Source organism: Balaenoptera physalus (genome assembly GCF_965194825.1).
Source record: "Balaenoptera physalus genome assembly, contig: HAP1_SCAFFOLD_601, whole genome shotgun sequence".
Taxonomy (NCBI): Eukaryota; Metazoa; Chordata; class Mammalia; order Artiodactyla; family Balaenopteridae; genus Balaenoptera; species Balaenoptera physalus.
The window spans coordinates 19,806-91,647 of record NW_028126143.1 but is presented as its reverse complement, the minus strand read 5'-3'; the positions used below and the strand labels follow the sequence as shown (position 1 = coordinate 91,647).

Sequence of the window (71,842 nt, the reverse complement as noted above, 5' to 3'; positions counted from 1 at the left end):
GGTCCAAGGCAAGCCTCATAAGTAAGCCCCCCGCTGGTTACACCTGCCACCCCCCAGTCTGGAGGTCTGCCAGTTTCTTCGGTCTCTCCCTGTCCTCTTGGGGATGGGGCCAGTTTATGAACCAATGAAAGCCACCGAGGTTGTGGCGGTCTGTGACAGCGACCACGGGAAATTGTTCTGCAGTGATGAATACTTAGTAAGACCATCACTTACAGAAGTTGGAATGTAGATAATTTTAGCGGCCAACCTGTGACGCACAGCCTGGCAGGGAGGCGGTTAATTTCAACGGTGGGATGGTACCCTCGGCGTCTCCTCAATTACACGTCTGTCTCCAGGAAATGGGCTAAAGATGTGCTTCCCACACACCTGCTGGGTGGCCCTAATACCAGAGTGTAGCTATTGTCGCAAGGAGCCCCAAATAAGAAGCTCGCCAAGAGTTTGAAATAGTTGATTGTAGAGGAAACCCTGAGCCTGAAGAAGGTCTGCGAGTGCCAGAGAATTTAAATGATGCTCGATCACTCTCCCACAGCGGGGCAGGCTTGGGGGAGGCAGGTTGGGGGTCACAGGCCGCGCCAGAGGTGAGGATGCAAAACCAAAGGCGTCCCCGAAGTGCAGCCGCAGGTCGCATGCAAAAGGGAGTGTCTGTCAGGGAACAAAATGGGGACTCACTGAGGACCCGTCCTCCCGGGCGGAGGGCCCTGACCTGGGCGCTTCTCCCTCGGAGGGTGCTCAAGGCGGTGAGTTTGCTCCTGTCCGGCTGCACGGAGAGGAAAGGAGGGAAGGGAACCTTCTCCGTAAGAAGCAGATCCAGGTCTGCAGGCCGAGAGCTGCCGCAGCAGGACCTGAACAAGAGGCAGCAGCGTGAAACCTCCTGATGCCAAGTCGGGCTTCCATCCCCAGGGTCTGAGGGGCCGTCCTGCTGTCCTGGGACGTGCAGGAGCCCGTTCGGCCTGTGAAAGCATGGGAAGCTGTGCCGCGCACCTGGGTGACTTTGGAATTGGTCACTGCTCCTGCCGGCCAGGGCACAGGGCCGGTGCCCACCTGGGCAGGGAGGGGCCACAGGACTAACCGTGGACACTGAGCGTTGGCAGAAGTGGTCGGGGTTCCTTTAGGACGAACCTTTGTTGACACTGCCAGACCCAGTCTGTCCTCACCTCCAGGCCTGTCTTCACTTCCAGGGCACGTGAATGTGTATGTATGTGCATCTGTGCGTGTGAGTGTGTGTGCGTGTGAGTGTGTGTGCATAATTTACACTAACACAAGATCATTTTTAATAAGTACCAGCCTAAAGGTGTTTACAAATGGCTACAGAATGAGGGAAAGAGCTAGCACAGAAGTATCTGGGAGGAGGATTTCTTGCCTGAATTTATCCTGAATATCTATTCTCAATTTACAGAGCAAATGTATTAGCCATTTTATAGTTATGTATTTTTTCTAATAAAAGACCTCTCATTTATTTGTACTTTGGGCAATATTTGCCTGCAGGACAGAGCTGCGTGTTATAATCTACAACCATATATCTTATGCTTTTTCAGCTGGACTTAGGCAATTATAAAAATATACAAAATGAAACAAAGCCACAACAACAAAAACCCTCTAGGGCAGTAAAATAGCACTCCTCCACACTCACCTTAACACATTCCTACTCGGCATGTAAAAAGCGTGTTGAGAAATAACCGTGCTTCATAGTGATGCAACATCTGAAAAATCAAGCTGATGGCAATTTCTAGCTCAAGAAAAGTATAGCTCAGTCCTTTCTATTTTTTCCACCATCTTAACCAAGGAAATGGGGGGAAAATGATTTTTAAAAGGTAATTCTTAAAATCAGTTCAAAAAATATTATCAGGCAATTAAAGAACATTAAAGATCTCCAAATTAACAAAATCCTACGGGGGTTGGTGTTCTGCTTATAAGCTTATCAACTCTTACAGAACAGGCTGCCTTTGTGAGCTCCAGCCACAACTAAGTAGGAGTTATACTCACAGCAGATCAGAATTACTTTCCATAAAGTAGAAGGGGCTCTAATACAGAGTCTGAGAATTACTATTAGGAAAACTTGTTTGCAAATCCCACGCCAAATAGATAGTTTTTTGTGTCTGGTTGTATGCCAGAGGCTATTTTTTGCTAAGGCAAACAATACTTTCTTCTACTGAGTTTTCACGTTGTAGTTTACTGAAGGGCGAATTAGCAGAATTATCATAATACGTAATGAAATGAAGAGCCCATTAAAAGCAAAGGATTGTGGGCAACACTGTAGATTGATTTCTTTTTAACGTTACAGCACACTTTCTGAGGGAGAAGTCATTTGTGTTTAAGGGGAGAGGATGTGACACTTCTCTGAGTCAGGTCAGGACTCCCAGTCTATCTGTGATGGCAGCTATTATGTCTACAATACGACTAATTGTCATAGCAATTGAGGAAATTGGTAATAATTGTAGTGAGTAAATTTACTGAGCTCCTTTTATATTCCAGATGACACCAGACATTTGACAAATTAGTCATTATAACAACTCTCCAAAGTAGGCGTTAGGATTTGGGCTTTGAAATCGAAGTTCAAGGAATAAAGTACGTCGATTCATTAGTCAGGCGCACAGACGGCACGCAGGGCTCCGTGCTAAGGCCACACACTGTGCTCCAACCGCAGGCCCCTGCTCACCAGCCCTGGGCCAAAACAGGCCTCCACCCCTCATCTGTAAAATGGGATGAGACTGGCATTGAGCTCACAGGGCTCCAGAGAAAATACCGTGAGCTCATCCACAGATGACACTTAGCTTCTGGCCCATTGTATAGAAAGCTCAGGAGAACCTTAGTTGCCCCTAAAATCAATTATTGTTACCATTGAAGGTATTCTGTGGGGTGGTGACATTAGGTCCATGCAGCAACAATTTCTGTCCTCCCCAGCACACCACTATCATGCATCACACCTAACACTCTGCAAAGTTTTGAAAGAGCAGTGCAACATTTCGGGTTCCACTTTTTTAATTCAAATCATTGACCACTTAAGAAAAGGAGTTAAGCTTCCATGTTCTGAAGCCTTTTCACAAAAACTGTAAACACCTTTCAACATTCAAAATTCATGTCCTCCTTCTTTAGAAATAAATTTGCAATGAGTTTTCCATTGTTCTTTATTTGTTGCACTGACTCATTTTACAATCAAAGTTCCCATTATCTGAAATTCTGAAGTATAGTAATTTGGAAGAATGGCAGCAACAGGCAAAAAGATCGCTGGGCAAGCAAAGCGATTGTTTATGAGACAGATTTGAAGGCTGGGTTTGGATTTTTTTAATGTGTGGGAAGGATGAACAACAATGATAAATTTTGTACAGGATTTTCTGTGTAATTTGTTAATACTAAGTGATATACCTGTTTCAAAGACGCTCCTCAGGCATCCACAAGGAGACAAAGTGAAAGGGATTTTAATCACAAGGTTGCTATAGCAGCAAAATTCATAGATAAACTAAAGATTTATCATTTATTTATCTGGCAATTAGATAAGTAAAATAGTGGAATTTTATGAAGTAATTGAGATAATGCATTGTTTATATGTCATATTAAAGCAGCTCAATCTCAAAAAAAACAACAACCCAATCAAAAAAATGGGCAGAAGACCTAAACAGACATTTCTCCAAAGAAGACATACAGATGGCCAAGAGGCATATGAGAAGATGCTCAACATCACTAATTATCAGAGAAATGCAAATCAAAACTACAATGAGGTATCACCTCACACTGGTCAGAATGACCATCATCAAAAAATCTACAAACATTAAATGCTGGAGAGGGTGTGGAGAAAAGGGAACCCTCTTACACTGTTGGTGGGAATGTAAACTGATACAGCCACTATGCAGAACAGTATGGAGGTTCCTTAAAAAACTAAAAATAGAACTAGCATACGACCCAGCAATCCCACTTCTGGGCATATACCTGGAGAAAACCATAATTCAAAATGACACATGCACCCTAATGTTCATTGCAGCACTATTTACAATGGCCAGGTCATGGAAACAACCTAAATGTCCATCAACAGAGGAATGGATAAAGAAGATGTGGTACATATATACGACAGAATATTACTCAACCATAAAAATGAATGAAATTGTGCCATTGCAGAGATATGGATGGATCTAGAGACTGCCATACAGAGTGAAGTAAATCAGAAAGAGAAAAACAAATATCGTACATTATTGCATATATGTGGAATCTAGAAAATGGTATAGACGAACTTATTTGCAAAGCAGAAATAGAGACACAGATGTAGAAAACAAATGCATGGATACCCACGGGGGATAGGGGGTGGGATGAACTGGGAGATTGGGATTGACATATATACACTATTGATACTATGTATAAAATAGATAACTAATGAGAGCCTACTGTATAGCACGGGGAACTCTACTCAATGCTCTGCAGTGAACTAAATGGGAAAGAAATCCAAAAAGGAGGGGATATACATATAGCTGATTCACTGTGCTGTACAGCAGAAACTAACACAACATTGTAAAGCAACTATACTCCAATAAAAAATAAAATAAAATTTTACTAGGTTTAGAAAAATAGTTCTAAAAACATAGTAAGGTGGAGAATGTTAGAAATAGAATGATTTCTATAGCAAAATACCACACACACACCCCCCACTACATAATTCTAAAGAAATACATATATAAATAAATATGCATGTAAGATAGGGGATGGGCATGGAGATAAAAGAAGAGGAATTATTGTGATATAAAGAAAGTCCCTCAACAAACCAATGTCGATTATTTAAGAGGAGTTGTGTATTACCAGCTCAAGCCTATCAACCTAAATCCGAAGCAATAAAAACAATCCTAGAATATGACAGGGTGATCATTCACACATTTTCCATCCTTTTAGAAATCCCACTGAAACAGAACTATACGTAGATTAGAGAAAAATTATAATCGTAGAAATAAAATAATAAACAAGTAGTGATGTACATGTCAGTAAATAAAGGCTGGTAAATCTCTCAGGATTGAATGTGGAGAAAAGGAAACTTTTGTGCGTTGTCGGTGGGTATGTAAATGGTACAGCCACTGTGGAAAACAGTATGGAGGTTCCTCAAAAAATTAAAAATAGAACTACTATAGGATCCAGCAATTCCACTTCTGGGTATTTATCTGAAGAAAATGAAAACTCTAATTCTAATAGATATCCACACCCCAGTGTTCATTACAGCATTATTTACAATAGGCAAGATATGGAAGCAACCTAAGTGCCCATAAACAGAAGAATGGACAAAGAAGGTGTGAAATATATATATATATATTTATATATGCCAGAATATTAATAATGGAATATTACTCAGCTATAAAAAAGAATGAAGAATGAAATCTCACCATCTGTGACAGGATGGATGGATATAAAGAGTATTATGCTTAGGGAAATAAGTCAGACAGAGAAAGACAAATATGTTGTGTTCTCACTTATATGTGGAATCTGAAAGAAAAGCCTAAAGCAAAACAAATGAACAAACAATACAAAATGAAAAAAGACTCAGACACAGAGAACAAACAGATGGTTGCCAGAGGGGATGGGGGTGGGGGAATGAGTGAAGTAGGTGAAAGAGATTAAGAAGGACAAACTTCCAGTTATAAAATGAATACGTCATGGGGATGTAATACACAGAACAGGGAATATAGTCAGTTATATTATAATAACTTTACAAGGTGACGTATGGTTACTAAACATAGTGGTGATCAATTCGTCATGTAAATAAATGTCAAATGTCTTTGTTGTGCATCTGAAACTACTATAATATCGTATGTCAACTATACTTCCAAAAAAATGAAAAAAAGGATGTTAAAAAAATTTAATGGGAGAGTAAAACAACTGAGTATTTGCATTTGGTATATTTGGCATATATTTTATGACTTTTTAAAACATATTATTTTATTTTTATCAAAAGGACTTTTAAAATAAAAATAAATCTACTCTCACTGTCATTTTTAAAAGAGAAAGGGAATTGTCTCTTTTAAACCTCACAATCTCGTGTTGAAAAATGCGTGTCCTCCAGGGTCAATATGGAGGGGTTTCAGAGCCGGGGCTCCAAACGTGACTACTGGGTGTGACTCCCTCCCTGCCCTCAGACCAGGTGACCTCTGCAAATTACCTGCATCCTTCTTCCCAGGTCACCTCACCAGGGAAGTGGAAAGTGAGGGACCAGCTCCGGGACCAGGTGGGGAGTAAGCATCACGGCTGGGCCACGTCTGAGGTGGGAGTTACTTCTGTGGTGGTGATTTGTATAAACAATCTCAAGAGTATTTATTCAGTTGGGTGGATCTATGGGTAAATTAACCTTCGGAGGTTCACAGGGGAATCAAAGCTTGTCAATATCTTGTAGCCACTCACCATGGATCAGAGAGTTCAGAGTTTCCCGAGATGCTCCAAAATCTTTGTTTTTGGAGAAAATCCCAATTGATATTCACTCTCTGTGCAAAAACATTCATGATGTGTTAAATACTTGCCACTTTTCCCATATTATATATATATGTGTGTGTGTGTGTGTGTGTGTATAGAGAGAGACTTACAAAATACTGATATTTTAATGAAAGTCAAAGAAAATAAATGACTTGAAATAAAAATCTGTATTTTACATAAAATTTCATAAGGAGTTGTAAGTAATAGTCCCCAATGAAACAGTATGCACACTAAATCATGTTTGGAAACTTGCTGTAGAGTTCAGTTGAATATAAATTCACATGTATTTTTTCCAAAGGAAAAAACGTGTTTCTGTATAGTGTTTATCATGTAGTATTCACCATATGTATACTACATATAAAGCTATATGGTACTGATAGCATATAGAACTGTATTGATATACAGGTACTAGTTTTTCTCTTTGAAAAGTGAAAACTACAAATTTTATGAAGGATGAGATAAAAGTATTCTTCATAATCACATACATTTCCAAGGCAGCCACCATCCCCACGTCTATGGGAGTACAGATGCCAACGCGCGTACACACACCTCCTTCTCAGGCGCTGGTACCCTGACTGCAGCCAGGCTGCCAACACGCCTCTCCTCGCCCGGAGGACTTGGGGTTCTCCTGAGCCTGCCCCAGAGCACACCTTACTTACATGCATGCTCTATTACGTAAATGCTACTACGTTTTCTCATAAAGTGTATTATTCAGTATGTACATTTTATAACTTTGTTTTCTCTTAACATATTGTAGACTCTGTCTACTAGACATAAATGTAAATATACCTCATTCTTGGTAACAGCTTCATAAAAAATGTGTACGGATGACATTTTATTTAATTAATCCCTTTTTATGTATAAAGATGGTGTTCTGATATTCTTCTGTCTTAGTAAGGCTGGAATGAGCAGTGCTGTATCTGTGTGTGTGTGTGCCCAATTCTTTTTATCACGTACTATGATAAATTCATACATGTGGTATTGCTGAGTCAAAGGCTTACATATCAACCTCTCAAGCCCTGGTTTTCTTCCTCAGATTGGGACTATGATACCAGCACTGAAAGTTATTGGAATGACCGGGTAAGTGCACGGCTGCCCACAGAGCTGTCCTGTGAGCAGATAGGGACGGTGCCTCTTCCGCCGCTGTGCCTTCTGAAGACGCAGAGACCAGGCCTTCTTCTCCAAAGAGGAGCAGGGAAACACCACTGACCTGGCTTAGGAGCAATGGAACTGAAAGTATATGTTTCCCTTTGTCCAGGTTAATCCTGACTGTTGGCCCCTTTCTTAAAATTTCCAGGAAAAAGAACTCTGGTTTTCATTTTCTGAGGATCAACTTGTAACTGGGCCTTCAAGTAACTACAAAGACTTCGTCATTTTTCATTAATTGATTTTTCAGGTTGATATTCACTCAAGTTTGATCAGATCCGTGCGGGACCCTGAATGTCTGGGTGGAGGGGGGCTGTCAGGGAGCCCTGAAGGAGGCTGACTCCTGGTGGCAGGTGGATAAAGCCAGCTGGAGAGGATGGAGGAGAGCCTGAGGTGGGGAGTTAAAGCTCTTTGAGAATCTGGTGTGGGAGGGAGCTGAAAATGGGCAATTCCTCCGGAGGATGAGGGAGGGGGTATGGGGGGGAGGAAGGGATACTGCAGGAAAAGGGGAAAGTGACAGGTTCCTTAGCAATTGGGGTGGGGCGGACTATTCCATAAGGCAGGGCATGTCCCCTGAGACGGGCAGCAGGAAGTGTCTGTGGAGGGAACAGAAGGTGGGCGGATTTGATTATAGGGTGGGAGACACATGAGGTAGCTCCTATCTAATTGTTTCTAGTTTCTCTTTGAATTAGAGAGAATATCTGCAGCAGAGTGAATGGAGGTGGAGGGAAAGGGGGAGAGAGAGAGAGAGAGAATATGGGAAGGAGGGAGGAGGGAAGTTGTTTTAGAGCCTGGAAGTCAAGCCCACCAGGAGGGGTGGCCGAACCACAGGAGTGACTGCGTGCCTGCTTGAGATGTGGTCCTGGATGGAAACAGACCGGTCGGCAGGGCTCTGTGGTTTTCCCTCATGGGGTTCAGGTGTTTGGGGAAAGGTAAGGGACAGGTGGATAGTTGGGCTTAACCAGGTCTGTGGTTTCACGAGGCAAGTCATGACAGCGAGAAAAACTGGGGGAAGTTAGGAATGTTTGTAAGAGACTGAGGACAGTGGTGGATTTTATAATTTAAATGGAATAAGGAAGAAATTGAAGTCATTTTTGAGGGAGGGGCCAGTGGTTGCCAGCAGATTATTTGGCTGTAAGTGTAGAGTGAGACACAGGGGACGTGCAGAGGAAATGAGCTGGCGGGAGGGGTACTGACAGTGGGACTGCAGGTGGTTGGTTCCTGGGGCTGGTGGGGCAGATGTGGGCGGTGAGGACCATGGCGTTGAGGGAGGGGAGACTGAGGAGACTGGACAGAATCTCGGGCATCCCGTACTCACTTGCCAACTAATGCCAAACCCCTTGGCTCCCGCTGTTTCTGCTTACGCTTCCTGTGTTGTATTCTGCACACTGGACCGGAGCATGTGGTCTGTGTCACCATCGTGTTGGTCCCGTGTAGCACAAGCCTGATACATAACACAAGTCCAGCGCATATTTTTTAATAAATAAGGAAGGAGGTAACTGAATGATTATCTTATTAAACTATGAAACAAAAGAATCCCATATTCTTGGTTGTAGGTGGGTGTTTTACTAAAGCACTTTCTTATAAAAAAAGAAAACCAAAACCTGTAGATTGCAAGCAATTTTCTGCAAGAAAAAGTAAATAAATCAGAAGTTCAAACTTTTCAAAATTCATACACTTTGTACATTTCTAATGTACTTATTAAGAAAAAGAAAGTATTAAATGAGAAACTAGCCTCATAATTGTTTTTGTCACAGCAAAAGTTGAGGAGAATAGTATCGTGTTGCTCAAATTTCTATTCATTTTTCTTAAGCCTATGAGAATCAAAGTATCTTTGTGTTCAGAAACCAATTCTCTCCTCAGAGCCTCTGTACACTTATATAACTGAAGATAAGATTTGGGACTTGGTTATGAGTCAAAACTAAATATATTCATGGTTTATTTCTATTTGGAGACCATTCTAAAAATTCAGGTACATATTTGAATATTACAATGCCTACTCGATATATTTAATATCTTCTCCAAATATTCTTACTCAGGTAAGGATACGGTGACATAATCAGTTTTGAGTTCACTCATACATTCTCAAAGATATTTAACACGTTAGCTAAGAACCTGATTTGGGAAGGACATTTTTATTACATGGGTAATAAAATGTCTGTAATCCCTCAAATAAGGGAGGCAGTAATTTTATGTCCGTGACCCACTAGACTCTGAGCTCCGTGAGGACCTGGTGGTCTTACATTCATCACATCCCCAATATCTACTAAGGCATCTAGACATCGGTCAGCAATCAATTGTTGTTGAATGTGTGAATGATTGAAAAAAATATTGACTATTAAAAGCGGTAAAAGGGGGCTTCCCTGGTGGCGCGGTGGTTGGGAGTCTGCCTGCCAATGCAGGGGACACGGGTTCGAGCCCTGGTCTGGGAAGATCCCACATGCCGCGGAGCGACTGGGCCCGTGAGCCATAACTACTGAGTCTGCGCGTCTGGAGCCTGTGCTCCGCAACGGGAGAGGCCACGACAGTGAGGGGCCCGCGCACCGCGATGAGGAGTGGCCCCCGCTTGCCGCAACTGGAGAAAGCCCTCGCACAGAAACGAGGACCCAACACAGCCAAAAATAAATAAATAAATTTATTAAAAAAAAAAAAAAAAAAGAGTGTTAGGTAACACATTAGGAACTAGGTGGCTCTGTGCCCATAATCTTAAAAAAAAAAAAAAAAAAAAAGCGGTAAAAGATATAAATATTTACATACAGTTATAGGCATTCACTGATCACCTGCCTAAAACCCACTCTTGGACCGTGACTTAAGAGCCCTTGCGTTATCCTGCAGTTGCACAGGCCCCAGGACCCTGGTGCTATAGCCCTGGTCAGTTTCTGAGTCCTCCGAGGATGGGCCGATTCTCAAGGGCCTCCAACAGCCATGGCTCCCCTGGGCGAGGTTTCCTACAGGAATCCCCCTCCACTGCTGTGGAATCTTTCTCTCCTTTCTCCTTCTTCTCTTCCCTTCCTCCCTCCCTCCCTCCTTCCCTTCCCGTTCTTTGAGTAGCATATTAGTGTCGATTATATCACACCATCCTTTTTAAAGTGAAATGTCACTTTTTCCAAAAAAGCTCAAAAATAGTACTCACTTCAACTCCTTAGCACACAAATATGAACAAATTTCCTAAACAATATGAATTTAGCAGTAAAATTTATTATCTGAAGACTGGGAAAAAGTGATACCTGCTCTACAATGTAGTTCTTGTAAGTTTTAGTTGTAATTCATATTAATATCAGGTTTAAAAATAGAAATATGGTAATGATCATGTGATGCTCTTTTTTCTTAAATAATTATTAGTTTTTTTACTCTTTAGTGAATTTCTAGTTTAGACAACATCGAGAAATTATGGCGTATGCAAACACACTTCTTTTGTAGTAAATATGGTTTTCAAAACACACACAAGGAGCTTCCCTGGTGGCACAGTGGTTAAGAATCCACCTGCCAATGCAGGGGACACGGGTTCGAGCCCTGGTCCGGGAAGATCCCACATGCCACGGAGCAACTAAGCCCGTGCGCCACAACTACTGAGCCTGCGCTCTAGAGCACGCAAGCCACAACTACTGAGCCCAGGTCCTGCAACTACTGAAGCCCGCACACCTAGAACCCGTGCTCCACAACAAGAGAGGCCACCGCAATGAGAAGCCTGCACGCCACAATGAAGAGTATCCCTGCTCGCCGCAGCTAGAGAAAGCCCACACACTGCAACGAAGACCTGACACAGCCAAAGATAAATAAATAAAATAAATTTTAAAAAAATCCCTCAGTTTAAAAAAAATAAATAAATAAAATAAAAACACACACTAGTTTTCTGCTCATAGGAAGATGGAGAAAGCAGCATGGAAGTACCTCGAAAAATAAATAAAATTATTATTATACCCAGCAATCCCACTTCTGGGTGTATAACCAAAGGAAAACAGGGTATTGAAAAGGTATATGAACTCCCGTGTTTATTGCAACATTATTCACAATAGCCAAGACATGGAAACAACCCAAGTGTCCAGCAACGGATGAATGGATAAGGAAGACGTGGGGGTGTGTGCCTGTGTGTATGTATATGTATTGTGATATATGTCAGATATATATGTATATATGTGATATATATGTGCCTATGTGTATATGTATGTATATTATATGTACGTATACTGAATATTATTCAGCCACCAGAAAGAGGAAATCTTGCCGTTTTGCAACCACATGGATGGACTTTGAGGGCATTCCGTTAAGTCAGAGGAAGGCACATGCTGTATGATCTCACTTCAATATGGAATCTAAGAAAGCCCAACGCAGAGAAACAGAGTAGGTGGGTGGGTACCAGGGGCTGGGGAGTTGGGGTCTGCAAAGGTGTTGATCAGAGGGTACAAACTGTCCAGTTATAAGATGAATACATTCTGGGGGTCTAATGTATGGCATGGTGATTCTAGTTATCAAGACTGTATTATACACTTGAAAGTTGCTCTGAATATTTTCCCACTTCTGAAAAGAAATGGTAATTATGTGACCTGGTGAAGGTCAGCTAACCGAGGGTGGTAATCACACGGCGGTATAAGTGGATCAAGTCAACACTCTGTACACCTTAAATTTACACACTGTTATCCATCCATTATTTCCCGCTAAAGCTCGAAAAAACCAGGTTACCGTCAGAAGGAGCAGCGTCTCTCGTGTCTGTTCCACCGCCACTTGCCCGCCATGCGTCAGGCGTCCCACTCGCAGAGACGGGTCACGCCGGTGCTGCCACCTCGGCCTTCGCGCTTTCCCGCCTCGGAAGGACAGCGAACGGGCTTCCGCAGATGAAAGGCCGCGCGCGTCTGCGCCCCTGAGAGTTTGCGGGACCGGGAGACGCGGGATGTGGAAAGGGAGGAAAACCCACGCCCTTCGTAAAGGTTGGTAGCTTGGGGGGGGGGGTGTGTGTGTGTTTTCCTGAGATTTATGCCAAACTTTCATTTACGCTTGAACGAGGATGACTTGAGTCTACGCAGCCTGATACTGTCCTGAGAGAGCAAGGGACTCGCCGACCGGCTGCTGCCCCACTGCCCGGAGGTGCGCCCAGCCCCGCGCCCCGGGGCGTCGCCGGGTCCGCAGCGAGGACACGGGCGCCGCCGAGCCGCCAGCCCGGGGCGCGGGTGGGGCGCGCGGGCGCGAGAGGCGTCCTTTCCTCTTCTGGACAGTCCCCAGGGTCCAGCACCAGCTCCACGTGACGGGGAGACCCCGGCGGAGGGGTCCCCAGGGACCCGGCAGGCAGCTGCCCTGCGACCCTCCAAGGGAGGGGAAGGCCCGGAGGCACCCGACTGCGGACGGGGGGACGCCCCAGGTCAGATCCACCGGGGAGCAGGGGCGGGGAGGGGCCGCCGAGCGGCAGGAGCGCTCGGCCCCGGCCCGGGGGAGCGGCAGCCCCCAGAGGCTATCACCTCTCCCGCTCTCCCCCGGAGCGCCGCAGCCCGGGACGCGTCCCGCCCCTCGGCAGCCGCGCGCCCCTCCTCTCGGGCGCGTCGCGTGGGCGGCGGTCACGGGCGGTGGGCGGTGCTCAGGGCGGTGGGCGGTGGTCACGGGCGGTGGGCGGTGCTCAGGGCGGTGGGCGGTGGTCACGGGCGGTGGGCGGTGCTCAGGGCGGGGGGCGGTGGTCACGGGCGGTGGGCGGTGCTCAGGACGGTGGGCGGTGCTCACGGGCGGCGGGCGGCGGTTACGGGCGGTGGGCGGTGCTCAGGTCGGTGGGCGGTGGTCACGGGCGGTGGGCGGTGCTCAGGGCGGTGGGCGGCGGTCACGGGCGGTGGGCGGTGCTCGCGGGCGGCGGTCACGGGCGGTGGGCGGCGGTTACGGGCGGTGGGCGGTGCTCAGGGCGGTGGGCGGTGCTCACGGGCGGCGAGCGGTGATCACGGGCGGTGGGCGGTGCTCAGGGTGGGGGGCGGTGGTCACGGGCGGTGGGCGGTGCTCAGGACGGTGGGCGGTGCTCACGGGCGGCGGGCGGCGGTCACGGGCGGTGGGCGGTGCTCAGGCCGGTGGGCGGTGCTCACGGGCGGTGGGCGGTGCTCGGCTCCTCCCGCCGCAGCCCGCGGAGCCCGAGCCGAGCCCGAGCGGCGCCGAAGCGCAGAGGGGCGTGGACGTGGCGCCCGCGGGGCCCTAGGAGGCTCGCGCGGGTCCTCGGCGCTGAGCTCGCGCGGCCCGGAGCGTTGGTCCCGCCGAGTGGGCGGCGATGAGCGCCGAGGGACCCTTCCCCCCGGCTGCCCCCCGCGGGCGCCCCGGCCGCCTGCTAGTGCCCGCGAGGGTGAGTGCCGGACCTCCCGGCCGTTTTTTCTGCGCGCGCCCCTCCTCTCCCTGCGCCCCCTTCCCCTCTGCACCCCTTTCTCCCTCCAGGCCCTCCCCTTCTCAGCGCCCCTGTCTCTCCTCCGCGACCCGTCTTCCCTCCCCGTGCCCCCTCCTCATCCTCCGCCCCCTCCTCACCCGGCGCCCCCTTCCCTCTTGCGTCCCCATCTCCATCTCCCGGGGCGGCTCGTGCGGGCGGGCGGGCGGGCGCAGACCCCCTGACCCTCCGTCCTCCCGGCCCAGCATCCCAGACGGAAACTTGTAGGGTCTGCCTTTCCCCGTCGTGAAGGTGCAGCGGCTCCGTGGCCCGTGGGAATCAGGTTCTCCAGGGTTGGGGGTTGGGGGTTCGCCCCTCCTGTCTCCCTGCGAGCGGCTCCTGGCCTCGGGGGCCGCGGCGGGCGTCCTCCTGAGCTCCTCTCCGTCTTGGGGGGGGCCTCTGCCCGGGCTGGGGGCCCCCCCGGCCGAGCGCCCCGCTACTTAGGGGACAGCTCAGCTCTGGACGCCCAGTTCGTGATACCGATTCGTGCGTGCGTGTCTGTGTGACATCTCTTCTTATCCCTGCCCCAGACGACTCCCCTCCACCCTCTTACTTCTAAATAACTTAACTGTTGGGGGAAAACAGAAATGTGGCTCAGTCAAAAACGAAAAGTTCTTGGAAGCCTTCGCGTCGCCACCCCCAGCATAACCGAGTGTTCTGGAAACAGTTTAGGAACCGCAGCCGAGGCTCCCCGACTGATTGACTAATCCGGCTGGAACCGCCTCCCTTCGGGTTTGTCCTCACAGACTCCCTAAGCCCGGGAGCGACAGTAAAAACCGGCGTGTGTCTAGCAGTCCTTTTCAGGATAACAGAGAAATGTTTCGGAGACTATGGGTTGAAGGCTTTTATAAATTCCTGTGTGTCAGGATGCTTCTAAACCAGGGCAGTACTAATGACTGTATGATTTTCTTAAAAAAAAAAAAAAAAAAAAAAAAAGCTTATGTAGAGACAGTTGCTTCTTCCATCAAGTTATACAATTCTGGGGTGTTTCCACAAAATCTTGAAATTAAATTTCATGTGAAGTTCCGTGCTGATTGTGTAAAGTACTTTGTCACGGAGCAGTTTTCCTTAAACCGGGAAGACGTGCTTGGGGTAGTCGGAAGTCAAGTGCTTAAGAAAGAGGCTGGGAGTTCTGTCACTGCCTGGAGTCTTGCGGCCATGCGCTCGCTGGTTAGGAGCTGCGCATCTGCTTGAGGTGTTCTTGCAGCCGTCCTGTGTGTAACCACCGTAATTATAGTGGAAGAACCAAGTGGATTGATCATACTGCATAATTGACTCCGTGGACGAGTTATTGGCAATAACTTAAGTTTTTAAAAAATATGTCAACTGCAGGTTCTCAAATAAGTACTCTCCAGGGTGCTAAATGTTGACTCCATTAAGATACTAAATTGGGGGCTCAGAAAGGGGCTCCATACCCCATTTGCTGAGGCTGTAACTAGTGCTTATTTGTAATAAGAACCTTGATTATAAGATGCATCCTATGTGCCTCATACTGGGTTTGAAACGACTTTCTTGTATGTCATCATTTTTCTAATTAGAAGCACTAAGTTCTCCTTCTTAACTGAAATGATGAAATAACTCTGTAAACTCAATGATGTTATGGACAGTTACTGATAAGAAAAGCAGCAAACCTGCATGCTTGTCTAGATTCCAAGGATTCAAGTGAAAAATTTATGGCCATCAGAGGTCCACAGTGCAAAGATGTTTAGGGCCATTTTCCAGCCAAGGTTCCAGCCATGATTGTGTTCCAGCCAGGAAGTTCTGTCAGCACCAAAGGACAAGTGTTGGAATAGTAACATGGATCCCGTAATAGCAGGAATGGTCCCTCCGGTGTCCTAAGTAATCAGGTGTGCTCAGATGCTGCGTGCTCCGGCCTACAGCAGAGCTCAGATTCTTGCTCATTTATAACAAATCTGTTAACTGTTCTGTCTACACATGTGTCTTTTAAAACAGGAACATTCATAGCTCACAATCATGGCTGGAACCTTGGCTGGAAAATGGCCCTAAACATCTTTGCACTGTGGACCTCTGATGGCCATAAATTTTTCACTTGAATCCTTGGAGTCTAGACAAGCATGCAGATTTGCTGCTTTTCTTATCAGTAACTGTCCATAACATCATTGAGTTTACAGAGTTATTTAATCATTTCAGTTAAGAAGGAGAACTTAGTGCTTCTAATTAGAAAAATGATGACATACAAGAAAATCGTTTCAAACCCATTATATTTCTAGTTGTAAACATTTTTTTGAAGTCAGAAAAACAACATGTTCTTTATGACTGCTGGTTTGAATCATGAGAATTTGGCCACATTTGAATGTCTCTTGCTCAGGATTGGAACTTCTTTTTCTCTTTCGTTTTAGGTAGCCGTACCCTGTTACATGTATTCCCTAAGTTGAGCCAGTTCGTATACCTGTGTCCCTGAGTCTCCTGTGTCCCTGTGGTTAAACCCCTGGGTGGAGAACCGCCAGTGCAGTGTGTAAAGGTGTCCTGCTTTCCTGTTCAAACACTGCTGTTGGTTTGTGCTGAACGCAATTTTCTGTTTTTAATTAACATCACTGCTTCAGTCGAGGGGCTGGAAGCCTGGGAGAGCCAGTCATATGTGAGTTCTCACGGTGAGCTTGGCGACTGGAAGGTGAGAGCATGTCAGGTCATTTAAAGTATGCATTTAGTAATGTCACCACTTCGTCATCTAGTTAGAGATGTGAGTTGTCGCGGGAGCTAAAGGAAACAGGTAACCTCTGGGGAAGGATGTCCGTTTGTTCTAGGCTTTTGTCACGTGTTTCTCATCCTTGCTGACTCATCTTTGATTTCAAGTGTAGAATTTCTGATGATCTCTATGATGTCATAAGCAAGATTCACATATTTTAAGATGGGGAATTACCTGACTTTACCAGGAGATAGGTTTCCTATCTTGGATAGGTTTCCAAGATCCAAGTTTAAAAAGTGTGCTTATTTATTGAAAATACCAGATGTAAAAATTGCCGTATTTCACCAAACATGTGTAGAACAGCGACCTTTTATATCTACATGTCTGTATAGCTACATAAACATAAATGTGGCTTTTTAAATTTCAACGTTAATTTAGTTCCATGTCCCTAGATGTCCCAGGAGACACACTTACGAAGGGTGACAAGAGGGCAGCACTGATGTGAGTTCGGTCAAGGGAGTGAGTGGCAGACGGAGACGTCGAGCTGCTTTATCGCTGGGTGGAGGGAGGGAGCTCGTGTCAGTGAGTTTATAGCCCGGTTCCCTCTCTGTCACACGGGTACCCCAGCTGCAGAATTATGAGAGCAGCTCGCCTGCCACCACAGGAAGCAGGTGGCGTCAGGCACGTGAGGTCCGTCTCTGTACCCCAGGCCCCCGCGCTGTCCTTCTCAGAGCAGACACTCGCTCTGAGGCACGTGGACACGGGTGATGGGTGGCCGCTCCAGGCGGGACGGGGACGGGGAACCGTGTGTCCCCTGCCTCCCCCTCTCCCGAAGAACCTGTGGTCTGGGTTCTGAGTCACTTCAGACCTGATTCCGACATCCTCAGAAACTCGCTAATTAGAATCTACCTGTATTTTTTGCAATGTACCAAGGCAGGTTCAAGAAATGCTTTTGGGGGAAAAGTGCATGCGAATTTCGTGGAAAAAAGTATTTGTGTTTCGACTGGCGTGTGCTTTTCCTTAGTATCAGCTGGTTACTGCATGTTGTCATTCAGATTGTACCTTTGGAGAGCTTTGGGCTTGTTTTCAGGGAACACTGGATGTCAGTTTCCCCCAGGCCACCGAGGTCCCCACTCATTCTGCGCTGAGCAGCGGAGGCTCGGCGCCCTGGACGCCCGCCCTCCGGCCTCCCCGCAGCCTCACCTCCTTCCTCTCTTGCGTTTCATCTTCAAGGCTGTTGCAAAAGTGTGGCGAATATTATGCTGTTGTGATTTCTCAATTGAAATTATTGGTGAGACAGTTTCTGTTTTCTACGGAGGCTGTAGTTTTACATCCATAAATATTGTTAACTAGCTATCTTTTAATGAAGCAAGGAAGTAGGACTTTTAAAAAGTGAATGTGACTCTTAGCTTGCTTAGCGGACCACTCAGCAGGCCCTGTTGGAAACAGTTAGAAAAGGCCAGTTACGTGTGGGCGCCGAGCTGCCCTGCCGTGGAGCCCTGGCACCGGCGATGACCTTGTGAGAGTTTCCAGAGCGGCTGAGTCTCGGCGCTTTGCACTCAACACTGTCTGCAGGTTATTTACAGTCACACTTATTATTCTGAGTGACTAAATCTGACTCTAAACTGTTGACATTTGACAGCAATTCTAGTTTTGATAGGCACCAAAATTCATTTGAAATTTGGATGAATACCATTGTATTATGGCGCTGAATTGTACTATTATAAATACGATCATATAAATGGTAAGGTTCAGTATTGTAAATCTCATGGTGTTATTAGCATTCATACTGTTTTATTTCTTGTGCTGATTTTACTTGAAGGCTGACTCCCCTCCCCTTCCAGTGAGTGGTAATTGCATTTAAGCGTTGACTAAAAGAGAAGTAACTGTAATTATTTGTATTTTAATCGAAGTAGTTTGAATGACAAATCATTGTAAGAATCCAATTCCATTTCTAGAATGAATGTGAATGCTCTCAGCAGGTGTATATTTTATTGTCTGTTTTATGAATTCATATCAGTAAGAATATAACCACATGGATGCACCCAGATTCTACATTAGGACATTTTTGTTCATTGAGCTAGTGTTTAGGAGAATAATCTGTATTTATAAAGTGTGACATAACTGCCAATTATTCCTATCAGGAATTACAACACTTTCTATTGACAATAAATGTCACATTTGACAACGTTCGCACACATTTTGCATGACACGACTTTCAGAAACTAAGTGCGGTGGCCGTCGGGTCTTCTTTAAAGGGAGACCAGCTTCCCTTGCTAAGTCAGAATCCAAGAGGTGGCAGGGGAGCTGAACCCACCTCCCTGACTCTTTCCCTCCGAGTGTGTTGCCCTGGGAGCTGTCCCTTCGTGGTCCCTGCCCCCAGCTGACCATCTTCACCTCTGTCCCTGCAACACTTAGGCCACCGTGTCCCCAGACCTGCTGCCCCTCTGGCTTCACCTCCAAGGGGTTTGAGCTGCTGACGGCTCACCTGGCACGCCTCCCTCCCCGACCCTCTGTTTCTCCTCCTTCCGTCTCCGGCTCTTTGGGGACCTGGTCCTCTGCTCTGCCTTTCAGAGTGCGGTGTACAGACCTTCTGCTGTAGGTTCTTTTCTCGCTGTATGTTTCCAGGTGGCCTCACCTGCCTCTGGTTAACCCACTGATGCCCAACACGGTGCCTCGGTGAGCCCCGCTTGGCTGTCCAGTTAACACTTCCAAGATCCTCCGCCTAATCTGAATCCCGAAACCCCGCTCTCTCTCTGTGTTTATATGTCAGACAACGGCAGCACCACCCAGCCAGCTCATGTCTCTGTCTGATGTGCTCGTGCCCTTGAGGCCGCCTCAGGGCCTTTGCTCACGCTCTCGTCTCTCCCTGGACGTTGACCCCGTCCCTGGCCTCTGTCCCAGCCTCCATCAGCCCTGCTCATTCCCAGTCACAGCCGCGCCCCTTCTCTCTTGCTTTCAGAACCCACGTTTGTCTGGGTATCTGGTGCCCGTATGCTTTATGGGCCTCATCCCACCCTCAGGTGTAAATATGGACCAGTCTAAGTCAATGATTGCCTTTGGAAAGGGCATGATTGCAGCTTTGCCAGTGAGGCTGCTTGTGAGTGAGGGGGGAAGTTCCCCTTTCTTTCAGAAAGAGACGCAAGACTGGGTGAATAAATTACATGCCTGGTACGTAACAGCTGATACGCACTGTTGAATCATAAGTATTTATCTGAATTAATGGTATGTCATGCTGTAAGAGGGAGGAAGTTCTGTTTCTGGCTCTTGTACTGAGAATTTATATTTATGATTAGCTATTTTGTAAATTTATTTATTTATTTATTTATTTATTTTAGGCTGCATTGGGTCTTCGTTGCTGCGCGTGGGCTTCTCTTGCTGCAGAGCACAGATTCTAGGCGTGCGGGCTTCAGTAGTTGTGGCACGGGGGCTCAGTAGTTGTGGCTCGTGGGCACTAGAGCGCAGGCTCAGTAGTTGTGGCGCACGGGCTTAGTTGCCCCGCGGCATGTGGCGTCTTCCTGGACCAGGGCTCGAACCCGTGTCCCCTGCATTGGCAGGTGGATTCTTAACCACTGTGCCATCAGGGAATCCCTGATTAGCTATTTCGGGTTTGAATAAAATTGTGCCTTTATATTTTTATAATTGCTGCATTTTGATATCAATTTTACAAATCAGCATAACTGTTAATGGTAAAATATACCGTATTCTCTTCTCATCTCTATCCTGCTGAATATTATCCTTAATGATTTCTCTTCAGATAATTATACTTTACCAAATGGCTCCATTAGTTGACTCTTCACATTATAATTATCTTAAGTTTTTGTTACGTGCTGAGGAGCATGAAATTACTCCTCAACTGTAAACCTGGGGACATTCGGACCCCTTGAGGCGGCAGCAGTGCTTTGGGGAAGGTGTGTGGGCTCGACATAGGCAGTGCTAGTCCTGTCATCTTGGTGATAGATCCAGGCTGTCATGGCTTGTGTGACAAGGTAGACAAATAGCAGCTTCTGCATTTGTGGCATTAGAAACGCCAGAGGTTTCACTGCCTTCCTGCCGGGGAGGGCAGCCAGGAGAAGTGGCGCCAAGCTGGCCTTTTCCACAGCCTTGAGGGTTTTCCTGAAGGGGTCAGGACTTTATGAAGGTAAACTTAAATGTCATTTGGAAAAGTACTTTGTGGTTACAGATGTGTACGTACCTGCACCTGCGTGCACACCATTTATGCGTGTACATCACTAACAGAGCAAAGTGTGAGCACCTGTTAGGAGCTGTGCTGGGAGCTGAGAGGACAAAGCAGGACAGAAGGGGTCCAGACACAAGGTGCATGCCGGTGAGCACCCCCCAGCTCCCCCCACCCATGACCACTAGCGGAGGTAGATTCTGGAAGCGCAGGCTTTGGGGCGGGGCAGGGGGGCGTGAGTGGCGGGCGACAGGTGCTTCCTTCCTGCCCCGAGTGGTGACTGCTGCTTGTTGCTGGGGGTACGGCTGTGGCTGTGTGCACAGGAAAAGAGTGACACACGGAAAACATGATCGCAGATGTTTATGGCTGTTATGAGGGAGAGAGACACGACCTTCCGAGAATACCGTATGTGTTAATCATAAGTGCTCAGCTTGGCGTCTCGGGAGGCTGCCTGGACCATCAGCTGCCCGGTTGTACCCTGGCTCTGTGACCCCAGAGTCTGGGGCCTGGATGCTCTCAGGTGACTCTGTGCGACGGTGAGCAGGTACCAACTTCTTTGTGTGACTCACCTGTAAGGTCGGGAGAAAAATAGGGAGGATACTCATATCTCTAGAATAATGACTATCATTTAATTCTTTTTTTTGAGGGGGATTAATAACAAAAGATCCAGGTGGGATAGAATTGATTACAAACAGGAGACAGTGTGTGCGTGCATGTGTGTGTGTATGTTATAGCACATTTGGAAAAATCATTTGCTCTTATTAGTTATCTATATTATACACATTAGTGTATATAAGTCATTCCCAATCTCCCAATTCATCCCAACACCACCACCACCCTGCCCCCGCTTCCCTCCTTGGTGTCCGTATGTTTGTTCTCTATATTTGTGTCTCTATTTCTGCCTTGCAAACCGGTTCATCTGTACCATGTTTCTAGAGTCCACAAATATGCGTTAATATACAATATTTGTTTTCCTCTTTCTGACTTACTTCACTCAGTATGACAGTCTCTGGGTCCATCCACATCTCTACAAATAACTCAGTTTCGTTTCTTTTTATGGCTGAGTAATATTCCACTGCGTATATGTACCACATCTTCTGTATCCATTTGTCTGTCGATGGACACTTAGGTTGCTTCCATGACCTGGCTGTTATAAATAGTGCTGCAATGAACATTGGAGTGCATGTGTCTTTTTGAATTATGGTTTTCTCTGGGTATATGCCCAGTAGTGGGATTGCTGGGTCATATGGTAATTCTATTTTTCGTTTTTTAAGGAAACTCCATACTGTTCTCCATAGTGGCTGTATCAATTTACATTCCCACCAACACTGCAAGAGGGTTCCCTTTTCTCCACACCCTCTCCAACATTTACTGTTTGTAGATTTTTTGATGATGGTCATTCTGAACAGTGTGAGGTGATACCTCATTGTAGTTTTGATTTGCATTTCTTTAATAATTAATGATGTTGAGCAGCTTTTCATGTGCCTCTTGGCCATCTGTATGTGTTCTTTGGAGAGATGTCTATTTAGGTCTTCTGCCCATTTTTTGATTGGGTTTTTTTTTTTTTTTAATATTGAGCTGCATTAGCTGTTTATATATTTTAGAGATTAATCCTTTGTCCATTGATTCATTTGCAAATATTTTCTCCCATTCTGAGAGTTGTCTTTTCATCTTGTATATAGTTTCCTTTGCTGTGCAAAAGCTTTTAAGTTTCATTAGGTCCCAGTTGTTTATTTTTGTTTCTATTTCATTTCTCTAGGAGGTGGGTCAAAAAAGATCTTGCTGTGATTTACGTCAAAGAGTGTTCTTCCTATGTTTTCCTCTAAGGGTTTTATAGTGTCTGGTCTTACTTTTAGGTCTTTAATCCATTTGGAGTTTATTTTTGTGTATGGTGCTAGGGAGTGTTCTAATTTCATTCTTTTACATGTAGCTGTCCAGTTTTTCCAGCACCACTTATTGAAGAGACTGTCTTTTCTCCATTGTATATCCTTGCCTCCTTTGTCATAGATTAGTTGACCATAGGTGTGTGGGTTTACCTCTGGGCTTTCTATCCTGTTCCACTGATCTATATTTCTTTTTTGGGCCAGTACCATATTGTGTTGATTACTGTAGCTTTGTAGTATAGTCTGAAGTCAGGGAGTCTGATTCCTCCAGCTCCGTTTTTTTCCCTCAAGATTGCTTTGGCTATCCGGGGTCTTTTGTGTCTCCATACACATTTTAAGATTTTTTGTTGTAGTTCTGTAAAAAATGCCATTGGTAATTTGATAGGGATTGCATTGAATCTGCAGATTGCTTTGGGTAGTATAGTCATTTTCACAATATTGATTCTTCCAATCCAAGAACATGGTATATCTCTCCATCTGTTTGTGTCATCCTTGATTTCTTTCATCAGTGTCTTAAAGTTTTCTGAGTAGAGGTCTTTTATCTCCTTAGGTAGGTTTATTCTTAGGTATTTTATTCTTTTTGTTGCAATGGTGAATGGGATCATTTCCTTAATTTATCTTTCTGATCTTTCATTGTTACTGCATAGGAATGCAAGAGATTTCTGTGCATTAATTTTGTATCCTGCAACTTTACCAAATTCATTGATTAGCTCTAGTAGTTTTCTGGTGGCATCTTTAGGATTCTCTATGTATAGTATCATGTTATCTGCAAACAGTGACAGTTTTACTTCTTCTTTTCAGTTTCTATTCCTTTTATTTCTTTTTCTTCTTCCAAAGAAGAAGCACTACCTGACAGCACTATTTACATAGTTTTTTGCAAAACTATGTTGAATAGGAGTGGCAAGAGTGGACATCCTTGTCTTGTTCCTGATCTTAGAGGAAATGGTTTCAGTTTTTCACCACTGAGAATGATGTTTGCTGTGGGTTTGTCGTGTATGGCCTTTATTATGTTGAGGTAGGTTCCCTCTATGCCCACTTTCTGGAGGATTTTTATCATAAATGGGTTTTGAATTCTGTCAAAAGCTTTTTCTGCATCTATTGAGACGATCATATGGTTTTTATTCTCCAATTTGTTAGTATGGTTTATCACACTGAATAATATGCATATATTGAAGAATTCTTGCATTCCTGGGATAAATCCCACTTTATCATGGTGTATGATCCTTTTAATGTGTTGTTGGATTCTGTTTGCTAGTATTTTGTTGAGGATTTTTGCATCTATATTCATCAGTGATATTGGTCTGTAATTTTCTTTTTTTGTAGTATCTTTGTCTGGTTTTGGTATCAGGGTGATGGTGGTCTCATGGAATGAGTTTGGGAGTGTTCCTTCCTCTGCAATTTTTTGGAAGAGTTTGAGAAGGATGGGTGTTAGCTGGTCTCTAAATGTTTGATAGAATTCACCTGTGAAGACATCTGGTCCTGGACTTTTGTTTTTAATCACAGTTTCAGTTTCATTACTTGTGATTGGTCTGTTCATATTTTCTATTTCTTCCTGGTTCAGTCTTGGAAAGTTACACCTTTCTAAGAATTTGTCCATTTCTTCCAGGTTGTCCATTTTACTGGCATAGAGTTGCTTGTAGTAGTCTCTTATGATCCTTTGTATTTCTGCAGTGTCTGTTGTAACTTCTCCTTTTTTATTTCTAATTCAATTAATTTGAGTTCTCTCCGTCTTTTTCTTGGTGAGTCTGGCTAAAGGTTTATCAATTTTGTTTATCTTCTCAAAGAACCAGCTTTTAGTTTCACTGATATTTGCTCTTGTTTTGTTTCTATTTCATTTATTTCTGCTCTGATCTTTATGTTTTCTTTCCTCCTACTAACTTTGGGTTTTGTTTGTTCTTCTTTCTCTAGTTCCTTTAGGTGTAAGGTTAGATTGTTTATTTGAGATTTTTCTTGTTTCTTGAGGTAGGATTGCATTACTATAAACTTCCCTCTTAGAACTGCTTTTGCTGCATCCCATAGGTTTTGGATCATCATGTTTTCATTGTCATTTGTCTCTAGGTATTTTTTGATTTCCTCTTTGATTTCTTCAGTGATCTCTTGGTTATTTAGTAATGTACTGTTTAGCCTCCATGTGATTGTGTTGTTTATGTTTTTTTCCTGTAATTGATTTCTAATCTCCTAATGTTGTGTTTGGAAAAGCCACTTGATATGATTTCAGTTTTCTTAAATTTACCAAGGCTAGATTTGTGACCCAAGATATGATCTATCCTGGAGAATGTTCCATGTGCACTTGAGAAGAAAGTGTAATCTGCTCTTTTCAGATGAAATATCCTATAAATATCAATTAAATATATCTGGTCTCTTGTGTCATTTAAAGCTTGTGTTTCCTTATTAATTTTCTGGCTGGATGATCTGTCCATTGGTGTAATTGAGGTGTTAAAGTCCCCCACTCTTATTGTGTTACTGTCGATTTCCTCTTTTATAGCTGTTAGCATTTACCTTATGTATTGAGGTGCTCCTATGTTGCGTGCATATATATTTATAATTGTTATATCCTCTTCTTGGATTGATCCCTTGATCATTATGTAGTGTCCTTCTTTGTCTCTTGTAACATTCTTTATTTTAAAGTCTATTTTATGTGATATGAGTATTGCTACTCCAGCTTTCTTTTGATTTCCATTTTCATGGAATATCTTTTTCCATCCCCTCACTTTCAGTCTGTATGTGTCCCTAGGTCTGAAGTGGGTCTCTTGTAGACAGCATATACGTGGGTCTTGTTTTTGTATCCATTTAGCGAGACTGTGTCTTTTGGTTGGAGCATTTAATCCGTTCACATTTAAGGTAGTTTTCGATATGTTTGTTCCTATTACCATTTTCTTAATTGTTTGGGGTTTGTTTTTGTAGGTCCTTTTCTTCTCTTGTGTTTCCCACTTAACGAAGTTCCTTTAGCATTTGTTGCAGAGCTGGTTTGGTGGTGCTGAATTCTCTTAGCTTTTGCTTGTCTGTAAAGCTTTTGCTTTCTCCATCAAATCTGAATGAGGTCCTTGCTAGGTAGAGTAATCTTAGTTACAAGTTCTTCTCCTTCATCACTTTAAATATATCGTCCCACTCCTTCTGGCTTGTAGAGTTTCTGCTGAGAAATCAGCTGTTAACCTTATGGGAGTTCCCTTGTATGTTATTTGTCGTTTGTCCCTTGTTGCTTTTAATAATTTTTCTTTGTCTTTAATTTTTGTCAGTTTGATTACTATGTGTCTTGGCGTGTTTCTCCTTGGGTTTATCCTGCCTGAGACTCTCTGTGCTTCCTGGACTTGGGTGGCTGTTTCCTTTCCCATGTTAGGGAAATTTTTGACTATAATCTCTTCCAATATTTTCTCGGGTCCTTTCTCTCTCTCTTCTCCTTCTGGGACCCCTATAATGTGAATGTTGTTGCGTTTCATGTTGTCCCAGAGGTCTCTTAGGCTGTCTTCATTTCTTTTCATTCTTTTTTCTTTAGTCTGTTCCACAGCAGTGAATTCCACCATTCTGTCTTCCAGGTCACTTATCCGTTCTTCTGCCTCAGTTATTCTGCTATTGATTCCTTCTAGTGTAGTTTTCATTTCAGTTATTGTATTGGTCATCTCTGTTTGTTTGTTCTTTAATTCTTCTAGGTCTTTGTGAATCATTACTTGCATCTTCTCAATCTTTGCCTCCATTCTTATTCCGAGGTCCTGGATCATCTTCACTATCATTATTCTGAATTCTTTCTCTGGAAGGTTGCCTATCTCCATTTCATTTAGTTGTTTTTCTGGGGTTTTTTCTTGTTCCTTCATCTGGTACCTAGCCCTCTGCCTTTTCATCTTGTCTGTCTTTCTCTAACTGTGTTTCTTGGTCCACAGGCTGCAGGATTGTAGTTTTTCTTGCTTCTGCTGTCTGCCCTCTGGTGGTTGAGGCTATCTAAGAGGCTTGATGGGAGGCTCTGGTGGTGGGTAGAGCTCTCATTTACCAGTTTTATTTTACATAGGATGCCTCATTTACTAAAACCATAGATTCCAAGTTGCTCCATGAAAAATGTGATATTCTTAGCCGTCAACATTAGGGAATTTCCCCAATCACATTTTTAAATTGATTTAATGTGTTATTTTTTTTTTTTTTAAATGAAACAAATAACTTTTATTCCACATTGCTCTTTAGAGAAAAACAATACTAATTCCACAATATATATCACTAATATAATAGATCATTTTAACTATTGAATACACTCATTCATAGTCACATTTATATCATTTCCTTTTTTTTTTTTTCACACACACACACACACACACTGTATTTTATTTTTACAAGAGATAAATAGACTGACACCAAGCATTGTACATGGATGACCACAACAAAAGCAACAATGATTGCCATTACCAAACATGAAACACACTCATACTATGTCATAATATTGACATTCAGTCCAGTAATCCTCCACTGTAACAGCTCCTTTACTTTGCAGTGAAAATTGATTTGTATATTCTTTGCCTCTGAGTCCTTGTGGGATTTTTTTTTTTTTTTTTAATTCAGACAGAAAGTCACAAAAATTATACTCATCCTCATCAGTTCACTCAGTCCCATGTAATTAATTGTTTTTTTTCATCTTGATCTTTTGTTAGCACTTTTATGAGTTCATAAGTTTTTCATCAGAGTTCTGAAAATGCTTATTCATTCAGTTCAGCAGTACAGTCAGTTACCAGAAACCTGTACATGTCAGAGTCTTTTCCATGAATTTCTTGAAGATGAAACCCTTTTATAGGAACATATTTGCAAAATCATCAGAGTACACCCAGAACTGTCTGTAAATGACAAAAGCCTTAAAAATGACCACGGTAAAAGATTTGATGAAAGTTCATAATAATGCAGTTGACAAGAAAATTAGTTATTTCTGAGATATACATTTTAAAGTAATAACTAGGATTATTACATATAACATTATACCAGAACATATAAGATTTTTAGAAATTTCATGTAATGTCTGAAACATTTATATTAACATATTTCCATACATATTTCCATACAAATATAAGATTTTTAGAAATTTCATGTAATGTCTGAAACATTTATATTAACATATTTCCATACATATTTCCATACAAATACAAATATAAGATTTTTAGAAATTTCATGTAATGTCTGAAACATTTATATTAACATATTTCCATACAAATAACCCAATGAAAGTTTAGTATTAGTTGTTTTGTTTGCTTTTTTATACTGCAGGTTCTTATTAGGCATCAATTTTATACACATCAGTGTATACATGTCAATCCCAATCGCCCAATTCAGCACACCACCATCCCCACCTCACCACAGTTTTCCCCCCTTGGTGTCCATATGTCCATTCTCTACATCTGTGTCTCAACTTCTGCCCTGCAAACTGGCTCATCTGTACCATTTTTCTAGGTTCCACATACATGCATTAATATATGATATTTGTTTTTCTCTTTCTGACTTACTTCACTCTGTATGACAGTCTCTAGCTCCATCCACGTCTCAACAAATGACTCAATTTCGTTCCTTTTTATGGCTGAGTAATATTCCATTGTATATATGTACCACAACTTTATCCATTCGTCTGTTGATGGGCATTTAGGTTGCTTCCATGACCTGGCTATTGTAAATAGTGCTGCAATGAACATTCGGGTGCATGTGTCTTTTTGAATTATGGTTTTCTCTGGGTATATGCCCAGTAGTGGGATTGCTGGGTCATATGGTAATTCTATTTTTAGTTCTTTAAGGAACCTCCATATTGTTCTCCATAGTGGCTGTATCAATTTACATTCCCACCAACAGTGCAAGAGGGTTCCCTTTTCTCCACACCCTCTCCAGCATTTGTTGTTTGTAGATTTTCTGATGATGCCCATTCTAACAGGAGTGAGGTGATACCTCATTGTAGTTTTGATTTGCATTTCTCTAATAATTAGTGATGTTGAGCATCTTTTCATGTGCTTCGTGGCCGTCTGTATGTCTTCTTTGGAGAAATGTCTATTTAGGTCTTCTGCCCATTTTTGGATTGGGGTGATTGTTTCTTTGATATTGAGCTGAATGAGCTGTTTATATATTTTGGAGATTAATCCTTTGTCCGTTGATTCATTTGCAAATATTTTCTCCCATTCTGAGGGTTGTCTTTTCGTCTTGTTTATGGTTTCCTTTGCTGTGCAAAAGCTTTGAAGTTTCATTAGGTCCCACTTGTTTATTTTTGTTTTTAATTCCATTACTCTAGGAGGTGGATCAAAAAAGATCTTGCTGTGATTTATGTCAAAGAGTGTTCTTCCTATGTTTTCCTCTAAGAGTTTTATAGTGTCCAGTCTTATATTTAGGTCTCTAATCCATTTTGAGTTTATTTTTGTGTATGGTGTTAGGGAGTATTCTAATTTCATTCTTTTACATGTAGCTGTCCAGTTTTCCCAACACCACTTATTGAAGAGACTGTCTTTTCTCCATTGTATATCTTTGCCTCCTTTGTCATAGATTAGTTGACCATAGGTGCGTGGGTTAATCTCTGGGCTTTCTATCTTGTTCCATTGATCTATGTTTCTGTTTTTGTGCCAGTACCATATTGTCTTGATTACTGTAGCTTTGTAGTATAGTCTGAAGTCAGGGAGTCTGATTCCTCCAGCTCCATTTTTTTCCCCTCAAGACTGCTTTGGCTATTCGGGGTCTTTTGTGTCTCCATACAAATTTTAAGATGATTTGTTCTAGCTCCGTAAAAAAGGCCATTGGTAATTTGATAGGGATTGCATTGAATCTGTAGATTGCTTTGGGTAGTATACTCATTTTCACAATGTTGATTCTTCCAATCCAAGAACATGGTATCTCTCTCCATCTGTTGGTATCATCTTTAATTTCTTTCATCAGTGTCTTATAGTTTTCTGCATACAGGTCTTTTGTCTCCCTAGGTAGGTTTATTCCTAGGTATTTTATTCTTTTTGTTGCAATGGTAAATGGGAGTGCTTCCATAATTTCTCTTTCAGATTTTTCATCATTAGTGTATAGGAATGCAAGAGATTTCTGTGCATTAATTTTGTATCCTGCAACTTTACCATATTCATTAATTAGTTCTAGCAGTTTTCTGGTGGCAGTTTTAGGATTCTCTATGTATAGTATCATGTCATCCGCAAACAGTGACAGTTTTACTTCCTCTTTTCCAATTTGTATTCCTTTTATTTCTTTTTCTTCTCTGATTGCCGTGGCTAGGACTTCCAGAACTATGTTGAATAATAGTGGTGAGAGTGGACATCCTTGTCTCGTTCCTGATCTTAGAGGAAATGCTTTCAGTTTTTCACCATTGAGAATGATGTTTGCTGTGGGTTTGTCATATATGGCCTTTATTATGTTGAGGTAGGTTCCCTCTATGCCCACTTTCTGGAGAGTTTTTATCAGAAATGGGTGTTGAATTTTGTCAAAAGCTTTTTCTGCATCTATTGAGATGATCATATGGTTTTTATTCTTCAATTTGTTAATATGGTGTATCACATTGATTGATTTGCGTATATTGAAGAATCCTTGCATCCCCGGGATAAATCCCACTTGATCGTGGTGTATGATCCTTTTAATGTGTTGTTGGATTCTGTTTGCTAGTATTTTGTTGAGGATTTTTGCATCTATATTCATCAGTGATATTGGTCTGTAATTTTCTTTTTTTGTAGTGTCTTTGTCTGGTTTTGGTATCAGGGTGATGGTGGCCTCATAGAATGAGTTTGGGAGTGTTCCTTCCTCTGCAATTTTTTGGAAGAGTTTGAGAAGGATGGGTGTTAGCTCTTCTCTAAATGTTTGATAGAATTCACCTGTGAAGCCATCTGGTCCTGGACTTTTGTTTGTTGGAAGATTTTTAATCACAGTTTCAATTTCATTACTTGTGATTGGTCTGTTCATATTTTCTGTTTCTTCCTGATTCAGTCTTGGAAGGTTATACCTTTCTAAGAATTTGTCCATTTCCTCCAGGTTGTCCATTTTATTGGCATAAAGTTGCTTATAGTAGTCTCTTAGGATGTTTTGTATTTCTGCGGTGTCTGTTGTAACTTCTCCTTTTTCATTTCTGATTTTATTGATTTGAGTCCTCTCCCTCTTTTTCTTGATGAGTCTGGCTAATGGCTTATCAATTTTGTTTATCTTCTCAAAGAACCAGCTTTTAGTTTTATTGATCTTTGCTATTGTTTTCTTTGTTTCTATTTCATTTATTTCTGCTCTGATCTTTATGATTTCTTTCCTTCTGCTAACTTTGGGTTTTGTTTGTTCTTCTTTCTCTAGTTTCTTTAGGTGTAAGGTTAGATTGTTTACTTGAGATTTTTCTTGTTTCTTTAGGTAGGCTTGTATAGCTATAAACTTCCCTCTTAGAACCGCTTTTGCTGCATCCCATAGGTTTTGGGTCGTCGTGTTTTCATTGTCATTTGTCTCTAGGTATTTTTTTATTTCCTCTTTGATTTCTTCAGTGATCTCTTGGTTATTTAGTAACGTATTGTTTAGCCTCCATGTGTTTGTCTTTTTTACGTTTTTTTCCCTGTAATTCATTTCTAATCTCATAGCGTTGTGGTCAGAAAAGATGCTTGGTATGATTTCAATTTTCTTAAATTTACTGAGGCTTGATTTGTGACCCAAGATGTGATCTATCCTGGAGAATGTTCCGTGCGCACTTGAGAAGAACGTGTAATCTGCTGTTTTTGGATGGAATGTCCTATATATATCAATTAAATCTATCTGGTCTATTGTGTCATTTAAAGCTTCTGTTTCCTTATTTATTTTCATTTTGGATGATCTGTCCATTGGTGTAAGTGAAGTGTTAAAGTCCCCCACTATTATTGTGTTACTGTCGATTTCCTCTTTTAGAGCTGTTAGTAGTTGCCTTATGTATTGAGGTGCTCCTATGTTGGGTGCATATATATTTATAATTGTTATATCTTCTTCTTGGATTGATCCCTGGATCATTATGTAGTGTCCTTCCTTGTCTCTTGTAACATTCTTTATTTTAAAGTCTATTTTATCTGATATGAGTATAGCTACTCCAGCTTTCTTTTGATTTCCATTTGCATGGAATATCTTTTTCCATCCCCTCACTTTCAGTCTGTATGTGTCCCTAGGTCTAAAGTGGGTCTCTTGTAGACAGCATATATATGGGTCTTGTTTTTGTATCCATTCAGCCAGTCTATGTCTTTTGGTTGGGGCGTTTAATCCATTCACGTTTAAGGTAATTATCGATATGTATGTTCCTATGACCATTTTCTTAATTGTTTTGGGTTTGTTTTTGTAGGTCCTTTTCTTCTCTTGTGTTTCCCACTTAGAGAAGTTCCTTTAGCATTTGTTGTAGAGCTGGTTTGGTGGTGCTGAATTCTCTTAGCTTTTGCTTGTCTGTAAAGCTTTTGATTTCTCCATCAAATCTAAATGTGATCCTTGCCGGGTAGAGTAATCTTGGTTGTAGGTTCTTCCCTTTCATCACATTAAGTATATCATGCCACTCCCTTCTGGCTTGCAGAGTTTCTGCTGAGAAATCAGCTGTTAACCTTATGGGAGTTCCCTTGTATGTTATTTGTCGTTTTTCCCTTGCTGCTTTCAATAATTTTTCTTTGTCTTTAATTTTTGCCACTTTGATTACTATGTGTCTCGGCGTGTTTCTCCTTGGGTTTATTCTGTATGGGACTCTCTGCGCTTCCTGGACTTGGGTGGCTATTTCCTTTCTCATGTTAGGGAAGTTTTCGACTATAATCTCTTCAAATATTTTCTCTGGTCCTTTCTCTCTCTCTTCTCCTTCTGGGACCCTTATAATGCGAATGTTGTTGCGTTTAATGTTGTCCCAGAGGTCTCTTAGGCTGTCTTCATTTCTTTTCATTCTTTTTTCTTTAGTCTGTTCCGCAGCAGTGAATTCCACCATTCTGTCTTCCAGGTCACTTATCCTTTCTTCTGCCTCAGTTATTCTGCTATTGATTCCTTCTAGTGTAGTTTTCATTTCAGTTATTGTATTGGTCATCTCTGTTTGTTTGTTCTTTAATTCTTCTAGGTCTTTGTGAATCATTTCTTGCATCTTCTCAATCTTTGCCTCCATTCTTATTCCGAGGTCCTGGATCATCTTCACTATCATTATTCTGAATTCTTTTTCTGGAAGGTTGCCTATCTCCACTTCATTTAGTTGTTTTTCTGGGTTTTTTTCTTGTTCCTTCATCTGGTACATAGCCCTCTGCCTTTTCATCTTCTCTATCTTTCTGTAACTGTGGTTTTTGGTCCACAGGCTGCAGGATTGTAGTTTTTCTTGCTTCTGTTGTCTGCCCTCTGGTGGTTGAGGCTATCTAAGAGGCTTGATGGGAGGCTCTGGTGGTGGGTAGAGCTGACTGTTGCTGTGGCGGTCAGAGCTCAGTAAAACCTTAATCCACTTGACTGTTGATGGGTGGGGCTGGGTTCCCTCCCTGTTGGTTGTTTTGCCTGAGGCAACCCAACACTGGAGCCTACCCGTGCTGTTTGGTGGGGTTAATGGCAGACTCTGGGAGGGCTCACACCAAGGAGAACTTCCCAGAACCTCGGCTGCCAGTGTCCTTATCCCCACGGTGAAACAGAGCCACCACTCGCCTCTGCAGGAGACCCCCCAACACCAGCAGGTAGGTCTGGTTCAGTCTCCCCCAGGGTCACTGCTCCTTCCCCTGGGTCCCGATGCACACATTACTTTGTATGTGCCCTCCAAGAGTGGGGTCTCTGTTTCCCCCAGTCCTGTCAAAGTCCTGCAATCAATTCCCACTAGGCTTCAAAGTCTGATTCTCTAGGAATTCCTCCTCCCGTAGCCGGACCCCCAGGTTGGGAAGCCTGACGTGGGGCTCAGAACCTTCACTCCAGTGGGTGGACTTCTGTGGTATAAGTGTTCACCAGCCTGTGAGTCACCCACCCAGCAGTTATGGGATTTGATTTTACTCTGATTGCACCCCTCCTACCGTCTCACTGTGGCTTCTCCTCTGTCCTTGGACGTGGGGTATCCTCCTTGGTGAAGTCCAGGGTCTTCCTGTCAATGATTGTCCAGCAGCAAGTTGTGATTCTGGTGCTCTCGCAAGAGGGAGTGAGAGCACGTCCTTCTACTCCGCCATCTTGGTTAATCTAATGTGTTATTTTTGAAAACATAAGTTGGGATATCACAAAATGGACTTAGCCTGCAGAGGCTTACTTTCAACCAGAGAGCTCCATTTCCATGTTCCGCTTAACAGAACCCAAAATGATCTTCCTTCCCAAACCTCTTCCTTTTCCTGCACTATCTAAGAAAAAGTAACCACACTCTACATAGTTCCCTAAGCCAGAACCCTAGCAGCCATTTTTGCTTCTCTTTTCCCCTTCCCGCTCCATATCTAGTCACTGAGCACTTCTATTCTACCTCCCAGATGACCTCAGATCCTTTCCCTCCACTCCAGTCTCTGCCACTGCCTTTAGTTTGAGCCCTCACTCCTCTCTTAGATGAATATAAAGTCTCTTAATGGGTTTTGTTGCTTCCATCAGTCCTACTTATTCTCAAGCGTGACCTCACTACAAACCACCTGATAGTGACTCCTTAACTTCACAACATTCAATGGCTCTCATGTTTCTGGGAAGAAAACCAAGCTCTTTACCCCAGCATCTACTTGGGGTTAATAGATCTAGGTTTGAATTTCAGGTTTAAGTACTTTGCAGCAGTGTGACCTCAGACTGTTGGGCTTTCTAAGCCTTTGTTTTCTCACCGTGCCTGAGGTCACTGAGGGCAGGACTATTTTTCACACACGGGTGCCTGGCATGTAGGAGGGACTAATCAATGTTGAATGAAGGGAAAGTATTTTAAAATCCACATCAAAAAATTGTTCCTCCTTAAAAAAAGAAAATCCTGATACACTATGCCACTTCCAACCAAATTTGACTTCGACCTTTATTTTCTGATGATCACAATAAGGTGCCTTTGGGGATCCACACAATCAGGGATCAAATCCTGGCCACACCCCTGAGCAATCATGTGACCTTGGGAACGTGACTTAGCGTCTGTAAAATCTGTAAAATGAAGGTTTCTGAGGATTTTGTTCCCGAGGGTTAAATGAGTACCTCACTTGGAACGGGGGCGGGCGCATAGTGTTTGCCAAATGTTAACTATCGTTATCATCTTCATCAAATCAAGACCGTGGTACTTCACTTTGTGACTCTCAAGTTTGTATGAGAAAATCGTGCTTTATGCGTTGTTGTTGGCTAAAGTAGGGAAACCTGGAAACTCCTGCCGTGGAAGAGAGCAACAGGCGAGAAAAGCGAGTTGCTGAATCCCAGCGCCTCAGAGGTGGGAGGGGGGAGTTTGGTCCCTAATTTGCTGATGAGGAAGTGGAGGGGTGACGTGTCCTCGAGTCTCATTCAAGACACAGCCACAGCTCTTTATTGAGAGTAGGACCAGGGCCCCGGGGGTTGCTATGGTTAAACTGTAGGCGGAAACTAACACTCTTTGGAAGGCAAGACAGGAGGAGCATTCAGTTATAAAAAACGGTCAAAAATTGGGGTGAAACTAAGTTCGTTGAGCAATACATCAAATGAGTCAACTGTGGACCCAGTGAAAGCGAGTTGCTAACTGAACTGGCATTTTACGAACAGGGGCTTTCTACAGAGCCCACTGACTCAGGACGGCTTCGATTAACAAACTCCCGCGGCGCTTCCCGCAGGACCGGAAAGCTCGGAGCGCGAGAGATGAATGGAAACCAGAGTCTGGGGTGCGCCGCTCGGGGGGCGGGGCAGCCGCGGGCGGGGGCGGGGCATTGTGAGTCACATGCCTGCGCTCTGAGGAGGGCGCGTGGAGGGAACTCTGTTCGTGATTGGTCCGTCGTAACCAGGTAACCGAAGGACACATTCCGGTAGGCAAGGGCCGGCCGGGCTAGCTACTTTCAGTCGGGAGGCGGCAGCGGAAGGAGGAGGAGCTCCGGCTGCGCTCTCTCCCTCAGTGGCTGCGCGTCTCAGCGCTTGTCTGGTTCCCAGCCCTTTTAAATAAGCGGGTCTGGTCACCGCCCTCACAGACTAGTTGGTTCCGGGGAGGCAGCGGCGGGGGTGCGGCCGGGGCCGGACCCCTGCCCGGGGCCCAGCGGCTGGGCAGGGGTGCGGCCGGGGCCGTACCCCTGCCCGGGGCCCCGGCGGCTGGGCGGACAGGAGAGCGGCGGGCGAAGTCGCGTCTGCATGTGCGGCACAGCCCCGGCATAGCCCGGGGCTGCCAGTGCCCGCCGCGCCATTGTTGGGGGAGGGGGCGGCTTCTGTGCTCGGCAGAGTCGGGGGACGAGCGGAGGCGGCGGCGGCGAGGAGTGAAGGCGCCCCATGGGGAACTCGCTGTGTTGTTGCCTGTCCCCCAATGCCAGCCCCAAGTCGGGCCGGCGCAGGGGGTCAGCGGAGCCGGACTGCGAGTCTGAGGTCTACAAGGCGGCGGCCGGGAATGCGGTGGCAGTAGCTCCGGCGGCGGCTACCGTGGAACCCGCCGAGTTGGATTTCGCAGGTGGCGAAGGCCACCACCTGCAGCACATCAGCGACCGGGAGATGCCCGAAGGTAAGAAGCGGCGGGCGCGCCTCGCCCCTCGCGGGGTCGGCGCCGTCTGCTCTCGGGCTTACCTCTGGCCTCCGCCGCCCCCAGGGTCCCCCGGGAGGGAGACGCCGCCTAGGGCTCCTTCTTGCCCGGAGTTGGCTCTCCCAGGGCTGGGCACCGGGGACGAAGGCTGGCTCTGCTTGGCGTCCCCACCCCTTATTCTTTACCAGTCGCGTCCGGCCAGTCTCCTTCCCTCTTCCCTACCCGAATGCCCAATTCTTTCCCCCGTTCCCATTTCCCAGCCCGGCCTGAGACCCTCCAATCCGCGGCCCTTCCTGTTCGTGGTTCTATTTAACATCTCGTGGGACTTAGCAGAGACTTTCTGGTGTAGTCTCTCTTTTCTTAATGCAAACTTAAATACTCTAACTTCGGCGTATCCATCCCGTCTCCCTATCCAGATGGTACCTAAGCGAAGGAACTAGGTAAGGGCCTGATGACAGATTTCTATTCCTTAAGGTAGTTGATACTCGAGACAATTAAGACAAACATTAGAGGATTTGTCATTTAAATTCAAAATAGAGATGGACAGAGTCAGTGTGGTGTTCTTAACTAAAATTCTTTGGATTTTAATGTTTTCAGTCGCCCTGATAGAAGCTACTTTATCCCTTCTAACTATAATTTGAACACGATAGGAAAGAAAATGGTGGGAGAGGGGCTTAAAATAACTGTGAACGGTGTGAAACGTTACTGCCACGGCTGCAGAGAATAGTTGTTGGGTTTTTTTTCTTTACCAAAGGAGACCCCATGGAGTTCTGATTACTTTTAAATTCCCACTTTGACACAAGTATGTCTTCAGTTGCACAGCCTTAACCGACTTCTTTTGCACGTTGCCTGTTCTAAGGGAGGGGTGAGGTGGTTCCTGAGACTGCTGGACAGAAGTTTCAAAGGAGAAAAAACAAATTCAGATTGTAATTTGTAATATAAAGGTTTGGGAGTTAACATACCACATCCATCCTGCAGAAAAATGTCTCCATGGCTCCCTCCTCCTCCGCCCCCCCCCCCAGTAGAATACTATTTAACTTTAGGAATGTTCAGGTAAAAGTTCTGTAGACTAAGTGGCTGGGGGTGGGTGTTGTCGGGGAGGAGAGGAGAGAGAGAAGAGAGGAAATGTTTGATTTTTGCCTCTAGAATTTTGGAAAGGGATGGCTCTAGGTTAAAAAAAAAAAAAATTCTGGGTAGCATAGTGGCACTTTAATAAAGACTGTTCTTTGAAGTATAAAACATTGTATCATAAAGATGTTAAAGCCCCACTGGCCCATTTGTTTCATTTAAATGCCAGAGATTATTTCATTATTTCATAGACGAAATGTCTTACAGCTCTTCTATTTAAATTTTAGTTGGGTTTATTTAATTTCTTTAAAAGTTAGAATAATGAAGCCTGTGGATTCACCCTTATGATGGACGTGGCTTTGTAAGTGGAAAGTACTCCCTTTTCAGAATCGTTAGATATTGTGAAAGAATGAACAAATTATGTGAATTAATTGTAGCTTTAAACACAAAGCATGTAAGTACTTGTGAAAACTGCTCTGCTTGTTGCTATAAGGTAAGCCTCTAAATGATTTTTAAAAACAGTTAGTAGTTGGCTAGTGTAGGATGAGAGACGAAAATTGGACCTTTATAGAATTCTTTTAAGATTTACAATGCATTTTCTTGTGTATTTCACTCGGCCCTTCCATCTACAAATAAGGCCCGTATATATTCTCCCTCTGTTGCCGATGAAGAAGCCAAGACTTAGAGATCTGAAATGACTGTGTAACACAGCTACTGAACAAAAGAGACAGACTTGGGAGGTGGTAGATATGCCAAATTCAGTTCTTGGGATGCTTAAGAAACTGTTTAGAGTGCACCTTATATTTTATTATAATTTATCCATAAGTTAGGCCTATCTCAGCATACTCCAGTTTTGATTATTGCCATTCCAGTTTATTGTACACAACTCAGAAGCAACATTTACCTCTCCATTCTCTGTCTGTACATACATTGCAATGGATATGAATAAAAGTAGAAGTCATGAAATAGCCTAAATTTATCAGTCAGGTAAACACGTTGATATAATTTAAAGAGTTTGTTCTGGTGAAATCCAATTGAAGCCGAGAATGCCCTGGACAGAGGGACATTAGGGGAAGCTGGTAAGCGGGCAGGTAAGGTACTAAGCATTTAGCATACGACTATGTATGATAAGGAAGGAGTGCTAAATCAGGAACTGGAAAAATAGAGTTCATGAGTACAGAATTTACCTTTTTATGTTTAACATGATTGTTAAAATTTCATTTCAATTTGTCTTTTTTGGGGGGGGCATTCGATAAAGTGATAAGAGAAACCTCAATTTCAGCATTTGCCTATTAATTAAGTTTCCATAGAAACAAGGTCAGAACACCAAATATAAAGTACAGGCACATTGGAAGTTTGCTCTTCATGTCTTTATTTCAGACAATTTTGTATCAGTTTCCCTGGAAACTGAGAAATACCTACTCAGATATAAAACATTTTGGCTTTTCTACAGTGAAGAATTATTTGGTTACTTAGAGAAAATCGTACATAAATGATGCTCTGTCTTGTTCTTCAGAAACATTGGAGAAGAACATGATTTCTTCAAGCCATCTCAAAAAAGTAACTCCTAAGAACGTAGTATAGATTTCAGATAGACTCAAAAGAATTTTTTACTACTTTGTCTTTAACAGTATATCTAATATAACTGATGGTAGTGTCATAATAGAAAAGAAGATGCTACGGTCCTATTATCTGATTTTATTTTTATTCATCAACTTTTCATACAGCCTTTATGTTCTGACCTTAGGAGCTTTGCTAATTTTCTGGTGAAAGGTGCTCTCTCAAGTGACCCCTACCTCCCATCCCCCTGAAGAGTGGGTAGGGAAGGAATTGGCAATATGATGTGGAAAAACCTCTGAGCAACAGATCTTTCCTTTTTTTGGTGACAGTATTAATGAACATTTGATGTGAAAGATTGAGAAAACACAGAAAAGTCCTTCACTCACACTCAGAATATCCAGAATTTTTATTAATATTTTGGTGTTGATTCTTCCTGAACCTTTTGTATGCATATAAACATAACATTGTGTTTATTTTACAAAGATGGGATTGTTCTTTATGTGCCACTTTGTAACTTTTTGTTATAAAGAAAAGTAACGACATGAAGCTCCTGTAACCGTGCTGACACCTAGAGAGTGCTCCAGGGTGATGTATTTCCATGCAACTGCGCATAGCTCTACAGCCTGCCTTTTACCAACTGTTTACTGGGCCATCGAATAACCTTGGAGCATAATTCATTTACCCAGCCTTTATGGTTGAGCATCTTTTATAATCCCATTATAATGCTTTAGTCAGGGGACACAGATAAAAACTGATGCATTGTATTGATACTTCTCTATAGCATTCTGATTGTACACTTTGTCTTACGACTTAATTAAATTCATAGGGTGAGTCATTTTGTAGTAAAGGTATTTTAACATTAAATGTTCTTTTTCCAAATTAAAGTTACCATTGATTTTTCACTGAACATTAGATTTCCTCTTTTAGGTTTTCGTGGTTCTTGGTAACCTGTCTTGTGTCTTTGATTCTGAGTAACTAAACTACTACTCTAAGAGATCTGAAATTAACTCTGGTCCTAGGTGACAGACACATCAAAAGACAGCATTAGAAGAAATCTTAGATGATGTGGGAAAATTGGGAAAACCTTAACTGGTTTTGGGTACACTGAAACATGATTATTAGGCACCATTCCAGAGGCAGGACAAACAGTGGTTAGACAAGACAAAACCCGTATCCTAACTCAGGTCCTTACTTTCTAGAGGTGCCTGGGGGCTGACGACACAAGAATAACATCAGGTAGTGAGAACACTAAGAAAGAAAATGAAGGTAATGGGCTGGGGAGGAGGACAGTTTTACAAGGGGTGGTTAAAGACAGCTTCTCTCCTTAAGCGACCCATGAGCAGTCCTAAGAGAGCCGTGTGAGGCTGTGGGAGAAGAGGCTTCTGTGCAGTTCCTAAGAAGGGAATATGCTTGATGCGTGCCAAGGACAGAAAGATGGGTGGCTGCAGCTGAGTGAATGAATGCCAGGAGGAATATGGGGGATTAAGACCTTGTATGCCTAGTGGGCCTTGACCAAAAAATATGAATTTTAGTCTAATTGTAATGGGAAACCATTGAAGGATTATATGCAGGGGAATGATGTTAATTCTTAGAAAAAGGGAAGGGGGGTAGAGAGGGCGGAGGGAGATCAGACCAGCTACTGTGTGAGAATAGACTGTAAGGGTGGAAGGAAGCAGAGAGGGAGACCAGTTAGGAGGCTGGTGCGGTAGCTCAGGTGAGAGCCAACAGTGGCTTGAACAAAAAAGCGATATTAATAAGGGTCTAAAATAGGCTGTAGTATATAGATTGCTCTTGCATTTCATTTGATTCTCACCATGTTCTGAGTTAGGTAGTGTAGGAATTCTTCTCTTAGGTATAAATTGAGTTGTCCAAGGTTTTAAAAATGAGTATTGATAGAGAGTAGGACTGTAAATTCCAAATGCATGGCATATAGGAACAGAATTTATTGTTGACATTATGTGAGCTTCTTTGGAATACTACCTTTTTTCTCAGCCTTTTTTGTTGTTGTTGTTTTAGTGTATTAAAGTAATAAAACTTAAGAGTTAAAACAGTAACACTGCGTAATGTGAAATGAAATGAAGGTAACTTGCAACCCAGAAAGGTTCTTAAAAGTCCAAGAAACTGAGTAAAGTGCTCTTTAGAAATATATAAAGCCAGGTGTACTTACCTATGTGTCACCTCTCAGTCATGATCACTGTAACACTGATTGAGGATTAAAATAAGGCAAAACTGAGAACCAGGGTAGAGGCAGGTACAGAAGCAGTTGGAAACCAGAGCTGGGAAGTTTGGAAGCCAGGATTGTCAGAAGCTAGGAAAGCAGGATCAAGGCTTGGGTGAGCAGTAGCCTGGCAGGTGCAGGAGCCTGCTGTGTACCCGCTGGTGAGGCAGCCCAGCTCAGGGCTGGCTGGCAGGAACTCCCTGACTGCGGTGGAAAGTGTGGACGCAAAGAGATGAAATCATCAGTTTACATGGTAATTGTAAAGATTGTAATGTTTGTATTATGAGCCATAAAACTAATACACTGCACAGTATAGGGATGCTAGGGCAGTTCAGTAAATGCAGTGGTTACCGTTAAGTAAACTGGTGCTCAGCAGTTGGCCCAGAAACTGCTGACATCTCCTGTTTATTTGGAATATATTGAAATCAATATGTCGATATTAATCGCTTTCTGAAATATGCTGCTTCTGTCAGATGCTTTCTTGGTCACTTCCCTCTCCCTCTAATATTTTAACAAGGACAAATCATTTATCGACAGTTTGATAGCATAGTTTTAACACTTTTAGCCTTCAGTAATGCATTTCATTTGTTCTAAGTTGCCTATGTTTTCACACTTTTAACAACTGCAATTGAGATGGATCTTAACAACTGGTAGAATCTTAGATTGGAGGAAAAACAGTACTCAGTGTCGGTGGTGTTTTACAGGTTTCCTCTGAGGAATGTTTACATGAAGATCGAGTTTAATTTTTTTTTAATCATACTTTTTCTACATCGACCTATCATGCTGTCAAATAAGTTGCAATTTAAATTGATAATACAAAAATGATGGGTCTTAAAATACAGTTTTAATCATAACCCCTAATCATGAGCTCAAGAATATTTCTCCTGGGTAAAACATTCTTAGAGGTTTCTAAAGAAATAACTTTCGGAAGAATCCATGTAATTTCCTGAATGCACAGTAATTCCCTGAAGTCTCTAAATTACTGTGTGTGCATGTGGTGGGGAGAGGGATGAGAGGGATGGTGGGTGGTAAAGCTTTGCTTAATAGTTGGCAGTCTTACCTTTGTGATAGTGAAGAGTGTGGTAGGTTTTATCATAGTCTCCTTAGGCTCTTGGGAAGATAGTTCATGGGAAGTGCAGAAATATTGTGTGTATGTATGAGTTTACTGTCTAATGGCTCACATGTCCATTCTATAAGATAGTGATGTGGTATTTTTCATTAGCAAAAAGTGCAAGTTATATAGAAAATTGTTAGTTATATAGGCTATAAACAAAAGATTAATATTTTCTGAAAACCTCATGCAAACTGACAGCAGTAGGGCCCTGGTGTTTACAGTACATTCAAATGATAGGCCAACTCACCAAAGTGGAAATAACACTGATAACTGTGGGAAAATGGTCAAACTGTGTAATCAGAAGAAATACAAATTAGATCTACAGTGAGGTTCCTCATTCATATCAGTAGGAATTTTTTTTTTTTTTTTCAAGTATCCAAAGCAAGGGTAGGAAATCAAAATGTCATGATTGGTAGCATTATACCCTAATGTGCCCCCCACCTTCTTTAGGAAGCAATTTAGCATTGTACATGGAGCCGTGAAAGTGATCTAACCTTTTGGCTTAGTCATTCCACTTCCGAAGATCTTTGCTAAGGAGATAAAACCATTATTTTAAAAAACTATGTACATAAAGATTTTCCTCATAATATTTTAAGAATAGAACTTTGTAAGCACCAATCCCCAGCAATAGGGGATTGGCTAAGTCCAGTATAGGAATAACACTTGATGGGCCAGTGTGTATTCATTAAACAATAAATATGCAACAGTGGGGTGGAGAGCGCTTGTTAGTAACAAGAAGACATAAATTGTACACTAATTAGAGCTTTTTTTAACGTATAAGAAAAGCAACTAAAAGTAACAGTTGTGAATCATTGTGTGTTAATGATTGTGAATGGTTGTGTGTAACTTTTAAACAGAGCATCGTTTTGTCTCATGCAGATTTTTGTTCATGATATTTGATAAAGGAATGAGCAAGTGACTTTTACCTTTCCCCACCTTTAGTGTGATCATCAGTACTGCTGATTAACCAGGTCTCCTTCAGTTGCAAGTTAAAAGAACATCACAGAGTTAAGCACTACTTGACCCAGGAGTTAAATGATCTCCTCAGTTCTGCTCTCCTCTGTTGATGTCTCCTGAAAAGCCTTTCCCCTCATGATAGCAAGGGGAGTGTCCAGCAGCTCAAGACTAGCTAAGGATCCTAGAGTACAGTTCTGCCTTTCTCTTTTCTTGGCAAGCCCCAGGACAGCTGTGATTGATTGGCCGTTCCTGGATCCTGTGCCTACCTTTGAACCCCCTAGGATAGAGTAGGGAGAGTGCCAGCTTTTTTCTGGTCACTTGGGCTAAGTTTACTTTTTTTTTTTTTGCATGTTGTCATTTCTTTTATCCCAGCCTTCTTGACTTTTGTATTTAGATCTGTAGTAGCACATCTTGGTTTGGCGGGTGTGTGTGTGTGTGTGTGTGTGTGTGTGTGTGTGTTAAAGCTTGCTTCTCTTTGATTCTGGCACTTAATTTTCCTGGACTTCCATTGAAAATTGTTAAGTTTTACCATGCCATAGACACTGATAAATAAGACAGCTACTTTGCAAACATTTCTGCTTATTTTTTAGATTCAAATGTAGTCTATTTACTTTCTTTTTGGTATAGGTAAGTAGTCATGAATTCTTTCGGAAGCTATAGGTTAGAGGCAGCTGTGAAAGTCTCTGCCTGCCATTTTGTGTACAGCTGAAATAATTTATTTTCCCATTGTCTTAATTTTTCAAATATGTAGGAGAAAAAAACTTTAAAATAATTGTATGGGTCTTTTACATAAAAATGTTGAATAGAATATTTTCTCCAAAAGCAGCTTGATAAACTTCAAATTCAGTGAAGGAATTTTCATGAAGAACAAAGCAGTTGGTTTAGCTCTGTAAATTACTAGTGCTGGCAATGACATTAAAATGGATGGCTCAGATTCCTGTTAAAACGGGAAGTCCAAAATTACTGTTCGTGCCACATTCTTTCTGGGTGGGAAAAGGGGATTCTAGGTAGATACATTTGTGAAATGCTGGGTTAGACAGAATTCACTACTAGACTAATTAGTTTTTAATATATCAATGTGTGTATTCTTTGGATTCTCTAAGAGGCAGGGATATATTTGTATTTCACTTTGACCATCAAAGCCATCTTTCAAAAACAGATCAGTTATTATGTGGTTTGGGAAATAATTGCCTTAACCATTACTCTTTATCTGAATCTTGGTCCAGTTTCTTAAAAGATTGGTTAAATGGTTTGAGATGGACTTTGCTGAGGAAGTGTCATAGGGCTTTTATGTTTGTTTGTTTGTTTGAAACAACAACCTTACTATCCTGTGTGGTAGCTTGTGCTTGTTTTGTATTTCTGCCTAAATAGAAGACGCTATCCCACCTTGGTGCAAGGTGGGCTACAGGCAGACCCACCTTTTCGTGTAGGTATGGCCAAAATTTTTTTCTAGTAGCCCTATGATCTGCTCCAGAAAGTACTCTTATTGAAGCCCCAAATTAATCATGCAGCGTGGAATGAAGAAGTGAGTTTAGCTTTGGAAATAGAGGGCAAAGTTAAAAATCACTCTCATGGAAGTGTTCCTCTAGATTAGAACATTGAACTTTTATGTAGTCCTCTTAAATCTGCCATGATGAATAGCCCCCAGATAAACCACAGCCAATGAAATGAGTTCATTTGTTGAATGGAGTTAGAATTAGCCATTTGATTGTCTGAAGAACATTTGCCAAAAGCAACTCACTTCGTTTTGGCATATTTGATATATTGAGCTGGTATCTGACAGTAGTTGGCCACAGCATAACTTGCTTCTTGAGACTGTTCCTGGAATGTGCTAGTAATATCAGCTTTAAAAGAGGGTGACTGAATTTTTAATTGATAAATAGGAGGGGAGTCACATATATGATTCATCTAAAAATGGCATAGATTATTTAGGTGCAAGTTAAAGAAGTCTAAGACATAGCCATGGTTTTACTCCACATGTATGGAGAGTTTCTACAATTTTGCTGTTTCCCAATAGAATTTTTATATTGTGCCTTTACTAAAATTGCCTTTTTGTCATTACTAAAAGCTCTTCTCAAGACTATTAATAAGTGGTTTCAATCAATGTGTAGCTATCTTTAAAATCATGTATTTTTCTACTCAACTAAATCACCACACCTTTTTCTCTTCTTCCTATACAGACTTAGCTTTGGAACCAAACCCTTCTGACCACCCAAGGGCAAGCACCATTTTTCCGAGCAAATCTCAAACAGATGGTAAGGCAATGCTTTTTTTTCCCTGAGAAAAAGAGTGAAAACTGTTTTTGTTTTGTGTATTATAGGAGGTATTTAGAAAAACTCTTACAGTGGTTTAAATGTTTCACTTTTTTATGTATTCACTTGTCTTATTTTAATATGTTGATGATACAGTTTCCTTTAGTTGTCAGTGTTTTAGGGAGGAGAACACTTAGACTATCTGTTTATACATTTTGCCACCTCTTTATCAACATAGTCAACTGGCCACATGATTTAGATGTGGTCTATTTCTCCATGCTACTTTGTCCTTTTCCCCTTGCTCCGAAGAGCACATATGTTAAAGACAAATGATAGGGTTTAGGTCACAGTTAGGTTTTCATTTGGTCAAATCAGAAAAATCAGTTGTTATATGTGGGAATTGAGCCTTGTGATTTTGGCCCTGTTTTACACAGTGTTCAACCAGACGAGCCTATCTCACATCCAGATTTATGCTACTCAGAACTTTTAAGCTATTCAAAACTTTCTCATCCTAATGTAGTGCTGTGCCAGGGTAATAAGAGCAACATGCCATATGGGGTTTTCCAGAAGATTATCCTCAGCATGTGAAACTCATATACATTTCCTGTGTCCTCCTTGTTTTAAGATGAGAATCAGAACCGTAGAATTTTTTGCACTCCTGCTTGCCTGCTTGTCTTCCTGAATGTTATGTTAAATCCTAGTTTATTTGCTAAAAAGCCATACGTGACCAAGTTTTTCAGTTGATTACGAGAGCAGGAATACAAGAAGTGAACATTCCATAATATTTAAAGTGATGCAGCACAATAAAAAACGGAGGTTTGGTTTTTTGTTGTTGTTGTTTTGCTTTTGGTTTTTTTCCGTTAGATCACTGGTTTTTATAAAAGGATATAACTCAGGAACAGCCAGATGGAAGAGATGCATAGGGCCAGGCATGGGGACAGGGCACAGAGCTTTGATGCCCTCTGCAAGGGTACTACATGCTCACCAACCTGGAAGCTCCTGGGGTTTCTAACTTGCATTTTTCTAGTGTGTGTACTTGAGCCACTCCTTTCTGGTTAGGATTGCTCTATTTCTCAGTTTCTTCCAGAGCCATGAGCTGCTCACATGTAGAGGGGCTCTGGAGACAGTAAAAGAAAAGCTGTCCCATGCCTGTCTCTCTCTTCAGCCTTAAGGAATCCGTGCCTGTGATGCCTGTCTGGAGTTAAAGGAGGCAATGTGAGCAAGAGTGTGGCCTAAGACCCTCTTCAGGCTTTTATTCTTCTGGCCTTTGTTGGAGCAAAACCGTTTTGTGTGCTGTAGATATGTTCATTTAGGTCAGCACACTCATTTTAAAATTTACGTTTAACATAGGTTACTTTCCAGTTGTGTATTTTTTCAGTAAGGTATTTGAGTAGGTTACCATTAAGTGGTTCAGGATGCTTCCAGAGATCCTGGTGCGTTCGGAGACGAGTGCCTGGCCAGAAACTGGTTCTTAGAGTCGTCATCTGTAGATTGTGGTAATTAAAGTAAGCTGTGTGTAAATGAAGACTGAGAAAATACTCCTGGCTAGTAGTTCAGCTATGCAGCAGGTACATTTTTTTATTAGCTAAGTTTCTCACCTGGCCTGATTTGCTTTGTCCTTTTCTTTTGTAAATGGGGAGTCTTTCATTTGTGCCTAATACAGAATATCTATTAGGTCAAAAAAGTGAAACTAAGTTTTTAGATTTTATTTATAGGACTCATCTTGCTGGGTGATTTAAATTATATATTTTGTTGGAAATTATTTTAAAAAATAGAATGGAATTCTATCTCATTGTGTTATTGGTAATCCATCAGATAATTAGTGACTACTTTTATTTTTCTATGGCATTTGTATCAGAATTCATCAGTTAATTTTTTTTATTCTTAGTGCGGGAAAAGAGGAGGAGCAACCATTTCAACCATGTAAGTAAACAGTTGAAAAGTTAAGAAATTAATAGTTTGAATTAAAAATATGTCTGCCATGATTCCTAAAAATATGATGGATCCAATACTGTTAGCATGGACCTCTTTTTTGTAGATTTTCTAAATCTCTATTTTCCTAATTATCAAATGTATTCAGGAAAGTCTTTGACTTAGTAGTGCCCATTTTTTAAGGGTTCTGACATTTCCGTTAAATTTCACTAATACGGTTGTAGTATAAAGATCTGCCTTAAATTCTTTTGCCTTATTTTTTTGATCTTATTTTTTAACCAAAGTAATAAAAGTATAACAGGTAAGTTAATTTTTAGCACTGTCCATTGACTTCTTGTCATAGCAGGTGAAAGCTGAGCTTCTTCGCTCCACCATGACGTTATTTCCCTCCCTGTGTTCCCTCAACATGTATCAGTTTTTATTAAATCAGAATCAATGTTTACATTACTACGACTCTGCAAATATTGTGCATTGCTGAGCCATATAGTTCTCTGACTGTGCCTCCTCCTTGTACACCCTTCATTCTTTTTCTTAAATATTAATGAAATTGGAGCACTTCTGCACTTCTCTAGGATAACCCAATCCCCCTTTTCCTAGCCAACGTGATCTCACACAGCCAAATGCAGTAAGTAGCTCCCTGCCCGGTCTCCCTGCTTTCACATTCTTCATTTTTTCTGTGGAATTAATTTCCTGACTATATTCACTTGCCTGTTTTCTAACAGCTATTTTTTTCCCCAAATGTTTTAACATTTGTCACATGCCTATGAAAACTATTTTCCGTCTACTAAGCCACATCTGTTCCATTTTTTTCTTGGAGACACTTTGCCCCAATCTTTTGTCTTCCTACTCCCATATAGACTAGTGTTCCCCTAGGCCTGCTCTATGCCTCTTTTCCTGGGATATCTGTGTGAAGTCATCTGGGATCTCACATAACTCTGCTCTCTTATGTTGGATCCCCTATGTCCTAGATTCTGTTTCCCTCTTGTCTTGTTATACTTCCTTGTTTTACTGGAGCACATTTTCCTGGGAAAAGGGCACATGGGCAGAAAGTTTAGAGAGATCTAGCCTCTCTGAAACTCCTTCTATTTGATAAAGTATAGAATTCTCAGTTGAAACTAATTTTTGCCGTTCTAAAGACATTTCCCTCTCATCTTCTCATTTACACTGTTGCTCTTAAACCTGTTGACATTGTATGGTACATTGTACATTACCGATTTTAGTCATTTTCCCCCATCCCTTCCTTCTCGGGAACCTTTTAGTACCTTCCCTCTCCCTGGGATTTTGAAATTTCATAATTTGGTTTGGTATAGACCTTTTTGGTGTGTTTCTTTGATATTCTGTTTTTTTCTTCCAGGTTCCTATTATTCAGATGTTGGAAGTCTTAGACTTACCAGATCGCTAACTTTTTTCCCCTCCTGCTTTGCATTTTGTCTTTTTGTCCTGCTTCCTGGAGATTTCCTTGACTGTGCTCTAATCCTTCTATTGAATATATTGTTTTGTCTACCTTATTTTCAATTTATAGAGTTCTCTTATATCCTGTCATTCTTTTTTTCACTGATGCAATTTCAAGTTTTCATTTGCTCCTGAGTTTTTATCACTCCCATCAATTCCTTCTTCCCGTTTTGTTTTGTTTTTTTTTAAAGCGTCCTTATATTTTATTTTATTTATTTATTTTTTGGCTGCATTGGGTCTTGGTTTCTGCACGTGGGCTTTCTCTGGTTGCGGTGAGCTGGGCCTACTCTTTGTTGGGTGCGTGGGCTTCTCATTGCAGTGGCTTCTCTTGTTGCGGAGCACAGGCTCTAGGGCGTGCGGGCTTCAGTAGTTGCGGCTCATGGGCTCTAGAACGCAGGCTCAGTAGTTGTGGCGCATGGGCTCAGTTGCTCTGTGGTATGTGGGATCTTTCTGGGCCAGGGCTCGAACCCGTGTCCCCTGCATTGGCAGGCGGATTCTTAACCACTGCGCCACCAGGGAAGTCCCATTCCTTCTTCCTGTTTTGATCTCTTACTTGTTGGGGGCTTCCCTCAAACGTGTGATGGTCCTTGGCTGTCTGTTAAGATCTAATTGGAAGCATCACTTGGACAACTCGTTAACTGATGGGCCTCACTGCAAGGATTTGGGGACCACGCCTCTGAACTCTGAGCCTGCCTTGGGTTCTGTAAGACAAACTGGTTTTCTTGTTCCTGTCCTAGTCAGCCTCTGTAGGTACCAAGGTTGTGCTTCCTCTGTTCTGCCATGTCAGTTACCACTCCTTTATCTAGTCTTTTCACCTTTCAAACATTAAAAATCATCTGCTGTTTATCCTGTCTTATGTATAGCTTTTTTAAAAAATGCCTTTAATTCTAATGAGATGATATCTGAAAGAAGGGGGAGAGGAAATAGATTTGTGGTCAGTCTACTCAAACTTAGATTTATTCTTTGAATATAGGTTCTGAGTTTGAAGTTTAATGCAATATAATTAACGATATTAATTCAGACAATATTTTTGATTATACCTATAATTAGAATATTATACTTTTCTACTAAGGCCTTGAGTATGAATTCTATTCAAACCACTCACCCTACCATATTGTCCATTAATGTGCAACATAGATGGAGTATTACAGACTTTTCAGTGAAAGTCATTGATTCTTAATAAACGTATCCAAAACTTGTGAAAAGGGGGAAGAAAAAAGTGAACTTCAGCTTTATTCTCTCTCTTTTTTTTTTTTTTTTTTCATTTATATACTTTTATTTGGGAATGTTTAAATCAATACAGAGAAAACGAAATTTCAGAGACAATGAATATCATTAGTTTGGATATCATTACTTTATTATAAAAGAAACACGGAAATTATTTACAGGATGAAAGATTTCAGAACTTCAGTGGCAGCTTCACGTGATGCCATTGGGGGAACGGGCAGCTTCACGTGATGCCATTTCAATAGTGACTTATTTTAGTCGACATATTTTCCAAGAATGTCACCATCTCTAAATAAGAAATAATCCTTGTCATCTAGAACTACTTTGGTGCCTCCATATTCTGGGAGAAGAACTTTATCTCCAACTTTCACACTAACTGGTTGAATCTCTCCACCCTTTCCTTTAGAGCCTGATCCAACAGCTACTACCATTGCTTGCAATACTTTTCCTTGCGATTTTTCTGGAAGCATAATGCCTCCTTTGGTTACAACTTCGGGTGCACTTCTTTCAACTAATACTCGGTCAAAGAGGGGAAGAAACTTTCTAAATGCCTGTCCTGCCATGACTCGGGTTGCCGCACTTCGTACTCTCGCTCTCTCCAGCTTTATTCTTTTAATGGGTTAAAATCAGAGGCGGTAGGCACAATGGGAGGAGTCATTGGGTGGGGGCAGGATTTCAACAGGTACTTGACCTTTAATGATAAGCTTTGAGGGTTGTTACTTACTAGCCTCCTAGGTATGATTATTTTCTAGTCTTCACCATTAAACCTGCAGTCTACTAAGCAACCTTTCCCCTTATAAAGATTGTAAAAGTCCATGTATTTTGTCCTTAGTGCTGAATGAAGATAAATACTCTTCTTCAGTGACCAATTGAAATAATACCTATGAACATTAAACTGTCAGTAGTGTTTTTTGCTACTTGTTTTTTTTTTTTTTTGTATTTGCATTTTATACCCTTATGTGTGTCAGTGCAGTTTATTGAGGTTGTGAGCCAGCAATGGTAAAGCTTTAATCATAAGGGACAGTTATCTTAAATTTTCAAGCAAGATGAGAGGAAAGTAATCTGCTGGCAGCTAACATATCTAGGCTTTGCTCAGAGGCTTCAATTCTGCCATCCTTTAGTGAACACTAGATGCTGGAAAGTTTGAATAGTTTCAGGAGTAGGCCTGTGGAAGTGTTTCTTTTGTAGGATCGAGCCAGTAGACTGTAAGTTGCTGATACAACTTAAATGAGCCCCCATAGGATTATAGAGCACATCTAATTAAAAATTTTAAATGTTTTAGCAGTAATATTTCCAAAGACAAATCAATATACATTCATAATAGAAAAAAAAGTTTTTAATAGAGGAAAACAGGATAAATAGCACCCAAAGCTCTACCAACTAGTCTATATTTTGGTACATTTCCTTACTATTTTTATTCCCCTCATATATATAGATTTTTGGTCAGCATTGACTTTTATTACGTGTAGTGTATGTCATATTATACCCTAATAGTAGTGACCTTAAAAGATAACCTGCTTCGTTTAGAATCAAAGTATTTGAATGAGTGAATTTTCATTTTTCATGCTGTATCTGTTTTTTGAGATTCTAAAATTACACATTAACCAAATAGCTTAAGGACCATATCAGAGTTTTAGTTTAAAACATTTCTAGCTTGAAGGAGAAATTAGTCTTCCAAATAGTGATACTGTTTCAAATATGTTACATCTAGAACTTTTTGTTAATAAGGAATAAGTGGCTTTGCATAAAGCATCTGAAACAAGCAAAATGGTGTTTTATATATGCCATTTGGATATTTCTGATTATTGGATACTGGCAATTTTTATTTAAATGCTCTGTATTTTAAAAAGCATCAACTAGATTTTCTCCCTGCCTCACCTTTCATGTATTTGTGGAGGACATTGATGGGAGAGTGTGACAGCATGGTGGAAACTATTTTATATTAATAGGAGGAAGGAAGGCTCATCTGAATTAGTAAACAAACAAAAACCAAAACCAAAACCCAGCTTTAAAATTGTTCGTATTCTGTGGTATTAAAGAATGCTACTCTTCCTTCCAGTGGCTTTCAGTGATTGGGATTTGGTTATTGGCCTTACTTTAAGGAAGAGAGTTGTCCTAACATAGTTTAGGCCATTTTAGTATTTGACTATTGCCGTGTTCATGGGCTCTTCACAAATAAATGGATACTTCTAAAGTGTTTTAAAGATAGTTCATTCTCTAGAGGGTCTCAAAAAGTTCTTTGTCACCTATCCAACACCACTGTAGATAAATTCTCACGAATTTGTACCCTTAGTAAGATTTACCTCCAGTTGTAACTGATCTTAAATAATTTCTCAAACACTTGTCGAATCCTAATTTGTCCCAGATTCTGTGCTCAGTAGCTGGAGGTAGGAGAAGAATCTTCCTAACCTGGAGAAGCTTGTTTACTTAAGAGGGTGGTACTATGCAAGCAGCTGAGACCATGGAACAGTTGGTAAATTAGATGTGTGAGTGTGCAGAAAGTGAGAAGTTTTGTGGTGTGCCTGCTGGCAAAGGGATCCTAGAGGCAGATGGGGTCAAGCTTGCTGGGACAGGAGGAAGAAAAAGGCATTGCAGGCAGAGAGCAGCATGGGTGAGGCAGGAGTGTCAAATAACACGTAGAACAGAACTAGTACAATTTTGAAATGAATGGCAAGTATTCTCTGAGGTTCTCACTTGAGTAATGTAATGGCAGTCTTACTTAAACATGAAGTGAGAAGTTAAATTCTCAGAGTTGTTTTATCCGTTTTTTTTGGATGCGAGAGAATCTTTAAGCAGTACCTTTTTGTCCTCCAGATAAGGAAATTGAGGCCCAGAGAGACTTATGGCCCCCAGCTTTTTAGTGATAGAGCAGCCCTGGCATGCCCAGCCTCTGATTGGAAAACGTTTGTTTCGTCACACTGTCTCCTGAACATTTATTATTGGTGTTCATTTACTGCAGTGAAATGCTCCTACATCGGTATTATATAAAGCATTACGTTTTATTGTAGTAAATGAATAGAAATAGGAAATCTCAGCTGCATTTCATTGCTTAAGGAAAAAACCCTGAAATCTTATTCTAAACTTTTTACATTATTATAAAGGTAATTTATAATAGGTGCTTGCCAGGTTTGATTATAGGTACTATATCAAGGCAGCATTTTATAACCCATTTCTCAAAGCTCGTCTGTGGAAGTCAGAGTATAGAGGTTTCCCATAGAGCTGCACATGATATCACACTCAGGCAGTTCATGGAGTGTAAGAAAAATCTTAATGCTTTATCGTTTGACATTTTAACCGAGGAAAAACACACACTTGATAGGTTTAACTTACTGTGACATTTTCTTCTATTTCCCTTCCCCTTCAGGTATCTCCAGGGCAGCTTACTAAAAAGTATAGCTCATGCTCAACAATATTTCTAGATGACAGCACGGTCAGCCAGCCTAATCTTAGAACCACAGTAAAATGGTGAGTACAAGTAGGTTGCCAAGGGCTGAGTGACAGACCCCCTTATCGCTAAAAGCATCCTAGCCATACATAAGTTCATTCATTTGAATTGTCCTTTTCAGTGATCAGGTTAAAAAACTGGTGTCAACTATAGATTGATTTCAAGGACCTAAATATGAATTTTCAGTTTCCATTTTAATCTTAGAGCGCATGATAGAAGGGAAAGCCAGTTAGCAAATAAGAAATCCCAGAAAAAGTATAAATCTTTATTTGACGCGTTTCTGTTGCTAAGCCATTGTTGAACACAGTGAGAAAGAGAGGTGCTTTTGATTGGCTGTTTCTAGAGACAATTATTACTGTATGAGTTGTAGTCCTCAAACAACGTGCACTACTTTGGAAGCTGCTCTTAGAAGAAGGAACAGCTTGTCCCCTGCTGGCACCAAAGCGAATCTGCATTTAAATTTAATTGGAGTTTGTCAGATTTATCCCACTGTGCTTTTTTTTTTTTCCTGCACTCTTTCTGTATGAAATTTTACTTCTCCTTCCTGTCCCCCAAAGAGGGGGAGAATATATCAAACCAGTCTTAAGAAATACACACTCAAGCTTAATTTCTTTGTAGATGAAATTTGTTCAACTGAGGTTTTAACTTAATAGACACATTTAAGTTTTGTTTATATATATATATCTCCAACACACTGTATCACTCACAGCAGAGAACAATAAAAGAGGTGAGGTTTCGGAAACATGGCTGTGGTCAGGCTTATACTTAAGGAGACACGAACAGTGTCATGATGATGGAAACTATTCTTTAATTTCTGGGAGCACCTCATAGTCCACAATTGGAGATGCACTTTCAAAACACCCTAATGATGAACCTTTCAAGCTTATTTAAGAGAAAAAAACCAAACGGGATGCAGAGCTTCTTGCCTCCTCCCTCGCGGTTGTCCACGAAACATTAACATCTCCTTAGGATATGAATGTTGATTTTCCAGAACACAGTTTGGGAAATGCTATTTGAAAATATTAATGTCCTTATCCTTAATTTTATTTGTTGTCTTAATTTTATAAGCTAATTGTATTTTTAATTGGTTTTTAATGTGCCAGCTTTTTTTTTAGCTATTTAAATTCTCAGTAACTTCTACTTTAATTAAAGACAGCAAGTTCACAGTCATAATAATGTAACTTTCCTCTCTTGCTTACAATAATAGTTGCAGTCAAGTCATGTTTCAGCAAAAACTGAGCCCCATCTCTAAAGTCCTGAGTTTGGGCACTTATCACATAATCACTCAATGTTTTTCTTCAGCCAAGACACTGAATCTGTGGGTACAAAAACCACTCTACTTTGGCTAGAGTCGCAGCTTCTTTTGAATTCAAAAGAGTCTGATGTCCAGTATATAATTCAAAAGTACTTTGAAAGTAAACCTTGCTCAGGGACTTCCCTGGTGGTGTAGTGGTTTAAGAATCTGCCTGCCAACGCAGGTGACACAGGTTCGAGCCCTGGTCTGGGAAGATCCCACATGCCGCAGAGCAATTAAACCCGTGCGCCACAACTACTGAGCCTGTGCCGTAGAGCCCGCGAGCCACAACTACTGAGCCCGTGTGCAACTACTGAAGCCCACGCACCTAGAGCCCGTGCCGTGCAACAAGAGAAGCCACCACAGTGAGAAGGCCGCGCACCACGACAAAGAGCAGCCCCCGCTCTTGGCAACTAGAGAAAGCCCGCGCGCAGTAACAAAGACCCCATGCATCCCAAATTAAGTAAAATTAAATAAAATTAAAAAAAAAAAAAAAAGATTTACCTTGCTCAGACAAGAAGGTTTCATCCTTTTTTTTCCCGACCTAGTCTAATTTTTGGAAGTACAGTAAATTTTAATTTGCTCTCATGAAGTTTTAGAAATGATCATTCATCACATTCATTATTGGTGAAATAAAGGTTTACTGAGAAAATTAATAGGGCCAATTGGCTTTTAGGAATGATTTTGAAAATGTTTATCATGGGGTTAGTTTTCAGTGGGGTAGCTGTTCTCAGTGGGGTAGGTGAGCCTTATTAGAATCACTTATGCAACTTTTCAAGATATATGTTTCTGGATGCACAAAGTCCACCCGCCTGCCCCCGCCTCCAAGACACAGTGTCTGTGTGTCTGTCTGTCTGTCTGTCTCTCTCTCACCCACGCACACACACCTGTTGACAAGATGGGGAATGATGTGAAGCATGATTATATGGACAAAAGCATCCCGAGTGATTCTCCGATCTTAACCCTAACTCATTCATCCCTAAACTTTGCTGCACGCTGCAGTCATCTGGGGATCTTTAAAAACAGTCCTGATGCCCAAGTCATACCCAGTGCCGGTTAAATCAGAACATCTTGAAGCAGAAGCCAGGCAGTTTTTAAAGCTTCTCAGATGATCCCAGTGTGCAGCTGAGCTTGGGAGCCACTATTTGGTTAGAGGGCAGGAGAAAGAGAACTGCTTCTGATAATTAGTGGGACCTTAGGTAAGTCAGTTTTAAGCCTTGGTTCCCTTATCTGTAAAATGGGTGGTTTAATTAAATGTCATCTACGGTTCAGTGGTCCTTTCCATCATAAAACTTCTAATGCTGTGATTTTAAAATCAATTTGAAGATGAAACTTGGAAGCACTATAGAAGTATCCATCTTTGATGCTAACGGTGTTACAGGCCTTTATACAAGTGCTAAGATTCTATAGACCTATTCTAAAATTCAGATTTGCCTTCCCTCAATTATTTTGAGTTTCATTTTAGACACTGAGAACAAAGGGGAGCATATAACTTAACCAGAGAACCCCTTTGTTGCCTAATATACAACATCTGTGAATAACTTAGGAATATAGTAACTTAAAAAAGACTACCTAAGGACTTGTATCTATCTGTTCGTTAATACTTTATTTAAAATAATTTGGAAATACCTGTCATTAATAGGATACTGTGTAGTATTATGCTGTCTTATTAGCACTGCTTATTTCAGGATAGCTAGACCTATCATCAGTTTTGTGGCTATAAAATTTTGCTATTAAATTTTCTAATAATTATGTAAAAGTGATTTGAAATCATTTTGGTATAGAGCACTTTTATTATTTACTTTTAGGGAAATAATGGAAAACGGATGGGTAGGTGGATAGCGAACTAAATCAACTGAAATGCAGGGGCTAACAAAACAACCACACACACACACACACACACCCCCACACACAAACTACTATATGGCTTAAATTTAAGCATGTGTATAGATAGATATAACTTGTACAGGACAGAAGGTTTTGTGGGTAGAAGGACAAATGACAGGGGACATATGTAATAATTTATATATTATAATAATCAACCAAAACATGCCTTCTAACAGCATATCTAGCATTTTGGGTCTCCTAATTTTGCTAAAAGCTGAAGAACCTAAAACAAGGGGGAAAGCACCCATGTGGTACTGTTCTGAATTCGAGGATTTCGGGGCCACTGGGCCTCTGGAAGGTCTTCCCTCCTTGCTAACCCCTTTTTAAAAATGTCTTCAGGCCTGATATGATAAAAATCAGTGATGACAATGTATTTTTTTTCCTCCACAGTATGACCTTAGCAATATATTACCACATCAAGAACAGGTGAGCTCTTTTGAAACCTATCTTGTTATTCCAGCTAATTAATTTACAAGGTATCAAGTTTAGTGTTAGGTAATAACTATAGATGTTACTGGCATAAGCTTTTATTATTAGAGTGCTTTTATTACAATATAGAAGTGAATCATTTATTTTTCTCTTAGGACCCTTAATTCTTAGGTTACTGAGCATCCCAAAGAGTATTTGTTTATATGGGTTATATTGATAATTTACTGTATTAGAAATTGAAATTGAGAATTTAAAAAATTAAATTCATTGTATATTAAAACAGGGTGTGCCTTAGCACTACTGAAATTTTGAGCTAGATAATGCTTTGTTGTGGGGTGTCGTCCTGTGTGTTATAGGATATATAGCAGCACCCTTGGCCTCTACTCACTAGATGCCAGTAGCACCTTCTTCCCTCCACATTACGACAACCAAAACTGTCTCCAGCCATGGCCAGAAGTCCCCTGGGGGACGAAATCACCCCTGATTGGGAACCCCAGTGTTCAACATAAATCATTTTTTTTAATGAAAAATAACTATTTTCCACAACAAAAAATATTGAGAGAAAAGTATCTCCTCAATAGAAGACAGCTGATTCTCATATCTATTCTGTCTTCAGTCATTTGTTTTGAAGAAACAATATGAAGAAGATCCAGCCGCTTGCAGATATATAGTTGGAAAAAGGTGTATTTTTAAAGCCTTCAGATAATTTGGTATATTCTTTGATACTGTACCAAAAGTCTGCATGTGCTAGTTTCTTAAATTAGTTAAAATGGAATTCTAAATCATATCAATGAACTTGTAATAAATACTATGTTAAATTAATACCCATTGATCTGTCATGCATACTGAGTAGATCTTTTTACCTGTACCTGACTTTATAATATTATACATTGGTCATTTGGAAAGTATTGGTTCACATTTCTTTAGACAGTGTCAAAAACTCACTTTTGTTAGTATCACCACCAGTCTTACCAGAAAAGTCTTTTAAGTGTTGAGAAGTTGTCAAGTTCACAATCGAAGGTAGAAGTTTTCCAAAACTCCTGATATTTTTAGCTTGATGGCTTGAATTTTATCATTGGCAACAAATAACTTTAGAGTTATTTTCCTTGAAGTGACAGGCTCACTTTGTTCATTTTTGAAAGAATGACTGTGTCAGTTGTACATTCAAATAACGATGGTGTTCGATGAAAAAAGTGTTTCAAATAAAGATGGTGTTCTATGAAAAAAATGACTTACCGCCAAGTCACAAGTGCTTTTCCTTAACACAGCCATATTTCAGTATGTAAAAGTGCTTAATGCATACTTTCCACTTATTCAGAATATTAAAAAGAAGGACCAAGGTTTAAGAACACTATTAATTTTTACTCTTTTATCAAGGATGTTCTTCAAGCAGATTTTTTAACTGCAAGTGGCAGTGAATAATTGAATGACTTCTAATTCAGTTTGGTACCACTGCCTTGATTCATGCTCAGAAACCAGCAGTTTTACCCACTTTTGCTTTTATACATCCATAGCAAATGTCACACAATGTGAAGGGCAGGTAGTGTCTTAGTATTCTTATAAAAGCAGTTTTGACCTCTTGGGCCTCCTGAAGGAGGGGATAGGGGAGAATCCCAGAGGCCTGCAGACCACATTTAGAGAACCGCTGTTCAAATGAGCGCAGTGTATTAGTGTGGTGAAATTTTAAATTAAAAAGCCTGGTTTCTTTTAAAATAAAAAGACAATTACATTTTTAACTCAAACTATTTAAAAGAGACAAGAAGAAATACACAATAAGGATATAAAGAACTAAAGAGAAAAAAACGGGAAAAAACCATGAATCTCATATTCACATTGATTGAAGTGAGAAGAATTTATTGCCCACCACCACTGCTTCATAAAATGTTCTTGCATATTCCAGTGTGAGGTTAGAGGGGTGAAAATATATTGGTTTACTAGCATTGCCTGTTAGGGAGGGTCAGTGCTTATAGAGGCAACTCTGGCTGGTTGTTGTAGACAAGGTTTCACAGAACTTGATGTGCTGAGTAAAAATAGGTCAGGAAACCTTTCTAAGGGTGGAATCCAGGAGAAGAATTTATAAAACTGTTTGCTTCGTTGAAGGTTAAGCTTCCTCTACCCCTCTCTCTACTCCTAGCCGATATTTTACTAAGATAGTAAGTCCTGAATTAATTTTTTAAATGCACATTCTTATTTTATAGAGTTGCAGATAGATCCTTGGATATTTTTGATGAGAGATTACATCCACTCACAGTAAGTGTCAGTTTTATTGAAGTGGTATTTTTCTCTTATACAGTTGTGTTTATTTCATGCTGATTTGCTTTGAAATTAATTACTAGAAGAAAATTACTTCCTCCAGCTCGAAGTCAAATTCATCTTCCTTTAAGTCTTCTTCCCCACGCCATGTTGTGTCTAGTCATTTTCCCGAAGGCGTGTTGTATAAGGGGTTGATGGATATGAACCGAGTTGCACTTTGTGTGAATAGTGAGCAGGTAAGTAAACATACCCAAGTAACAGAAAATGTATCTTTTTAAAGGATGATGTTCCATAGCATCAAACAATATAAATATTTGTAAATAAACCTAATATGATAAGGCCTCTAAGAAGAAAATTAGAAAACTGTTTACATTTTAAACGAATTAAAATGACAAAGTTTTAAAATTCACTTCTCCGGGTGCTCTGTGGCCACACGTGGCTGGCGACTGCTGTACAGGACAGCACATTCTTAGAGCCTTATGGTTACAGGACACTGGAAATGTGTTTTCAAAGTTGACTACAGAAAAGTATGACATATGGTGATCAGCAAGACTTTTGAGCCTAAAAGTATTGGGTTGGCCAAAAAGTTTGTTTGGTTAGTGAATATATTGTTCAATAAAATGCTTGGTGAAAATGAAAACTGTGTCTTTTATTTTTACTTAAAACCAAATGAACTTTTTGGCCAACCCAATAGTTTACATTTGGTTAGAATTCTGTGGGGAGGAACGTGGAAATACATAAATTTTCTGCGGTTGTGCCTGTATTTTTCTTTAATGAATGGTGGTGAGTACTGGATCACTGTGGTATTTTAGGATCCCATTGTTTAGATTTAAAAGACTACAAGACATGTCACCCAATCAGAATTATTTTAAGGGGCACGTGGGCCCAAGTGTGAAGACTGCTATCTTAAGGGTACTTTTAAGTATTTTTCTTCCGTGGATACTTAAATTGCATTTTTTCTCCCTTCAGCGAGAAAAGATTCCAGAGGAATACTTCGAGCATGATCCTGAACACAAATTCATTTACGGATTTGTTCATACTCTTTCTAGTGCCGCACAGCTAACTGCTGAAGGTGCAGTAGTAACTTTGGTAAGATATTTTTTCTTTCATAAAGCATCTGTAGAAATTTCTGTCTTGTACACATGGTATGGTCCTGTTTTTCCCAAATGAAAGTAGGTTCCTGAAACGATCATTAGAACTTTATTAAGAGAAACCTATCAAAAGAAAGTAAAGTATACACATTTGAGCTTTAATCATCATTATGATTTAAAACGTTGCCATTGCTTTTCTCATCACAAAACAATTGCTATTAAAGGCAGCAGGAGAGATTTCTGGTTTCTCCTTCCACACCTGAGGGGACACACGCACGCACAGTGCACACACGCACACACAGACGACGCGTGTGGTGGTGGTGGGGCGGGGCAATCACTGAGCGCTCTGGTCCACAGGCAGAAACAGGTTCCGGGCAGTTTGAAGCTGAGTCCCAGACTGCACTGCCTAGGCAGTTCTGATGTGTGTCCTGACTGAGAACTACTGCCCTCAGTTCTCTGTTCCTTGGATAATGGATAATGGTGTTAACCATCCCTGCTGTCCTCTTATTGCCTGCATGTGAAGTTGCCCAGGACTAGGGTGCCAGTAGGACTTCAGAAGGCTTTACTCTAGTTAGCCTGCTAAGCTACAGCTGTGTAAGGACCTTTTTGTCATCCATTCCTAATTCCTATGGTAAGATTTTATCATTTGAATAATAAATCATATTCAAGTGAGAGGTAGTTGGGATTGTTTTACTCCTCCCTATAGCAAACCTGTAGGGGGGAAAGTCAGCTGCGTGGTCTGCAGGGAAGGAATACTTAGGCCACTCACTGCCTGCTCCTATCAAGGCAGAATTTAGGACAGGAGGCTTGTCCTTTTGAAAAGAGACCCCTCAGTGGGTACTGGATCAGACACAGGCCTTTTCTTGGCGCTACAGGCCACTTGGAGTGCTTAGCACATGCTTGAGAGAGGCAGGAATGGTGCTTGCATATGGAGAGCTAGGAAATGCAGGAAGGAGAGTATTTGGGTTGGAAGAGGGGCATTTCTTTGTAGCCAAGTTAAGCTTGATGTACCTGCGAGACAGCAGAATGGCAGTGTCTAGTAATCATTTGAATATATGGGATTGGAGCATGAATCTGAGCTAGAGGGAGGGAATTAAGTGTAGCTGTTCAAATGCAGAGAAAGTATGTAAAATAAAAAGTGGGTAGAAGATAGATCCTACTAGGGACTGTCAGCACTTAAGGGACAGATCCCCAGAGGAGTGGCTACAGTGGTAGGAAACCCAGCAGAGAACCCTAAGAGACACCAGGAGAGGTTCAAGAAGGAGAGTATGGTCCAAACGCTAAATGCTACCAAGAAGTTGCTCATGTCATAAATACCATGTCACTGAATACCTACTCTGTGTCACTTTTCTACATGTGGGGGGTGGAGGAGAGAACAAGTTGGATAAATAAAGTTCTCGCCTTTATGGAGCAAGTGTGGAAGACGTAAATTTTTTTTTTTTTTTTTTTTTATCGGAGTACAGTTGATTTACAGTGTTGTGTTAGTTTCAGGTGTATAGCAAAGTATAAGTGTTTTTTTTTAATGAGTGTTTTTTAAAAGATGACTATTTCAAGTGGTGGTAAAAACCATGAAGAGAAAGCAAGGTAAAGGGATAAAGTGATTAGAGGGGCTTACTAGAAAGCTCAGGAAGAGCCTCTTTAAAGAGGTAATGTTTGAACCCAGGACCTGGCTGAACTGAGGAAGATCAGGTACGCTGGCATTACGGGCAGAGGGGACAAGTGCAAGGCTCTGAGACAGGAACTTGTTCTGTGTGTTCAAGGAAAAGCAAGGTGGCCATTGTGATCCGAGCGGGGAATGAGGGAAAGGGCATAGGTGATGAGGTCACGGAAGGACAAGGCCGTACCGCACAGGGCCTCGTAACTTGCAGGCCACGGGAAGAAGGTATTTGTTTGATGGGAAACCTCTGGCAGATCTGGAGCAGGCGCATAAAGTACTCTTAATTGAAGAGGCTCTCCTGGCTGCTTTGGGGAGAACAGACTGTAGTCTGTTGGGAGGCAGAGAAGTTAGGCAGTGGCAGCGATACAAGTCAGAAGTGACAGACAGAAAAGCGGTCAGGGTACCAGTGAAGGTAGAGATAACAAGAAGTTCTAACAGATTGGAGCAGGATACACTCAAGTGCAGGTTTTTGGTCTCAGCGACTGGGCGTGTGGCAGTGCTCTTTCATTTATGAGGGAAGGCCTGGGGAGTGGAGCTCTGGGACGAAGAGCTCTGGGTTGTTTGTGTGAAGGCACCGGTGACCACGGCAAGAGTAGTCTCTGTAGAGTGGTAGCAGCAGGAGGCTGACTGAAGTGGGTTAAGGAGAGGATGGGAGATGAGGAGCTGGCCTCAGGCCTGAGGACGCCGTCTAGGGGCAGTGGGGGACAGGCTGGGGACATGGAAGCATTCACACTGGAGGAAGCCTCTGACAGAGAGGGAGAAGTTGTTCAAAAGGAGACTAACTGTGGGCACAGTGCTCTGCAGAAGTGAGGTGGGATCAACTTCATTCATAGGAGAGTTAGCTTCAGTGAAAAGAAAGAAATCTCGCTTCCTCCGAGACAGGAGGGCAAGTGGGATAAATGAATATCAGCACGTGTACCAAGTTTGCCAGTACAAAGGTGAGAGGAAGTTGAGAGATTGCCAGTGTCGTTTCAGTGCCTCTGATGAGTCCCATAAAGTAGAGAGTTGAACCTTGCGGGGAGAGTCGTTCTTAGGGTACTAGAGAGTGCTGAGTTCTTTGGGGAATGGGAGCCGAATTTCACTAAGAACATATAATCTCAATACCCGTGTTTGAAAACACAGTAGAGTTTGGAGGGCATGGGCGAATCTGAGCTGTCAATCTGATAACCCTTCAGAGAGTAAACAGACTCTTTCAAACTGGACATTTTTCTTTTTGTCAAATGGCATATACACTCTTCTACAGAGGTAACAACAAATCACAGCTTACCTCTCTAATCTTTGCTCAGCTGTTAACTCCATCCAGTTCTTTGTAGGGTAGACATTTGATACATGTAAAAGAAACCGTGAAATCATCTCACAAACCGGCAGGTTTAGAGGAGCCCCAGGGATACAGACACAGGCAGGTCTTCCCACCTTAAAACCAAAAGAATTGACTAAGCTGCAGATTATGTAAGACAGAAATGAATAATGAAATGATAATGGAGATGTGAAAAATTGGGGCTATGAAAAGGACTACCCTTTGTATGCATGTGTGTTCCTTCAAAAGGCACTAAAATATGGGAATACTTGACAGTTGTAAAGCCCCTTTGTACTGCCTGTCCTGCTGTGCCACGCAGCAGCCACTGGGAGGCTCTCTTGACCACCAGTTTTTATCTTCAAGTTCATGCCACAAAAGGACTGGTGACTGACTCTGAAGAGAAGGTAAAGATGTGCTCAGTCTTACCAGAATTTTACACACTCAAGCGTTATGTAAAATCGCCATGCAACCACCACCAGTCTTGTAGTTAACATTGCACGTGATAGGCACTCAAGCATTTACTGAACAGTTGAAGTCGACACTGGGCTGTATGTGCTGCCCTTGACAAGTGGGAAGGTAATAATACAATGCGTGTCTTTAGAATGCCCTTTGCTGAGATGTCCTTTCATTCCTGTGACCAAAATTGGGTTGGAAATTCACACGGGCAGAGTAGAAATATCAGACTCACAGAAATATCTGACTTACAACTGTGACCTGGCCTCTGGCCTTGGCTTGGCTGAGCAAAGTCTTTGTAGAACCTAGGAATAAAAGGGGTGTCAAAAAGAGATGAAATCTGTCATTCCTAACAATTCTTATCACAGCACTTAAACTGAACGAAAATCAAAGATCAGTGCTCTACTTTTGCAGGTTTACTTAGAAAGGCTTTTAACTTATGCTGAGATCGACATTTGCCCCACTAACTGGAAAAGAATTGTTTTGGGAGCCATTCTTCTTGCCTCCGAGTTTTGGGACGATCGGGCTGTATGGAATGTGGACGACTGCCAGATCCTCAAGGACGTTACAGTTGAGGACATGTGAGTTTGTAAGGTTACCGTGAACTTTCTAACCATTTTCCAATACCTCATTTGCTCTCATAAAGTTTACATTTTTAAGAAATGTTACATTTTAAGAAAGGTTACCTTGTGCAGAGAGCTGAAATAGACATAAAATTACAGCCTTCTTTCTATCTAGCTGTAGTATAACAATTTGTATTTCCCCTCATTCATTGGTAGGTCTTGATGTGTTATTGTTGTAATATTCTGCTTGAGAAATTGAAATTATTTTTCTGGTGGTTTTTGCCAAACATTTTACAAGCTCACTACCAGAGCAACATGGTACAGTAAGTAACTTGACAGCTTTCTTAAAGCTGTCTACCAGGTCCAGTCCATTTTTAAGGGGCACATGCCTGGTCTTTGAAGCAAGTGGCCACTGTTAAGGTCTTAGGGCCTCTAGACTACTGACAGGTTATAATTTCAACCTGAGTCACACATTGTGTATTTGCTTTTGCTGGTCTTTTTCTCCTTTTTATCTGAGGTTCTGTTGTTACAGAAACTATGATGTACAGGTAGCCACATATAAAGGTTTCAGATCCCTGTGTTCCTGTCTCCTCCCCTAAAGTCTGCTGAGCTAGGAAACACCTACCTCTCAGGTCGTCCGGGAAGCATCCCTGGGGCCTCACCCAGGGCACTCAGCAAACACAGCGGCACTTTGTGGGGCCTTGAGTTAACTAGGCAGGTTCTCCTCACAGATGGCACGCTCACATTGGCATGAAACGCCAGGCTTCCAATCTGGCTCTGGTGAAGGGCCCCAAGGGTGGGAAGCAGGATGAGCCAGAGAGGTAATTCCAGCAGACTCTCGAAGTGCCCGCTTGACAGTGAACCTGTCTTTGTGGGTGGCATTCAGGAAAATGTGAAAGGACACCTCTTGATTATATTGGACAGCAGCGGCCGATCAAGATGGCAGGCAGGGGCAAGAGTTTGTTTTTGTTACCTTTGCCCCTTACCCTAGATAATTCACAATTACCAAAGTGCATATTTACAGCTGAAGCGAGGAAAGCTGTGACTAAGAGAAGGGACCAGTGACTGTCAGTAGCTGTCAAAGTGGCTTTTGGTGAAAATGCCCACTTTGGTGATCATGTAAACCAGGTGGTCGTGGTGATATTGCTGGTAGCAATCTTAGCAAACAGTGGAACAGCAGATAATGAATTTGAAATGAATAGAAGTACTTTTGGAAGTTGCAGAAACTAAAGTGACGTTGACCAACACTATCATCAGTCTTTGAACTGGTCCCTTGAAGGAAGGAAAATTTGTAATCGTGAACACCATCCCTGCCATGATGGCAGCTGAAATTTTCTCAGAATCTGCAGCTGAGCTGACTGGGGCTCTGGTTCCAGGTACAACATCCGAGAACATGCAGGGAAACGTGTGGGTGTTCATAGACATTGAGCCCAGGAGCATTGGCGGCACTGTCCAGCTATGAAGAAACTAATTCTAAACAACGCTTTTCTGTGTAGAACGGAGAATCACCAGGAGTTATGTTTATAATAGGCTGCTTTTGTTTATGATCTTTGGGAGTTGGAAAGCATTACAACAAAGTGTTTAATACACATTTGTTTCATCCCTCTGCTGTTGACTACTATTTGTAATGGTCTCATTTTGAGTCTGAATTGAAAAATTGCTGTCTATCAGCTTTTCCTTAAAACTTTCTAACATCTCTGTGTCTTGTTAAATATATATTTCCCTTCAAAAGAGTAAGTTAAACTGAGCAGCTGCTGTTCAGACAGTTTGCTGCGCCTGTAAGTGGTAGGCTCTTCAGCCACCTAGCCATTTACAAACAGCAAAAAACACAGAAGATGCATATTCTGTAGGCATAATGCTTTTCTTCAGTGATTAAAGCTCTATTAATAGACATGTTAATCCTATGAAGTACTGTATTTCCACACAATTAAAATGTATTAGTGGAGAAAATATAAAAGGGATAGTGAAGTGCATTTATTCCTGTAGTAAATTAAGTCCTGATTAGCTGATTATCAAAACATTATCTGATTTACATTTCTATAGACTTCTGGCCGTATGAACAGGAAATTAATTTTGGAAGTAGGTTCAGTTAGGTTTAAAGTTCAACAAATGAGAAACCTCATTTCTGCTCATACTCTGCTCTCCATACAGGAGAACATGGAGCATTTGTTGATTTATCCAATGGATAAAATATTAACACTTGAAAACCAAGAAACCAAATGTATTGTAAAATAAGCCACTTGCATGTTTGTTTGGGTATTTATCATTTTTATCTAATCAACTCTCTAAAGTGATTGCTGTGAAAAGTGGTAAGATTTACTCTAACTTTATATTTATTTACTTAAACATTTGGCAAGCAAATGGCTGGATATGGTCATATAGCAGAAGCCTGCTCCCAGCACTCTACTTTCCCACTTCATTGAATTCGCCCTCTGTGGGCGTGTGCAGTCTGTCCTGGCAAGGGGCGGTAGGTCTGAACATTCTGGGCTGCTCTCCTAACACCGGGGGCAACAACTGCTCTATCAGAGGTCGTATCATAAAGTGGGTTTAGTCTAGCTGAGACATAATCTTACTGCCTTCCTAAGCTTAAAAAGTGCATCCTGTCCTGTCATGGTGACGACAACTCACCCTAGTAAGGTTTTAAGGTGAACAGAAACTTGCATTATGCCCTTTGACACAGCCCCATGCACGGGGTGGGGGTGGGGGTGGGGGGATTCCCTTTCCCATCGAATGTAGCTTATTTATTTATTTACTTGAGATGAATCCTTGTTGCCTCAAGAGTTTTCCCCCCTCAGAGATAATAGCAGTGGCTCTCGATGGATCCATTTGTTGCCGTGGTGATGTGCCCACTCCTTTTGTTGGCTCGTCTCTACTTCAGTAAGCCCCTTCCTGTCATCAGCCCGGTGAAAATGTCTGCAAGTTCTTCAGAGCTAATAAACAGCATACATCATTCCTTTCAACTGATCACTAGAGCGGGGCCTCGTGAGTGAGTGTGGAGCATGAATCGTACAGCTGCACTAATGGAACTCTGAAGAATGAGCCCCTGAGTCAGCAGCATGAGTGCATAAGAGGGCCATGACCTCTTCCCCCTTGTCCCAGACTCAAAGTGCTGGGACGCAGAAAGGACCACAAATAGCTGTACCTTGTTTGCACATTAGGGTATTAATCCAGCTGGGTAGCCATTATTGGTTTCAAAACAGTATTTAGAGCCATCCTAGTAGCTCAGAATGGTATTTTTGAAGATAGCCCAGTTGACTAAAATTGTCCTGTGTTGGTTTTGTCTTCTCCTCCTCCCCCAGGAATGAGATGGAAAGGCACTTCGTGGAGCTACTTCAGTTTAATATTAATGTTCCTTTCAGTGTGTATGCCAAATACTACTTTGACCTTCGCTCCTTAGCAGATGACAACAACCTGAATGTTCTATTCACTCCTCTTAGCAAAGAAAGAGCACAGAACTTAGAGGTAAGGCTGTGAAATCACTAACTGGGGTTTTCTGTCAGCCACCGAAGCCACACCTGTAGCTAAATTATATTAAGCAGTGATTAGGAAAATGGAAAGCTGTTAACAGTTTGAAGAGCTTATTGACCCGTTGGCATCATATTTCCTGTGTCTTTTATGGTTTATACAGGGATCCCACATTATAAAAAAAAAAATTGTCTCTTCTGTAACCATAATTCAGAATACTTTCAATCATATTTAATCTGTTCTTAATGGTTTTCCATTTGAACCTCTACACTTACATATAACCATACATGAATAATTTCTTAAAATTGTATCCCTAATCAGATGTACCTACAGAATCTACTTACCACTCTTAACTGTCTGTTTTTTTTTTAATAATTGATGTTTTGGACTATTTCTACTGTCTTGATATTTTTAATAAATAAATAAATGTATTTATTTATTTATGGCTGCATTGGGTCTTCGCTGCTGCACGCGGGCTTTCTCTAGCTGCGGCGGGCGGGGGCTGCTCTTCATTGCGGTGCGCAGGCTTCTCATTGCAGTGGCTGCCCTTGTTGCAGAGCACGGGCTCTAGAGCGCAGGGTCAGTAGTTGTGGCGCACGGGCTTAGTTGCTCCTCGGCATGTGGGATCTTCCCGGACCAGGGCCCAAATCCGTGTCCCCTGCATTGGCAGGCGGATTCTTAACCACTGCGCCAGCAGGGAATTCCCTCTTAACTGTTTTTTACTCAGCTTGCAGTTCGTGTGTGTGTGTGTGTGTGTGTATGTGTGTGTGTGTGTGTGTGTGTGTGTATCACAGTTCAGTCCCATGAGTTTATTAGACAAAGCATCCGTGGCTAACCTGAGAGACCTATACTTGGAAGGTATAATGTGGATTCAGATACTGGATGTAGAAAGTACATGAGTTTTTAATATAAATGGTAACGTACATGGAACAACGTAATACTTATGGCTTATGATTTTTGGTGGGTATACAGCAAAATTCACAACTGAAATGAACACATTTAAAATTGATACTTTCTGTGGTACCTTGGTGGTACTTTAGAATAAGATGTTTTTCTACCATAATTTATGTGCAAGTGAAATAGCACCTTTCAGCGCTTGTCATTAGACCTCTCCTACCTTCAGCACATACCTACCTGATTAAAATTTTCTTAGAGTATGTAATAACTAATGAAAACTGAAGAGAAGTTGAATAGCTGAGTAAACACTGATTTTGCCCAAGTGTATGTCCATTACGTTTAAGGATCACGTGTGTAGGTAACAGATGATATTGCTATTAGGAGCCTATCATTAGGAAGCCAATTTTTAAGTAACTCTAAGTTATTAGGGCAAGTTACCCCTTGCCCCAGCAATCTAATCATAGCCCTTAAAGGTTATTACCTTAGGGAACTGTCAGTTAGTGTAGATATCAGCTATCCAAAGTAGCAGTAACTATGAACTTATCTAAACGAATGGAGATGTGTGGCTTATCAATGATGCTTTTTTTGTTTTTTTAAGGTCCGAACATTTTTTTCCCCCCTAATTATACCTATGTTCTACCTGATTGACTTTCCTAGGCCATTTCCAGATTGTGTGACGACAAATACAAAGACGTGTGTAGAGCTGCTATGAGAAGGTCTTTCAGCGCTGATCATTTCATTGGTATTCGGCGCTCCAATGCCATCCTCTCTTAAGGGAGAAGTGAGGGGTTGTAACATCATAAACCCCTCGAAACAAAGACTGGAGAAATATCACCTCTCCTGCTCAGAAACCAGCAAAGTTAGTATTTTCACCTTAAAGAAAGACATTGAATTCAAGAGACTCATGGACAAGCGAAGATTATGCTCATAGGAAAGAACGGGACCTCGTCAATGTAACACGCTCTTCTGTCCTTTTTATTGTAAACAGAGTTACAAAAACCACTCCAAAGCTAAAAGCTCCCAATCCACGCACAGATATCTGCTCCCAATCCACGCACAGATATCTGATAGCTGTGAGCTATGTGAGGTTTTTTAATTAATAGTTTAAATTTTTAGACTTTAAAGACACTAGCTATATAACTTCTATGTTTTTCTTACCTCACTGTCCCATACTGCTGCATATTCCTTTAGAATCAGTGCAGTATTACCATCAAAAAATGGGACTCCAAAAAAAAAAAAAAGTAAAAAAACAAAAAAAGAAAAAAAAACAAAAAAACAAAAAAAAAACAAAAAAGAAAAAAAAACAAAAAAAAACAAAAAAGAAAAAAAACACAAAAAAAAAAACATGGGACTCCTAACAACTCATAAAGCCAAACTTCGGAACAGACTGTTGTAGCATCGTTAGGTTTTGCAGGGTTCTTCCTCCCTACTATATCATTGAAGCTGCTAGTCATTATTGGCAATCAATTTAAACCAAAAAGCTGCTGAATAACACATGTCATCCAAATTCTTTGCAGGCAGTACTTATTAGCATATTAGCATGTTTGCGATCATAAACAGAGAAAGTAGGTTATTTCCTTCTATTGGGTCCGTGCTGCATTTCTTGTTAACTATAATGGTGCTTCTGATTTTGTGATGATTTTCCTCTTTGTTATGTACTTGTGTTAAAGGATATTTTCATAATTCCAGCCAACATGGTGGTCCAGTAATTAACAAGCCGGTGATGAAATAGAAGGTGTCCCAAAAGTCTTAGAACAATTTTAAGCTTTAATATAGTGTGCTTGGATACTCCAGAACAGTGTCGCAGAAGTATAAATGCTAGACTGGCAAAACATCACTTGAAACTTTAATCGAATTTCTTCTAAACTCATTTACTTTTGTACATTTTAAACATTAAGCTTTTATTTTTTTATTTTTTATTTTTTTAAATGAATTAATTTATTTAATGGCGTGTTGGGTCGTTTCTGTGTGAGGGCTTTCTCTAGTTGTGGCAAGCGGGGGCCACTCTTCATCGCGGTGCGCGGGCCTCTCACTGTCGCAGGCTCTCTTGTTGGGGACACAGGTTGGAGCCCTGGCTTGGGAAGGCCCGTGAGCCACAATTACTGAGCCTGCGCGTCTGGAGCCTGTGCTCCGCAACAAGAGAGGCCGCGATAATGAGAGGCCCGCGCACCGCGATGAAGAGTGGCCCCCGCTTGCCACAACTAGAGAAAGCCCTCGCACAGAAACGAAGACCCAACACAGCCATAAATAAATAAATACATAAATTTTAAAAAATAAAAAATAAAACAATAAACGCTTAACGTTTAAAATTTACAAAACTAAATGAGTTTAGAAGAAATTCGATTAAACTTTCAAATGATGTTTCGTAAGTTTGTGGCATTTATACTTCTACAAGTATCAAAGCTTAAAATTGCACTAAGACTTGAGGGGATACCTCCCCTCCTCTTTTTAAAATAGTCCTTTGCAAGGCTGGGCTGCTTACCTGCTTGATCACCTAAGTTTCTTTTTTCTAGATTTGGTGAAGGAATTATGAACAACAGTGTTAATTCACATGTAATAAATTGAAAAGAACTGGACCCTAGTAGTAGTGACAGGAGAGTAAGTGATACGAAACAGCTTTTCTATCCTGTGTGTTAACCTGGCTGTAGGTGTCTCACTTCAAGTTCTATGTAAGAGGAAACATATAAACCTTAGGAACCCTTACCTCAGGCTTTAAAAGGCAGGGAGGTCCAGTAATCAGTCTTTTTGGAGATTGGTAACGATGTCACCTAAACTTGAAATATTAAAAAAAAAAAAAAAAAAAAGTGTTCTCAACTATGTGAAATCTTTCTCCTCCTACCTTCTCAAATGTAATCCTAGGAATTTTGCCTGTAAACAAAGCATTTCTGGGCCAGAAGTACTTTCTCTCTTTATAGCAAGGCTTCACATTATACTGAGTGCTGCAGGTTCCATCATTTTTAAGGGACAGAGACATAAATGATAAATTATGGTATATAAAATACTACAATCTACCACCTCAAAAAATATTGTTTATGGAGTTTGGAGCTTGGAAATTCAAGTACTGATTGCAGTTTTATTTTGAAAAGAATGCTACAACTTATGTGGTTTTTCTTCCTCATGTTTATATTAAAAG

At 41.6% G+C, this 71,842-nt stretch overlaps 2 protein-coding genes across 3 annotated transcripts; one reads left to right on the top strand and one right to left on the bottom strand.

Moving 5' to 3' along the window:
* Positions 1-35,919: 35,919 nt before the first annotated feature.
* LOC309653567 (cyclin-Y-like protein 1) lies at positions 35,920-70,275 on the top strand. 2 transcript variants are annotated; one of them, XM_082478477.1, is made up of 10 exons: positions 35,920-36,180; positions 45,296-45,370; positions 47,256-47,290; positions 53,343-53,443; positions 56,995-57,030; positions 59,232-59,283; positions 60,256-60,375; positions 64,199-64,365; positions 67,647-67,809; positions 69,367-70,275. In XM_082478477.1, the coding sequence occupies exons 1-10, from the start codon at positions 35,955-35,957 to the stop codon at positions 69,481-69,483; spliced, it is 1,092 nt and encodes a 363-aa protein (XP_082334603.1). In that variant the 5' UTR covers positions 35,920-35,954; the 3' UTR covers positions 69,484-70,275. The 2 variants fall into 2 exon arrangements, with proteins under 2 accessions (XP_082334603.1, XP_082334604.1); XM_082478478.1 differs by lacking the exons at positions 53,343-53,443; positions 59,232-59,283.
* LOC309653566 (10 kDa heat shock protein, mitochondrial) lies at positions 49,934-50,629 on the bottom strand. Its single transcript, XM_082478476.1, has one exon. It carries the CDS (start codon positions 50,539-50,541, stop codon positions 50,233-50,235), a length of 309 nt encoding a protein of 102 aa, XP_082334602.1. The 5' UTR covers positions 50,542-50,629; the 3' UTR covers positions 49,934-50,232.
* Positions 70,276-71,842: the final 1,567 nt, after the last annotated feature.

What these genes read in the sequence shown, in the direction of transcription:
- LOC309653567 (XM_082478477.1), top strand. Translation starts at nt 35,955, where the DNA reads ATGGGGAACTCGCTGTGTTGTTGCCTGTCCCCCAATGCCAGCCCCAAG. An exon ending in CTTAGAACCACAGTAAAATG is followed by an intron (nt 53,444 to 56,994) that starts GTGAGTACAAGT and finishes TTTCCTCCACAG; the next exon opens with TATGACCTTAGCAATATATT. An exon ending in AAAGAGCACAGAACTTAGAG is followed by an intron (nt 67,810 to 69,366) that starts GTAAGGCTGTGA and finishes TGACTTTCCTAG; the next exon opens with GCCATTTCCAGATTGTGTGA.
- LOC309653566 (XM_082478476.1), bottom strand. Translation starts at nt 50,541, where the DNA reads ATGGCAGGACAGGCATTTAGAAAGTTTCTTCCCCTCTTTGACCGAGTA.